At 38.3% G+C, this 72,089-nt stretch overlaps 2 protein-coding genes across 2 annotated transcripts; both read left to right on the top strand.

Annotated features, from left to right (window-relative positions):
- Nucleotides 1–30,540: 30,540 nt before the first annotated feature.
- On the top strand, nt 30,541–33,765 carry LOC144650167 (uncharacterized). The gene is made up of 3 exons (XM_078509826.1): nt 30,541–31,857; nt 31,984–32,171; nt 32,622–33,765. The coding sequence occupies exons 1-3, from the start codon at nt 31,437–31,439 to the stop codon at nt 32,730–32,732; spliced, it is 720 nt and encodes a 239-aa protein (XP_078365952.1). The 5' UTR covers nt 30,541–31,436; the 3' UTR covers nt 32,733–33,765.
- Nucleotides 32,782–33,765, top strand: LOC144650168 (uncharacterized). Its single transcript, XM_078509827.1, has 2 exons — nt 32,782–33,439; nt 33,560–33,765. The coding sequence occupies exons 1-2, from the start codon at nt 33,204–33,206 to the stop codon at nt 33,744–33,746; spliced, it is 423 nt and encodes a 140-aa protein (XP_078365953.1). The 5' UTR covers nt 32,782–33,203; the 3' UTR covers nt 33,747–33,765.
- Nucleotides 33,766–72,089: the final 38,324 nt, after the last annotated feature.

The following is a 72,089-nucleotide window of genomic DNA, read 5'->3' as shown; positions in this document are numbered from 1 at the left end:
TAAACGCTGCCTACTAAAGAAAGCTGTGCTCACAGCACAATCAGCGCCCTCTCCCCGACCACAGCTGGCGCTGGCGGTGCCGCAGTCTCTGGCCAACTGGCAAATGAACTTGACGCATTAGAATCGTCCATTCTAGCCCTCTCGCAGAACAAGGATGGCGACAAGGACTTGGAAACAACTGACCAAGGTAAGACCAAGTCTTAACCTCGCGCCCACGAGGCTATTTATCTCAAGCCCCGTACCGGCAAAAGGGCTTAAAAGTGTCTGACATTTTTCCAAGTTACGCCAATGCTTCTTTTCAAGAGCAGCGTATATACATAAACGAGAATCTGACGGATTACAGGTGAGGGTTGTTTTGGAAAGCAAATTAGAAGAAAAAGGACAACACGATTATCAGTGCTTGGACAATTGATGGCAAACTTTTCGTGAAGACATCGCCAGACGAAGCACCGATTAGAATATACGGTGAGGGGGACTTAGAAGATCTTTGAAAATCAATAGACTTCTGAACAAATGAAGGGATAACGGACTGGATTGCTGAGAGAAGGAACTCTTAAAATAGGTTTGTTTTTTTAAAAAATTTTGTGTTCGTTAATTTTGTTTTTGATTGGCTTTTTTTGTCGCTTATTGTTATTATTACTGTAGGAGCACGTAAACATAATATTTCACCAGAGAACTACACTTACATGTAAATGCATAAATCACACGAATGTTCGGTAATTTCTTTAAATGTTAGGGGTCTAAGAGATACTTCTAAAAGAAGGAGCATTTTTATGTACTTAAAGGATCAGAAAGCCGATTTTTATTTCCTTCAGGAAACGTTTTCGAAATCAAGCGACGAAGCAACTTGGAAAAATGAATGGGGAGGTCAAATTTACTTTTCTCATGGCACCTGTCACAGTAAAAGGGTTTGTACTTTGATCAATCGAGCAGTAAAGGAAAAGGTGACATGCACATCCAGTGACACCTCTGGAATGTTCTATTGTACCTTTGAAACAAAGTTTGTTTTGGCTTGTGACGTTACCCACCTGAGGTTTACCCGCACACATTCCTGTGTGCAATGTACAATGACCCAACTTGTGTTTCTACGTTCACGCTATTCAATATGGCAGCTAGAGGACCATCGTACTCTGAACATAGTGGAAAACCAGAAGTAAAAGACATAGAAGGATATATCCACGACGTGAAAGAACGTTCTGGAACGGGCAACAGATTCTTCGATTTCACTATACAGGAAAAAGAACAGAACAGGCAAGTGTTTTGCTTTAGTCCAAACCAGAGAGATGGCATCAAGGATAAAGAATCCAAAAATCTGTTTAATGAACGTGACTCCACAAAAACGAAAACGGGTTCCAGATAGCACGGAATACCGTTTCAACAACTATTCCAAAGTAATGATTGTCCAGAACCTTGCGTTCCCATGGAAAGAACAAATCTCGATGGCGCCGAAAGTTAAAACAAGAAAAAAGAAAACTGTGAAAAGAAGAGTTAAGAGAAGACAACAAAGTTATCAGTATTATATTTCCAAGCTGTTGAAATTGATTCATCCAGAGGCTAGTATCTCAATTTGCATGTAAATGAGCAAATTTGCCCACAACTTTGCATGTATAATGCAATGTACAATGTACAATGACAAATTTGCATGTACAATGACGCAAAACTAAATGTAAATGGGCAGTTTTCATTTGAAATTGATTCATCCAGAGGCTAGTATCTCAATTTGCATGTAAATGAACATCATGGCAGTCACTGGTCAGTTTCTTTTGCTGTTAAATTTGGTCATTCTTCGCGTAAATTACAGTAATCACAGCTCAATGCCTGCAGATGTGCCTCTGAGGATCTGTATTTCAAATGTGACAGGGAATTCCAACAGCTGCTTTCGTAGTTTTGCCAGTTTGTCTGTCGAAGACCACTCGACTGCTAATTTCAAGTTCAAGTCTCGAGCGAAACGCTTTCTCTCATGTAGAGTACAACATACGGCCAAGGGAACAAGCAGTTTTCATTTGAAATTGATTCATCCAGAGGCTAGTATCTCAATTTGCATGTAAACGAGCATCATGGCAGTCACTTGTCAGTTTCTTCTGCTGTTAAATTTGGTCATTCTTCGCGTAAATTACAGTAATCACAGCTCAATGCCTGCAGATGTACCTCCGAGGATTTCTATTTCAAATGTGACAGGGAATTCCAACAGCTGCTTTCCTAGTTTTAAAATAAAAATAAATAAATAGCTATATTTAGAGAGGAAGCCACATGCAGGTCCTCTGTCCAGGTCGAATTGGAATTTGGAAATGTTGGTTTTTCAGGAGGGAGGAAAACCGGAGAACCCGGAGAAAAACCCTCGGAGCAAGGCGAGAACCAACAACAAACTCAACCCACATATGGTACCGGGCCGGAATCGAACCCGGGCCACATTGGTGGGAGGCGAGCGCTCTCACCACTGCGCCATCCGTGCTCCCCGGATTTGCCGGTTTGTCTGTCAACGAGCACTCGACTGCTAATTTTAAGTTCAAGTCTTGAGCGAAACGCTTTCTCTCATGTAGAGTACAACATACGGCCAAGGTAACGAGCAGTTTTCATTTGGAGAGAGATTTACTAGCTTGTGGCGATGTTTTGGTAAATCCAGGTCCTACAAAGTTGAAGACAGCTCCAAAATATCCATGCAACGAAAGTCAAAGGGCTTTCAGGAATAATCAAGATTTTGTGCTCAGGTTGCACCAAATGGTCACATACCAAATGTGTATACATATGTCGCGCACAATTTTTCAGTACTATCTGGACAAGCCTGATCTTGAGTGGACCTGCGCTACTTGTACCTTGCCGCCACTGAGTGACTCCTTTTTCGCTGAAGACTCCACTGAGGAGCCACTGATTATAAATGTGGACTCGGAAGTCATTCATTCATTTAAAGGTTTCAAGAGAGATCAAACAATATTTTTACTGATAATACACAGCTAGAATCTCAAAGAAAATACGCCAGTAAAGATATATTGATGTGCCATCTAAACATCAATAGTATCCAAAACCAATTCGAGGAACTTGCTGCAACTATTAAGAAGATTGGTGCTCATATAGCTTTTATCAGTGAAACCAAGATTGAGGCGAGCTACCCGGACGCACAATTTTCAATTCCTGGCTACGCGCTGTACCAAAACGACAGGAAAAAGGGAGGCGGAGGTATCATGGCACTGGTATCACCTTCCCTGACCAAAAAAAGGCTTAAACCTGGCAAGCATTACAAAACACTTAAACTTCTAGCGCTGGAAGTTAAGACAGATGCAGGCAATATTATTATTCTTGGAATTTATCGCCCGCCGAGAGCTTTGTGCGGCAATTACCGATTATTGCTTGAGAACGAGCTCAGTGACGTTTGTAACTGGGCCAGTCTCCAAAGCAACTCTGTAGTAGTAACTGGTGACCTGAATCTAGACACATTACGCTCAGACAAGACTGAGGGAAAAGTGTTACTAGATCTTGAAAACGAACAAGGTTTTGAATGCTTAATCACGAAACCTACACAAGTGGAAATGCGAGGAACAAAAGTCACAAAAACTTTACTTGATGTACTACTCAGCAACAAACCCGAACTTTTAAATACTCTGGAAACTATCGTCCATCTCTAAGTGATCATGCTCTAATTTACGGAGTTCTAAAAGAGAAGGTAAATGCAAACAAGCCCAAAGTAATTACTTTCAGAAGCTTCAAAAATTTTGAACCTGATGTATTCAAACAACACCTGTCGACGGCCCCCTGGCATATTGGGCAATTGTTTGATGAAGTTGATGATCAGGCACACGCATGGAATTTACTAATGAATGATATATTGGATGAACTAGCACCTGTCAAAAGCATGAGAGTGCGGGACAAAGACGTTCCTTACATGACTTCCAAATGGAAGAGCGCAATTAGAGCGAAGCGAAAGGCTATGTCAAAATACTTGAAACACAAGAAAATTGGGAGCGTAGGCGAAAGGAAAGGCAAGAAATGAAGCGACAAAGCAGAGAAGGATTGCGATAAAGGACTATTGGAGAAAAAAGGCGGAAGACCTCAAGAGTTACCACCAACCTCGGTATAATGTTGTCATCAAACATGTTGACCGAAGACTCGTTAGGAGGGACAAGCGAACAGGTCTTTTCCTTTACAGTCCTGACTATAGCAACACATACTATCATTTGGACGCTGCGCATATTTTACGTAAAAACCCTTTTTTAATGGAAATGTTTACATTTCATTCGAAGAGCGCCAAAACTTTGATCCAGGCTAACTTTATGTCATAGCCATGTCTAAATTAAATGTTGTTTCTGTTTAATGACAACTGTTGTAGACTGCGGTATTTGTTTTTGTTTTTTTCAGTTTACGTGTTAGGAGGCTCACGGAACGAATTTTCTATCCTAGTGTTTAATTTGGTACGGTTATAATAATTTGTGTCATGCTTTGATTCAACTCTTATCGAAACTCTTAGCTTGTTACATTATATTAAACTGTAAAAATATAAGCATTGGTAATGTCCTGCGTCTACCATATATTTGATTAGTAAAATTCTTACTTAGGATTTTCAGGTTTGCCTGGAAAATTGGTTCCCTAGGTCTATAGTAAAGTCAGGCTTTTCTTTCCAAAGCGATGTTAAATCTAATTTTAATGGTGTTGTAGTTTACTTCAACTTTTTGGGAAAAAAATTGATACATTTCGAACATCCGGCCAAGCAACATTTTCTGGTGTTTAACTTATTAAAGGAATAAAACAAACCATTTAAAAACGCGATCAAAAATTGCGCGTTATAAAATAAACGCAAACTTTTAAAAAGCTGTGTTAAACGTGGTGAAAGTAGCAAGGTCACAGAATACGGATCTTGCAAAAAAAAAAAGTTTATCACGTAAGCCATTTGTAATCCTTGTTTCTTTCTCGTTAGAATAAAAAAATTCTATACAAACGATTTTGAGAAAGAAGGAGTCCTGGTGCGAGTCCTACCGGTATATTAATAAACCTCTTTTCCATTCTCCCACCCTCCCCGGTGTTATTACCGTACCAATTCCTGTCCACGGAGTACACAAAGCAATTTGGAGTCTAACAGTCTAACTCTGGAAAACTTAGGTGTAAATGATTTAATTTATTTCCAAAGTACAGAAAGCAATTTTTCAATTTCACTTTTGTTTTGTTTTGTTACTCACGACTTTTACCCACATCCACGACTTTACCCACATCCACAACTTCCACCCATGACCCACAACAGTTAGCTATACTCGGGATACTCTCATTGTCAGGTACCGTATTTACTCGAAGCTTTTTAAAGCTTATTAAATTGTTTAAGCTTATTAAATTTTTCGCGCCTCAAGTGTGGCGCTTATTTGAGGGCGGCGCTTATTTAGCAGGACTGTCCAACGTTTCTTAGAAAAGCAGGGCTACAGGTATGTAAACACTTGTCAAAAAGGACTACTATCAGACGACTACTTCAAGAAGCAATTAAAATTTGCAAAACACATAAAGAAAACCTAAAATGCCGATTTATGGATAGATAAAATCGCCTTCTACCTTGATGGAGTCAGTTTTATTCATAGAGATAAGCCTGAAGACCAATCGCACGCCCCAAAACGAAAGATTTAGCGAATATGCGTTGAAGGACTAGCCCCTGGATGCACTGGGAAAGGGTCGCAATGCGGTAGTGGAGGACAGGTGGCTAAATTTATGGTTGCTATCAGTTATGGGAAAGGAGTAGTTCTTTGCAAACAATATGAGATATTAAACAGTGATTATATTAAGGACTTGGTTGGAAGGGAATTCCCAAGAATGTTTCGTGATTCAAGGAAGGGTCGATGCAAGGTTTTCATTCAGGATGGTGACCCCAGCCAAAATTCTGGAAAAGCACGTGCCGCCAGGAAGGAAGTTAAATAAAGTAAGAGATGAAATAACTATCGACCTTGTAATACTGTGACTTTTAGAGAACACAAACCAAAGATGTGAGTAAACATTCTTGAATTCAATTACTTTTGTTTGCTTGTCCTCTGTATCTTGCCATTAAACTGAATTAAGACACAATAAAGGGCTAGTAAAAAAGTGTCCACCTTGTGATGTCATTGTAACATGCAACAACAATAACTTTATTCACACTCTTAATTAAATTAAATTTACAATAGAGACGCAACTAAGAATCTTATCTTTTACAGTAATTGAAAATAGCATCCTTTGATTGTCAGCATTCATTTCTTGCTAAAGAAAGAAATAGAGCTAGCTATCCTGGCAAAGTTCGCGGCTTTCACGACATTTTGAGAACTACGTATTGTAAGAATGTTGGATAGAAAACTAATGGGCGAGCAGTAAAACAATCACACAGAACTGCAAAACATCACTTTTGATGGAAAGAAATGTCTAAGTTTGTTTTAGAGTTGTGTTGTAGTGCTGTTTGAAGTTAAATGGAATTCCTCGAACGACCGCTGCATCTGTACAGCGGCGCTTGTTCGGGGGCGGCATTAATTCTAATAAATACGGTTATGCGCCTCAAACCTTACATGCTCTATCCTAAAAAACCACTTGAAGTTCAAATCACTGTCAATCATATTGGCATCAGTGACACGCCTTTGTACATGATGCAGTTGTATCGTGGGTTGAAAATGTTGCTCACAATCAATTCAGCTCGTAATGCAAAGACTTATGGACCCTAAGAAACCTTGTGCTAAGATTGCTGCTTGATTGTTGCTTGAAAAGTTTTTTGTCGTTCTGTTATTAAATGCAAAGAGTTGTGTTTATGAGTGTCAATGTGAACGTCTCGTGTTTTGGATAGTTTTAAGATAGCCTATCTGCATAATACCAAATAACTAGAAATTAGTTAGGAGTAAGATAGGATTAAGATGGTGATAGGATTGAGGTAGTAATAAGTTAATAGTAGCTACACAGGGCTTGAAGATAGGAATAAACTCGATGAGAGATAGCTTGTAGATAGTTTCATTAACTAGCCATAAGAAAGAAAAAAACATGTGCCTCACGTTGTAAGGGCTGTTTCCAAAATGTGTCCTTCCATGGGAAAGCATACATAAACGATTAACGGGTAAACGACTTAAAATTAACAATGGACAAAAACCTAGTAAACAACTTTCTGAAGAATTTTAAACATTTAACTTGGCCCTGAATTGTCACGCCAACATTTTGAACGCTTTTTTGAAACATTTTAACTAATGGCCTCGATTCTTTGAACGCTTTTTTGAACAATTTTAACAAGTAGCTAAACACTTCGTGGAAAACGGATAAACAATTAACTGAACTGTATAAACGAAATGGCCAACTCTATTTTGATTACAACTGGAAGTTGATATAAGTAAAAAAAAAACAGCCATGCAAATTTTATTAAGGGATGACATATTAAGCATTAGCCCTTTGTTAGGGTAAAGTGGTCATCAGAGGAAACATTCATGTGACACAGGGCTGACGATTGAAACACTGAATGTAATAATGAACTATAATAAATTTCTTGCATTTCTTTTCCAAATTAATTGAAACCATTGCAATGTTTTTTTGTAACAAAATGGGTTGTTACTGTACACAAAAGTATTTTCTTGTTCTGCTTATAACACTTGATTTTTTTTATTGGACTCTTCCACTTTGGAAGAAGCACATGCATCCAAAACTGCAAGGAGGAGCACAAGACATAGTGATGAAAGTGATTCTGAAGAAGGTAAACCAGTTGAGAAAGGCGGGAAACCAAAAGATAAAGGAAAAAGCCAAAAGGTGGAATCCAAGAGACTATTGCCTGTGTGCCTTCAATAATTATTCTTGATTAACTAGTGGACAAAAACATCAATTTTCGGTAATCAAAGCGACTTCTTCGAATTCTTGAAACTGCAGCAAAATGAGCTCATTTTGACATCAAAAGATTGGGAAAAATTTCTTTGAAAACATTTAACATCTGTTGAGAAACGCATTTGAAGTCTCAACAAGAAACTTCAAGCAGTTCATAAGCGGGTGGTTAATGTTTGACCACTTCTTTCAGTTCTTTGGCTAGAAAGGCATGGCACCCGCACAGTAAAAAATCTTTAGAAAAGTAGTCACTTGAGAAACACACGAGTTGTGTTTGCACGAGCCACGAAGTGTGCGTGAGTTGAATTTCCTTCATCAAGTCATCTCTTGCTTTAAACCACATGCCTGGCCGGATAAATTCCTGCTTACGCATGCAAATATTTATTTTGTTCCGAATGTTGAATAAAATAAACCAAAACCAGTTGAATGGGATTAAACAGAAGTCCATTTCACACCAAAATAAAGAGTAGACTAAGGCCATTCTGTTGTATTTCTCCATTTAGCATTGTCCGACGACTTAAGTCTTAGGTTTGCATGAGTCACATAGTTTGCCAGAACTGTAGCAGTGAGCGAAAATTTCCCTTACGTTATTCTTTTTTTAATCCACTTGTATAATCAAATTACTGCCTTGGCTTGAAAATATTTATTTTGTTCCGAATCTTAAACTAAATACACTCAAACCTGAAGTATATATTTGTTCAGAAAGCACTTTGGTCTCCTTGTGGAACAAAATACGCAGAGTATTACCCTCACGAACATGGCATGCTTCTTCCTGCAGGAGGATTCCTGTAGACTTCTTGGGGCCAAGTTATAACCACATGTGGCTGCAGTTCAGCCAGATTATGATCAGCGGTTATCTAGGCAGCTTAGCGACCGCTCGCTCGTTTACTTACCGCCATTTTGTTTTCGCATCGTGTGGTGCTCTTATAAATATGTATTGGTGAAAGCAAATCGTTTTCCATCAGACCGTGTCATGTGTTGTTAAAGGCCTAAACGGTAAGAAACTGTTCGTTGAACTTTCCCCTCAATGTTGTAAATCATTTTAGTGATGTGCTTAGAACTTTAGCTTATTTCAGTTCGGTTCTTCCCACAGATTGTTATCTCGGGTAATCCAGCTCGGGTAATCCAGTTAATGTTCAAGAATCTACATGTGTAGTTCAACCTATCTTACCTGTGAATAAACGTCGTTTTGGGTTTTTTTGAAACTCTTCTGGTCGAGTGACTTAGAAGCAGCCACACCACAAATTAATTAAAGTAGACATTTGGATGTCACTGCGGTTATGTGAAATAATTCTTGATATGGCAGGGCTGTTTTCTTAGAAAAGGTGACCTTACATCTCATAATCTGAAAAACCATTTCATAGATGTTTATACGTTTTCAAAAAACAAAAGTATCATGTTACATACGTTTTCAAAAAACAAAAGTATCATGATACATACATTTAAGACAAAAACTGAAGTATCTTATTCTTACCAATTTTTATGCACACTTAATGTTGTGAAAATTCAGGAGCTGAATTTGGCGAGTACAAATTTTTGTGATTGCAAAAAAAATAAGAGCAAAAGTGCATTAAATCTTGCATCCCTAATTTTGGAATCAGGAAATCTGCCTGCTTCTTCAGAACAAAAATCAAGTGACTGCTCAGAATTTATGCTGAATGCATTTAATACATATGTCTACAGAACTTAAAAAAGTACCAAAATTCCCAATCATTAAATATTTTTCCACAGATCAAAAGATAGATAGAATGACTTTCATAGATCAAATCTGTCTAAGATACTGCAAAAGGAAGGAGGCTACAAGAGGAATGTGTGGCAATAAAGGTAATTGTTTGTCTGATATGTACATTTAGTCAAACCACCCCTAAAGGTACTGCCATTGGTATTATGCATGGATTCTAAAAAGAAAATATCAAATTGTGAATTTTAATGGGGTTTTTTTCTGCAGGGTGCAATTGCTGAAGCCATCAGCGTTTGGTTCTCTAATCGGAGGGGAAACTTATAAAAACAGGGATCATTACTGAGCGCAACAGGCTCACTAAGAAAAAAGCCACAATTCCTTTGGGAGGGCGAATATCTTCCTCCAGATGATGATGACTTGGCTACATAAAACAACATTAAAGACCTGGAAAAAGAGCAAAAGAGTAAAAGCAGTAGCCTGCGTTGCAGACGAACATTCGTCTGCACATCAAAGCAACAAAAGCTTGTTCCAGCCCCCGGCGTATTACCAGGGATTTCTATAATAACCTCTGATTGGCTCTTGAAAAAAGCTGTTCTTTCGTGTGCCGTTTTGGACAAGGAACAAGAACTCCAACCACTTCAGAAGCAGGAAGATGCAGCCAGTGATGACGATGTCAAGCGCACCCAAGAGTAAATGAAAGCAATCATAGAAATTTGGTAAAATTGAACACACTCAAAGCCAGTATAACACACAGTAAAAAATTTTGGGAAACGTAGAGGATAAAGACACGGCATGACACAGCGTGCTTGTATCTATTAAACAAAAGTGGGCGTGTGAAGAGTTTCGACTATTGCGCATAAAGACAGGCGTGCTTATATGTATTAAACAAAAGTGAGTGTGTTAAGAGTTTGACTCTTGCGCATTAAGACAGGCGCGCTTATGTCTATTAAACAAAAGTGAGCGTGTTAAGAGTTTCGACTCTTAAACCCCCACCAAAGTATTTAAATGGCAGTCACTGTAGACAAGCATTTTCTGCTTCTGTTATGACTACACCAAAGAGGTAAGAGAAGGGCAAAATACGAAAAAGTTGCTGGATAATAAAGCTATTCCAAAAGAGAAACCAATAGGTGAATACCACATGCTTGTACAAGAAATGCGGGCAAACGACTGAGTCATTTTACAAGTACTTCCGGATGATACCTAAAAGATTTGACCACCTCCTTTTTCTTGTGGGGTCTATGTTTTCAAAGAAGTCATTGTATACAAGTGGAATGTGTGGCAATAAAGGTAATTGTTTGTCTGATATGTCAGTTAACCAAATCCAACCCTAAAGCTACTGCCATTGGTATTATGGTATTATGCATTGATTCTAAAAAGAATGGCATAGGGTGATCCTCTACCATCTTTAGAAGACTTGCTCTCGCTTGACGGTGAGTTTCGATTTAATCAACACCAGATACACATTTTTTACGTTTCTTAAAAGTGCTCAACTTCCTTTTATTTTTTTATATTTGTATCTTTAGGCTGTGATACTTTATCTAAAAGATCAATAAGCAGTGCTCCTTCACTGACATTTAATAGTAATGAAGAAAGGAAATCAGGAAAGCATGACCTGACACTAACTTCGAAGAGAGATATACTGCCAAAATCCAAGCGTTTGGAAGTGGGTAGGTTTTTGCATGGTTATTTGTTAAAGAATAATTTTTTTTTATCTTGACTAACCTTATCAAAATCAAGATTTTGTGTGAATTTTCACGAACAGCATAACTTAGTGTAAACAACACAATAAGGTATATGACACCCAAAGTTTCTTGATTAATTGTTTTTGACACCTTTTAGTGTTTGTGTGTTTATCAAGGAATATGTTAAAAATAAATCAAGAAGAAAAAACTGTTAAGAGCACAGGAAAATATTAAATTTAATTGCTTGATATTCACTCTCAGATTTAAAAGAACTGCAGTAAAACGAATTAAATACCTGTCTGTCGGCCTGTCGGCCAATCGCGCCTGGGGACGAGGCAGCTCCAGATGATGATGATTTGGCTACTCAAAACCATATTAAAGCCCTGGAAAAGGAGCAAAACAGTAAAAGCAGGCGCCAAGAAGTAATGACCAAACTGATGGGAGAGACAGAAATTTACAGGGAGGTGGGGATTAGGTCAATCCTTGACTAAGTTATGTTTTTCATTGTGTCTTTTAAGGGACGCCCATGCTTGCAATTATAGGAACTGCGGATGAAAAAACACAAAGCATCATCATAAAACAACTGGTGTTAATACATCCTTGGAGACCCAGGGGCAGTAAGTGGGGCGAAACGAAGGAAAACCGGGCAGAAATCGTAGCGACGAAAGTTTTCAAGCACGGCACGAAGTGCCCCTGGGCAACGTGTCTCTCCAGACCATTTCCAAACGGCTCTCCGAATGCTGGCTCCCGATTGGGCAGAAAAAAACCTTTGTATTATTCTGCCCAATCGGCGAGCAGTAACTTGGGAATCACTTTCGTGTGTTCTTACACGCCGTCTACTGTGTCCGCCATACTTGTGTCGTTCGTTCGCCAAAGCTCTGCATGCAGGGAAATTTCCATTTAGCTTCCGATAGCCCAAAAAAAATCAGGGAATCTTTTCCGATGTCAGAGAGAAAAATATATTTCAAGATCGACGGGAAATGTTTCGTTTGGACTGATCAGAGGTATCGTAAATACTGGCTTGTTTATCGATCGCCCACTCGATTGAGCTTGTAGGTTTCAAATATTTATTTCCTTATCCGAGCTTCTTATTTTGATAGTATCGCTATTTAAGGCTTGTACATTTGGATTCTAGCCTTTCCTTACAATTTTCTCGGCTAACTGAAACTTTCCCGTATTGCGTGGACCGGACAAGTATGCCAAACAGCCGCCAATGCATCACACCGTCAGAGGTATTTTAATGTTTTTGTACAGGCGAAGCCATAACATTTTTCTGAATTGTCAAAAGTTTAAATAATTTTCCATGTATTTTATTTTTTTCCACGATCTTAAACCTGAGCAGAAATTGATTAGTGAAAATGTTGTTGGGAAGGATATATTTGCTGCATTAGCTATCGAATAATAATAAAATAATTGTTTTTGCTGAACTATTGACTTTTCAGAATTGCTTATAACCGGGGTTTTGTTCGTCTGCAACGCAGGCTAATATTTGCCTCCTTTGAGTTAGATTGTTAAAGATCAGGTTAATTACTTTTAAATTCAGGCAGAATGTAGTTGCTGTTGTCTGTGACAAAGTTCACCCTGTAGTACAATTTAGTTCAATTTAGATGACTTGTGTACCAAGCAAAGATACAGATAAAACTTTGCTGTTATGTAGCTCGTACACTTCATCGTGCAAGGTGACAAGAAGATAAACCCAGCCTACTGTCAAGCCAAAAATACAAGCAACATAGGTACATATGTCTGCTGTGTAGTCTTGAAATAATAATAATAATAATAATAATAATAATAATAATAATAATATATTTTAACAGGGTGACCCCTTCAGTCGCAGGACTGGTATCAACGGGGGCCCTGTGTAAAATAAAATAAATTAAAAATAAAAGAGAGTATGTATAAAGAAATACAAAGAAATATACAAGCCACTGGTAATTTGCATCAGTATGTAATAGAAAATATTATTACACTGACTGTTGTCTTTATTTCAATACCAGTAACATCTAATTTCATTTATTTATCCAGCAGAGAAAAGGAAAGGTGCTAGTTGTTACATTTTCTTGGGGTGAGTCCAGGGTGGGTAATTGGGACTTCAAGTTATGGGGATGATTGTATGGAGTCAAAACTTAAAACTCCTAAAAATCCTTAGGACTTCAAACAAAGCCCAAAGAATCCTTGAACCAAAAATGAACCCCAGAAATTTCACATGCCAAATTGTATTTCCAGTAACAGGGAATGCACTTTGCAGACTATCTATATACTCAGTTTAATACCACATGCAATGTAAAGCAACAGCTTTGTTATTTATTAACTCAGCGAAAAAAAGAATCAGATGTCTACAAATCTAAATATATGTAACAGATCATGGGAACTTTATCGCACAAAGCACACTACACAGTTGGTGCTGAGAAGAAGCCTGTGAAAGGAATGGTGTCAATGTACCACAACAGCACTTCACCCTCTATTCAAAAGCATGTGTTGCTATCACTCAAGGGTCCTGATTGATAAAGCCAGAATTGTAATTGCAACAAATCCTCCTAGGTTTGATCATAAGGGATTGCCTCATAGCATCAACTATGAGTCTCCCTGTGATTAAATCATGTGCAAGAATTGGGAGAGGGAGGTAGAGATGTTCATTCATCTGAGGCACTTTTTTTATTTCATGATATTAAAGGGATACAACTTCAGCAAAGTGAACCTGAAATGTTTCAGTATGTTAAGTCCACCTCTTGTAGACAAAAACCAAATACTTGCTTTTTGAAGATACTAAGAAGTCTTTCAGAACAAAAAGAATATGTTGTGATTTCTGTGCAAAAGAATGTGACTGTGGACAAAAGTGCCCACAGAACTTGGGGAGTACGATTTCAATGTTGTCCCTCAGAAATGTAAAATAGGGTGAAAGAAAAGCACTAAGTTTTACTAAAGGAGTTTCAAGAAAGTATGTACAAGGAAGTGCTGAAATCAAGTCAAGATTGTTTTGTTTCAAATTTCGACCGAGTTACATGACTGTTTCAATAAATTGTTGAACAAACTCCTAATAATAATTGTTGAACAAACTCCTGTCTTAAGTGTTCAACATGCTATCAAAGTATAAGACTGGGTACGATTTCCGCACAGTATGTATGGAGTTGTGCAGAAATCTTGCCTATGTAAAGTACATACAGATCGATCTACACGAAGAGAAAAATCTGGATCAACCCATTAAACACCTTAGCTGTTCCATAATGAAAATCTGTTTGGCATACTTGTCCGGTCCACGCAATACGGGAAAGTTTCAGTTAGCCGAGAAAATTGTAAGGAAAGGCTAGAATCCAAATGTACAAGCCTTAAATAGCGATACTATCAAAATAAGAAGCTCGGATAAGGAAATAAATATTTGAAACCTACAAGCTCAATCGAGTGGGCGATCGATAAACAAGCCAGTATTTACGATACCTCTGATCAGTCCAAACGAAACATTTCCCGTCGATCTTGAAATATATTTTTCTCTCTGACATTGGAAAAGATTCCCTGATTTTTTTTGGGCTATCGGAAGCTAAATGGAAATTTCCCTATGCAGAGCTTTGGTGAACGAACGACGCAAGTATGGCGGACACAGTAGACAGCGTGTAAGAACACACCAAAGTGATTCCCAAGTTACTGCTCGCCGATTGGGCAGAATAATACACAGGTTTTTTTCTGCCCAATCGGGAGCCAGCATTCGGAGAGCCGTTTGGAAATGGTCTGGAGAGACACGTTGCCCAGGGGCACTTCGTGCCGTGCTTGAAAACTTTCGTCGCTACGATTTCTGCCCTGTTTTCCTTCGTTTCGCCCCACTAACTGCCCCTGGGTCTCCGAGGATGGTGTTAATAAGGCCTGAGAAAATTTATGTTAGTCCAAACCGGGAAAATCTGAGGATTTCAGTAATCAATTGTCAAAGAGAACTTATGTTCCAGCATTTGGACTGGCTTGTTGACAAGGAAAAGGAATTGCTTGCCCCAAGAGCATTGTATTTTGCAATGGAACTCTTACGGACATAGCAGGGGTGTTGAACTATCTGCTGATGAAGTTGGGGGAAAAAAAAAGCCTACTTTCCTCAAGACAGCCAGACATCAGAAAATTGCATCATTGGGATCTACAATTCTCTAACATTAAAAAAATACGAAGAAAGGACTGTTGAGTCATTTAAAGACAGTGGAAAGAAGAGAATTATAATCGCGAGTTCAGCACTCAGCATGGGCGTTAATTTTCCTGATGTGAGGTACATAATACACTGGGGACCAGTGAGAAATATGCTAGACTATCCCCAGGAATCTGGACGTGGTGGAAGGGACAACAGACTCACCCATTAAAAACGCTTCTGCAAAGATGCTGTCAAAGAATTTCTGGACACTAATGGTTGCTATCGTGTTGAGGCATACAAGCCTTTTGACAAAAGGATTTCCCCAGCCAAGCCTTCACATAATTGTTGTTCACTTTGCGCAATACCTGCACAGCATCATTGTCTCCTTTTGAGCTCAATAAAGTCAGCAGCGTGCCACAACCAACACTGAGTCGGCCAGTCTCACCAAGTGACATAACTGATTTGCAGCAGGAACTTTCAGAAGTGATCCAGATAATTATTCCAACAATAAATGTGCTAAGTGAAAACATTTCTTGTGGCTATGGCAATAACATTGTGGAGGATGCTCTTGTTGCAAAAGTAAACACTACATTTACTGTGATTGATGTTATGGAGCACATTCTACTGTTATCCATTAATCATGCTCTGAAACTATTGGAAGTTTTTCATAAAATATTTGAGGACATACCTAACCTAGACATAATGGCAGAACGTTTTGGTGGCGGAAGGCTACTGGACTCTCATTTAAGCACACCAGTTGGAATATTCATTTGGTGACTGTGACTATGAAAGTCCTGTGAAGAATGAAGAAGAGTTTTTCTGAGCGAAATAGGTGGATATGTTAACTTTCTTTTCTTATGGAACAATACATGACAAAAACGTATGATGCCCATAGGGGGACTTCGATATGAATGGGGGGATATGCTTCTCGCCTCACTAAAGGGTTTTTAATTTCAGGTGTTTGGTCTCGTAGCATGCTTCAGGAAAATATTTTTACCTGTCAAGGTCTTGTTTAGGGTTGTACACTAAGAAATATACAAAAAACCTTGAGCCGCACCCAGACTTACTGAACTAAATAAGGACCAATAAAAATTCCAAATTTCCATCAAACTTTCTCTTACTTTTCCTTTGAAGCAAAAAACGTGAAGCAGTTGTTATTCTTGTGTCCGCTTCTTTTTGCTTAACAAGTTTTCAATAAGGCCCCATGATAGGAGTTTTTGAGTAATTACCCTTGAGGCGGAACAGGCTAAAACGAGTTGATGAAATCATGAACCCATTCAGTACGTGGTCACTTCTATTTAGGATTCAGATGGAATTTCCACTTTAAAGTAAAGCAGTTAAAAAGGAATAGATAAATCTCATGACGGCTATCCATGCCTAGCAATCCCAGAAAGGGAAGTGCTCTAGAGTCCCTTTGTTCAATTTTTTTTTAATTTTTTTCGTTGGGGGGTTTACCAGCCTTTCCAGAAGTATGCTACTAGGAAACAAGAAGCAACCATTAACCATTGGACACTGACGATCTTAATAGAGAGTTTAAAAAGTAAAATTTAAAATAACATTCTACACTTGGTAAAAGGTTTCTTTAAAAAAAACTATGTTGTAGCCAAGCTCTAAGAGTGTCTTTGTGTTGATTTTTTTATATACCCGGTATTTACTGGTCTTTGAGTCTGTAGTTCTTTTGCAGAGACCAAACTTAGAAGAAAAGAAATGAGCCGTCTTACAAGTCTCAAATTTCCCATTCTGTTTCTTTCTCCAAGCTATCTGTATATTTGGGCTTCTCTCAATGTGCGAACTTGAGTATTTTTATTTTCTTCTGGATACATTGTTTTCTTATTTACGTTGTTTTGAGGTTCTTGGTAATTTTGGTTTTACTGCACTAAGTTTTAAGGGGATAAGCGTTTGGCCTCGATCTAGCCTACATTACAAAAATGAAATAAAGCACTAATAAACAACCTTATATGGAATTTGAAAAATTAAAATGGTCATATAAAGTAAATGGTCGATGACGAGCACGAAAAATTAAAATGACTGTATAAAGTAAATGGTCGATGACGAGCACGCTCGACCGAAAAACACGATGTCGTAATGAATTTCAAGGGTCTTGTAATTTGAATATGATGCCACTTTTTCTGCAAAGCTACGCGTCATTATCCCAGCATCCTGAGAGGCCAGGGGAGTCAAGATTGAGTGCACGATGCATGGCTAAAAATTGAAGCCAAAACAATTGCAACTCTCCCCAAATTGTAGACTAAAAAATTTGTGATCCTCCCTGGCAGCTTATTGTATTTTGCTGCTTGTCGTTGTTGGGGTGGGGTGTGTGGGGATAGCTATAAGTTGATAAAGGAATGAGCCACTCCCATTCTTATAACTTCCCACAGTTTATATTATACCATCTGTACATACCAATTGTTGTTTATTTGTGGCATTGGTCACACTGTTGATCCATGGTTAATGTACGTCCCATGTTATTTTTATTCTTACGTTCATTCCAGTTTTACAGAAACAGCCTAGGAGCAGAATTAACACAAGAAAAAGCAAAAGGATTAGATGAAGCTATTAATTTGGTGAGGCACACCAGTGGATTAATCGATCTGTTCATATCCAAATAAGCGATTTCCAGTGTTGCTGATACAAGGATCATAAAAGCCAAAGAATTCATTAAAGATCTACAACACTGGAAAGATGGATGCCAACGTCTGGCTAATTTCTTTTCCGAAAAACTGTGGTTCAATCTACAGGCGATGGTACTTGGACTAGAGCAAGCAATTGCTATTAAAACAACCGCTTTACCTTGCAGTAAGCTTAAACCGGTCATAGTCAATCAAGACATACTCGAGAACATTTTTTGCCAAGTTTGAGGGAGTTTGGGGCAGAATAACAGTCCCAACTATTATTTATAAAGAGTGTGTTCAAGGCGGCCATATTAAATGAGACAAGAAAATGATTTTCCTTTGGGAAAAAAAAACATTTTTATAGTGTAAGCATGAACTCCATTAACATGGGACAAACTGTCTAAAGGAGGATGAGGACGTCAACAAGTAGTTTGAATCCGTAAGAAATTCACAAAACAATTAACTTAATACATCAGTTGTAATATTTATTTAGAATTATACCAGAGATAAAATGACATTGATAGTGCCCCAACAGAGCACACATCACACATACGCATTCTGCATCAAAAACACACTTTTACATCTAGACACCGTAGTTTTGGGCAAATTAAATTTTCAAGTTAAACAATGTAAATGTTCTTTTTTTAAAAAGGATCACAACTATGTGCTTACAACTGCGGTGCGCGAATTGTCGCGCAAATCCACACAACATACACTGTGATCCTGACTTCAGGTCGCGCACAATTTTTGACTGACCAGAAGAGGTGAATGTTTGCACGAAAAATCTCTGCAAGGGAGGGAGTGCATGTCATTTTCACTTGATGGCATGCAAATCGCTCCTTATGTGCCAAGGTAACTGGCAGCAGCTGTAATGAAAAACAAAACAACAACAAAAAAGCCCTGAGGAAAACAGCTAAAAGGGAGTTCAAATTCTCTCTGGAAATCGCTTCTTTTCAGGAAACTGACAGGTGAGCGTATTCAAATATTATCCAGCTTTCTTTTGTGTTGAGTTTGGTCGCAAAAGGGGTCAAAGTGATTTTGTGAAGCGTGTTCAAATGGTTACATGAACAAGTTGCCACCCTTGTCAATTATTATTAAGAAAAAAGAAAATTAGCATATCTGAGATCCACTTGCGCACAAGACAGCTCAGCATATGACAACAGTGCTGTCGTGTCTATCGACTAGGCATAAAGAAAAACAACACAGAAAATGAACGTTACCTTGTGAATAATATTCTTTTATTTATTTATTCAATTTTCAACTGTTGTGGTCTCCCTGTGGCTTAACAACACTCGAGAAGTGCGAAAAAGAACTTGGCTGTGGCCAAAATGTCTGATTTGTCAATTATTTCTACAGGATAATCCACCCTCTAACTGTTGGCAGCAATTGACATATTTGACAAATTAGACATACCGGTATTTGAACAGTTCTACTACCTTAAGCAAGGACTTAATGCCCTGAAGAAATCAAATGCGACAGAAGGTATTGGTGCCACAGAGCAGTAAAATGCTTTAAAGCCACAATGCCACACAAAACCATTTCGCACCCATCAAGTCCAGCAAGCTATTGACAAAGCAGAATCTATCTTTTCTTCCTCAAGTGTTATGAAAAATGTTGATGTGTGGCAAAGGAAATTTGCAGTTTCTATTTTGACAATTTTCCAGTCAATTTTCAATGATGTTGAGGTGCAATTGAGCATTTCCGGCTCAGAGGATTTTACATTTGACCAAAGCACTGATGAACAAATGGAGCTTTGCAATGAACAGTCTTTCACGGAATTGCTGGACCAGTCTAAATGGGATGTTGAATGAACTATGTTTGATCATCAAGGCAGATGGAGCCCTCACAATTTCAGAAGAAGAAATTGCAGAGGTTGCATGCATCACTTCAACCCCGAACCATGAACCCTCCAATCAACATGTACAGAGAATGCAAAGATGCTTGGACAACCAATATGACAGTGATTCTTGAATTACAAGAATGGTAGTAAGTTGCACACAGATGGTCCATGGAGGTCACAAAGAATGTGCACAGTAGTTAACTATCGTACAGCATATTTCTGAGTTCAGTAGCTTAAGAAAGTAGTAAAAAAAGTATGGGAGCGACTTTGAGATTATGGAAATGGAAGTATATCCTGACGAGTCACATACAGATGTTCCCCTGAGGCCGCAAAAAATGTGCACAGATGTGCAGTTTGGAGTTGATTTAAGGAAGCAAACAAAAGTTGTGAATACGTTCGATTTAGATTATGTTTCAGTTGCAGTTTAATAACACAAACAAGTTCAATGTTATGCAAACAATGCTTTCTCAGTTGCCGTAATGATGGTGTTACAATAGGTATTGTGTATAATCCAAAGTGTCAATCTTATTGTGCAATCAGTTCAAGTTTCAATATCGGATTACGTTATTGTACACTCAGGCTTTTCATAGATTTAAAAGTACAACATTCTGTTGTTAATTGCATCCCTCGTTTTTTCTTTGTATCTATAGTTACTTGAATAAAATCACTTTAAAATGGAGCGTGAAAGACCACAGTGTACTTGAGTAAAATCGCCTTTGAAATCGCGCAGGATTCATTTGTGTGAACGTGCGCGTGATGGAAAACAAATTACACTTTTGAGGAAAAGCTTGAAACGAGTGACTTGTGTCACTTGCAGGAAATAATTCTGGCTGACATGTTTTCCCGCAAAAAATTGCATTGTGCTTATGTGCACTGAATTGGTTTATTTTATTGTATTGAAGTCAGTTACATGTGTTGTGTGCAGTTTGACGCGCCCCATGGCGTGTTAAAATTTTATTTTTGCACCTCTCTTTATGTGGGAAATCGAACCTATGGCTCTGAATGGCTGTCTCGTTTTTATCAAATTTAAATGGGATTGGCAGGAAAGAAGACACATGTGTTATTTGTTGTGAAAGCGGTTCATCAGTTGATGGGAGAAGAAAATTGTTTTGCACCCAAAGACCATCAAAGGCCTGCAACAATTTGAAGCTGTTACTAGGTGACATTGACATTAATGTCTGTCAGAGTGAAATTATTTGTCAGAGCTGCGCCGATAGAAATTAAAGTGTGGTGAAAAAAGTTCAAGAAATTGCCAGTCAGTTCAACAAGACCAGAAATATATTCAATAAACGGTGGGTCCACCAAGGCAACTTTGAAATAAACGCCGGACGCGTTCCCAGCATTTCATTAAGAAAATAAGGTATACAAAAATAATATGAAATAATAGTTTACTATTAATAATGTTGCAGTTGCCAAGTAAGCACATAAAAATCACAAGTGATTTCAACAACGCTTTTGACAGATATATTCTATCTATTTTATAGTATATGGCTAAGCTGTACAAAAAAGTAAAGCAACATCACGAACACTGGAAACAGCTGGTAAATGTATACATTTTTGTTCCTTCTTTCAGTCACTAAATACTATTATTATACATTGGTGTTACCAGCTTGATTTTGATTGGCTATAAGCACGCAGCTAATTCTTGCTTGCTGTTTCTCTTACGTCATACCTACAGACATTAGATTTTACATATGTAGAAGTGACGTCATACCTACAGACAATAGTTTTATGCATGCAGAAGTGACGAAAGGTTGTAAGCTTATAAAAGTATATAAACAATAAAGTTTGTGCGCGCTCTTGTCTTTACAAGTGCAGCTCAGGAATGTGCATAATAAAACAATTATTGGATTCGGTTTTCGCATGATAGCGATAATTATCAAGGCCTCAGTTTCTGTTATCCGCCTCAGCCTTCGGCTTCGGCAGATAACAGACACTTTGGCCTTGATAATTATCACTATCATGCTCAACCTCATCCAATAATTGTTAATTATAAACTGTCATAGAGCCACTAAATGTTGGAACTCTTTTCAGCCACTAAATGTTGGAACTCTTTGCCTATATATATTAGGACTAGCACTAGCATTAAGGCCTTTAAACATAATTATAGTAACTTTATTAAGGAAAAGTTATGCCGACTTAGATAGCTTTCCCATGTCATAATTTTTAAATTTTTATACTGTCACACCCAAATTACTGTTTGTATTTTTATCTAGTTTTTATCTATTTTATCTGTTTTCATTTTTTATTGATAATATATTTGTAGTAGTATTAACTTTTATTCTAGGAGAGGGCCACAGGTTTTTCAGTTTTTAACTGTAATGTGTAACCCTCATTAAATAAAGTTGTTATTATTATTATTATAGAGAAAACAGCAGATGAATCAATGAATTAAACACATGTCAAACTTAACATTACACTGAAATTATCTAAAAATCACGCCTGACCACGCCATGCGATTTCAAATGACATTGAAAACATCACTTTCATGGCCCAGACATCACTATGCATATTGATTTTTTCCTTGTTGCACACTTAAGCCAAAAAAAACTGCTGTAGATTGTAGCATGAAATCCACTTTAGCAATTAAACAAGATGACAACAACAGTCGGCAGCAAGGATCTTCCGACTGTGAGATGATGCCCAGTGTGGCAAAGGGTGGTACAACGGAGTCAGACATGACTACAAGCTACAAACCCATGTACAGTGTTGGTGCTGAGACCACGTCTGACAGAAACACAGACGATGGGTCCAAGCTGTCACTGTCACTGCCTTTGGTAGCCACCATCCATGAGACAGTGACATCCATCAGTGCCGACGACATGGTCATGCAAAGCACTATCAAAGTAAAGAGCAACCCCTTGTATTCGGATTGCCACTCTTTTGGAAACAGTTTACTCAATGGTGGCACAAAAAAATTCTCGAAAAAGTAACTTTATCAGAAAAAGCGATTTTATTTGGGTGGCATTAAAACACTAGCAACGAGCGAGTGCTCAACTACATTCTTCTTATCACAAAATACCATATTTTTGCAACTACAATCGCTTCATAAATATAATGCTACATGGGCACCTATACTGTACCTTTTTTTCTTTTCCTTCTTGTCTTATTTACCTTTTTATCATTTCTTGTAAATGTCAATCCTCAATTTATTTAACTGTGTCGTAGTTCTTTAGTATATTATAGTTTTTCATGTATAATAGGGCTATAAAACTGTCCTATAGTGCATTTCAGTTTTATGCTGCATAGAAAACACCTTTAGGTTTGTTAGTAAAGACTGTTAGTAAAGTCAATATGGTACGACTAGTAGTATTGTAATCGTTTTTATATATTGTATGTATTGTAAGCATTGTTAGTGTTATATTTTAAGTTTTGTACAGTTTGTAACGTGAGTATTGCAAATAAATAAAATTAAAAAACTTAAAACAAGAGCTTTTCCTTGCAGTCAGCTAAAACCGGTCATAGTCAATCAAGACATACTCGAGAACATTTTTTGCCAAGTTCAAGGGAGTTTGGGACAGAATAAAAATCCCAACTATTATTTATATGTTGTGACCATGAACTCCATTAACATGGGACAGACCGTGTTAAGTAAGAAGGGGAATACAGGGGGTGATAGAAGTGCCCTGCCCCATGCTTCTCTTCCAAATCTTCATCCTTTTGCTAAGAACCAGCCACAAAAAACAAAGGAGGATGAGGACGTGAACAAGTCGTTTGAATCCGTAAGAAATTCACCAAACAATTAACTTCATACATCAGTTGTAATATTCATTTAGAAATATACCACAGAGATGAAATGACATTGTTAATGCCCGACAGAGCACACGTCACTATGCATTCTGTATCCAAGATACACTTTTTCATCTAGACACAGAAGTCTTTTGGCAAATTAAATATTCAGTTAAACAATGTAAACGTTCGCATTTCTTTTTTTAAATTTCTTTTTAAAAAGGATAACAACTATGTGCAAACAGCTGCGGTGAGGCACATATGAATATAATTAGAACGCTTTATTTCCAGAAGTCGGAAGCCCTTGGGCAGATGAGACCACTAGTCCACCCAAAGAACGTCATGAAGAACAGCGCGGGATGGCGTACATGGGGTGAGGCAAGAGCTACTGCAGCCAACAAAGAAAATTGGAGGCATTCTGTGGAAGCCTTATGTGCCACGAGGCACAAAGAAGCTAGGTGACATTTCCAGAAGTAAATACCACCATACTCCAGGTATTTCGAAGTGATTTAACGTTTTTTTGTCATAAATTGGCTTCAGTTGAAATTATCTCTGTATCTTTCAAATGAAAGCTGTAAATCGGCAATTTTTAAATTCATGAGCCTGCAATTTAACCGCAAATTCAAACGTAAGGTCTGAAAATTGGCACCAGGTATATCAATTTCCTGAAAGTCCAGGCCTTGCTTAAGCCTACGTAACTTTTATTTAACTTGTTTAACTTTAGACATTAAATTTCAAATTGGACATGTTAGAAAAGTTCCACTACCTTAAGCAAGGACGTAACGCCCTGAAGAAATCAAATGTGACAGAAGGTATTGGTGCCACAGAGCAGCATAATGCTTTAAAGCTACAGTGCCACACAAAACCATTAGAATTTGGCACCCATCGAGTCCAGCAAGCTATTGGCAAAGCAATCTATCGTTTCTATCTTAAGTGTTATGAAATACGTCGATGTGTGGCAAAGCAAATATGCAGTTTCTATTTTGACAATTTTCCACTCAATTTTTAATGATGTGGAGCCAATGAGCATTTCTCACTCAGAGAAGTTTTCATTTGACCAAAGTAATGACGAATGAATGGAACTTTGCAATGACCAGTCTTTCATGGAATTGCTGGACCAGTTTGGATGGGATGTCGAATGAACTACGTTTGATCATCAAGGCATGAACCCTCCAATCAACATGTACAGAGAATGCAAAGATGCTTGGACAACCAGTATGCCAGTGATTCCAGAATTACAAGAATGGTAGTAAGTTGCACACAGATGGTCCATGGAGGTCACAAAGAATGTGCACAGTAGTTAACTATCATACAGCATAGTATTGAGTTCAGTAGCTTAAGAAAGTAGTAAATAAAGTATGGGAGCGACTTTGAGATTATGGAAATGGTAGTATATCCTGACGAGTCACGTTAAGGAAGCAAACAAAAGTTGTGAATACGTTCGATTTAGATTATGTTTCAGTTCCTGTTTAATAACACAAACAAGTTCAATGTTATGCTTTCTCGGTAGCCGTTATGATGGTGTTACAGTAGGTATTGTGTATAATCCAAAGTGTCAATCTCATTGTGCAATCAGTTTAAGTTTCAATATTATCGGATTACATTATTGTACACTCAGGCTTTTCATAGATTTAAAAGTACAACATTCTGTTGTTAATTGCATCGCTCATTTTTTCTTTGTATCTATAGTTACTTGAATCAAATCACTTTAAAATGGGACGTGAAAGACCACAGTGTACTTGAGTAAAATCGCCTTTGAAATCGCGCAGGATTCATTTGTGTGAACGTGCGCGCAATGGAAAACAAATTCCACTTTTTGAGGAAAAGCTTGGAACAAGTGACTTGTGTCACTTGCAGGAAATCAATTCTGGCTGACGTTTTTTTGCCGCGAAAAATTGCATTGTGCTTATGTGCACTGAATTGGTTTATTTTATCGTATTGAAGTCAGTTTTGTGTGTTGTGTGCAGTTTGACGCGCCCCATGGCGTGTAAAAATTTTATTTTCACACCTCTCTTTTTGTGGGAAATCGAACCTATGGCTCTGAATGGCTGTCTCGTTTTTATCAAATTTAAATGGGATTGGCAGGAAAGAAGACACATGTGTTATTTGTCGTGAAAGAGGTTCATCAGTTGATGGGAGAAGAAAATTGTTTTGCACCCAAGGACCACCAAAGGCCTGCAACAATTTGAAGCTGTTACTAGGTGACATTGACATTAATGTCTGTTAGAGTGAAATTATTTGTCGGAGCTGCGCCGATAGAAATGAAAGTGTGGTGAAAAAAGTTCAAGAAATTGGCAGTCAGTTCAACAAGACCAGAAAGCTATTCAATAAACGCCAGGTCCACCAAGGCAACTTTGAAATAAACGCCGGACGCGTTCCCAGCATTTCATTAAGAAAATACGGTATACAAAAATAATATGAAATAATAGTTTACTATTAATAATGTTGCAGTTGTCAAGTAAGCATATAAAAATCACAAGTGATTTTAACAACGTTTTGACACATATATTCTATCTATTTTATAGTATGTGGCTAAGCTGTATAAAAAGGTAAAGCAACATCATAAACACTGGGAACAGCTGGTAAATGTATACATTTTTGTTCCTTCTTTCAGTCCCTAAATACTATTATAAACTGTCACAGAGAAAACAGCAGATGAATTAAACACATGTTAAACTTTACATTACACTGAAATGATCTAAAAATCACGCTTGACCAAGCCATGCGATTTCAAATGACATTGACAACATCACTTTCATGGCCAGACATCACTATGCATATTGATTTTTTCCTTGTTGCACACTTAAGCCCCGACGTTACTAATCGAACAGTTCGGTAATCGAACTTGATCGAACTGAATCGAACTTAATCGAACGATTCGGTTCGATTAGTTCGATAATCGAACAGAATCGAACCCAAAACTTTGTGTGAGAGAGTTCGATTCCGTTCGATTTCCGAACTAATCGAACCAAATCGAACTTAATCGAACACAAAAGACAAATCTTAAATTCACCCTCATACAACCAGATAATTGAACAGTCTGTCTAAGTAACAGTAATAAATGAATAAATTTTTTATTTATGGACTTTCGGCAAAAAAACCCGAAACGCAAAGTTCAACAGACAATAGAAAATAAATCCTCCTTCACTCTAGTTCTATTTCATGTTATCAACCTATGGAGTCCCAAGTAGTCTGCGTAGCTGGCGATTTCGTCGGAAAGCACGCGTGGGAGATTACTGCGAAGACTCGCCTTCTTTCACTTTGCCGATTGTTTCTAGTGACCTTGCCGCTCACTCGCTCCCCAACAAAACCGTCAGCTGCGCACACTATAACCCAAGCAAAATATTATAAACTGAAACAATGCTAAAAAACTGTTTTCAAGTTATTTGACATAAGTTAACCTAACTGCAAAAAACCCGTCCTTGAAAGCGGAATTCGTTACTTAAGATTATGAGATCTAGATAACGTGCGATAAATGAAACCGCCATATTTGCAAGGAAAGCAATTAAAATTAGCAACAGAGTCGTTAACAGTATGGCAATCTCTAAAAAAAATTCAGCGATTTCAGCACATAAAAGGTCGCTCAACAGCTTAACACATGCAAAAAATCCTTCAATGAACTTAAACATGTTCACATCTACAGAGGTGGCTAGAAAAAACAATATAATGATCAATATCTTTAGCAAGCGATGCCGTCTAGAATCAAAATAAATAACTTGAAAACGGCATTCTGTTCTAAGGACACTGTTGAGCAACTTCTCTGAGCCATCAGCTAGGTCGTTTCCTAGTCTGTCTTCTTCGCTCAATGTTTGCTGTTCTGTGAATTCCTGTGTTATGGTCGCTTGCAAGCAAACGTCGATTTCTGTAGATTCAGTACGATTTTGTCGTTTATTTCTTTGCTCGCGGACTTTGTTTATAAGAACTTGTTTTTTATCAGATGTTTTGAAGGGTACTCCTGATTCGGTTAAGATTTCGCGAAGAATAGCAACAGTCATATCTTCAGGATCACCCGCCTTTTTTTGCTGGAGCCTGCTTTCTTTTTCTTTTTTCTCTTCAATCTGCCTTTTTTTCTCAATTTCTCTCATTTGGGGAAGTAGCTTTGAGAGATTCTCGTGATCTTTTTCCGATAATGTGATTGTTCTTTCGTCGTTTATTGTCACCGTGATGGGGCTTATACATTCCTTGTAATTACACCAAATATACTTCTTACTTTCTCTGTAATTTCTCGATAGTTTGGTGTCATCGCCTTCCACTGTCCTGATTTCATCGAGTGTCAAAACACACAGCTCTGTAAAGCCCTGCTGCTTTTTAGACTCTTTACGATCGATTATAAGCAAGGGGAATAACGAAGAAGTCCTAAAACCTCGCAACATTCGTACAACCTTTCCAATTACAAGTCCTGTACTTGGACGGAAAATAGCAACATATGATTCCAGACTTAATGTATCAGAATGAAGAGTCTCTGTTTGTTTCTCTATAGAATCATAAAAGTTTGCCCTAGAAGTTGTCATCCAGCGCGCAATTCTTCCAGAATTTGGTTTATAAACTTTTCCTTCTTGCAGTGAAAGGAAATGTGCTATATGGAATACCTGGCCGTCATACTCTACATAGTTTTCGTTTGACAACAATCTGTTATGAGTTTCTTCGAAAGGAGGGTTAGCGATATTGTCTCTTTCTAAAACCCCGCCGTCTTCAGCAGTTACAGTCACTTTATCGGTGAACAGGTCATCAGAATCATGATTCGGACATACGAATTTGTATCTTTCACGTTCCTGTGTAGACTTGAAAGTCACACCCATACATGATTCATGCCACCATTTTAAACAACCTGGATATTCACAACCAATCCAGTGAAATACTCTCGGTGGTCGATACAGAGGATCTTGGAACTTGCACTTTCCTATTTTGAAATGCTCGCAGTTTTCTGGTGCATCCTCATCTTCTAACTCATTAGCCGTGTCATCTCTGCTGCACAGATTCTCCGCAATAATTTCAGTTAGAGTCTGTGTTGTACTCGATCTACTAGCATCAATATGTTCTAAGAGTATTCCGTTTTCAAGATCCACAAGCTCTTCCATTGACAAAACATCCAACTCGTCTGGAGCGTTTTCGTTGGTGATGTATGCAGCCGTGCCGCCATTAAGTATTGTAATGTCACCAGAATGCTGATGTTTAAATAGTACGTTGGCCTTAACAAGTGAATCTATCATTGCAAGTTCTTTCAATGTCTTGACCACTTCTTTTTCTGCTTCTTTCATTCCGAGCATTATTTCTGCTTGTAAATCGGTAGGCCAGGAAGTACTTTTGGAGGTTCGTGCCTTCTTTTTCTTCAGTTCTTGAAGTTTCTGTACCCTTCCAGCAATATCTAGCATGTCAAGAAAACTGAAATTATTTTTTCCACGGCAAAAACATCGTAGGTAAGAGAATAGCTTTTCACAAATATCAGAACCGAAAAACCAAGGACAGTAGGGTACATCCGGATAGTACTTGTGGAAAACCATCATGCTGAGAATAACGGAATGGCTTGCAAGAATTGTGTCAGTAAATGTCTGATCAGTGATGAAATGTTTACTGTTGTCGTGCCCTTCTACATTAAGCCATTGTTTCCACAACCGTAAGAATATAACGGCAGTCCACGCTAGTTTAGCTCGTTCTCGAGGTTGAACAGTCTCATCAGTATAGGCTCGATATAATGAGTTGGCAATCGCCAAATAAACCTGCGTTGCTTTTGTTCGATCATCGCTCCAATCAGCTAAACACTTGCGAACACTTGGAGATAAAATCCGGACAGCAGCATCTACATTTTGCTTGTCTTTTACATACACATCTGATTTCCACAGGCCAGACTTAAGTTTATACTTTGTGTATATTTGCATTAGATGCTCACACAGGACATATCTCTTTCCCAATATTAAAACTTTTCGTGTGTTTAATATTTGATTTCGCCACTTCTTTATCAGATGTCGCCAGTCAGGAAACATGATCGAAGGAACTCGTAAATCCCCAAAGTCTTCTAAAGTGGCAGAAAAGTCAAAGCCATCATATTCTAAACCTGGCCTGTTTGTATTGACGCCGTTCGTTAAATAACTTTGTAGGTAAAATTTACGTACTTTGGAATCACCATCTGCACCCAGTCCCACAACACGCATTCCATTCTCAGCTCCAAATCGTTTGGCCGTGGAGTACCATTCATTCACAGTCTCATAGTTCTCCCCTTTCAATACTGGACGCAGAGCAATGATGTAAAAGGGCTCTGATTGTTGTAAAGGTGACAAAATAAGTGCGTTAACCTGATTTGCTTTGGTTAAGGATTCATCTGACACTATATTGATTATGTCCTCGGCAGTCCTCACGTTGACTTCTCCTTCTTTTGCGAGTCCATAAACACTATTACCGCGCACCCTTAAAGTTGGTACAACAGGCGTGGCATCAACAGCGAATATATATGGCCCCTTCACACCAGCACTGTCAAAAAAATCTTTAGCTTTCGCGAAAGATGATGACTGCAACTGACTCGGAATCATATAACCTAAGCGTGCCGTTTGATAAACAGCGTTTGCTCCTGGCCCACCTATTGACATTCGCACTTGAGCTGCCAAACTCGGACCTCCATAGTCTAGAATTAGAGCAAAAAGGGACTTTGTGGCTTCCGACCAGCGGCTACCAGTACCCTTGCCGGCATTGTGCACTAAATCTTTAATAAACTCAACGCATTTGTCAGCATCACCCGCTTCATTTGGCCTCTGGACAAGCTCCGCAAACTTTTCTACACAGGGTGGAAAGTCTGCATGTTGAGGGATTTCAACTTTTTCAGTTTGTAACAAGATGTGCACCGTTTGCTTTGTTGCTAAATAATTACATAAAGATCTTGCATTTCGAGATAATGTTGTTTGCGATTTGGAATTTATACCTAAAGACGTGTAAATCTTGTGTTTTAGTTCTGAAAGTATTTCGCGTTTTCGATCATTCCATTTCATGTCCACGATTACCCCAGCCAAATGACCAGTATTTGATTTTCGTGAGCTTACTGCAGCAGCGTGGAATGATTCAAGTGCTTTTACTTTGTTCGACTTTCTGGATTCTCTTGATTCCTCGTATGCTTGAAACACTGCAGCGTCGTCTTTGTTCTTTCTTTGATAATTTTGTTTGAATTCATAGTTCATTGCAGCGAGTGAATGGGCAATGGCTGTACCAACATGTTCTTGAAGTTCCTTTTGCTGTTTTTTCACTTCCTTGAAATAAGAAGTAAAAACTATTAAAACTCGAAATCATTTTCATATTCACAAGTGTGCATACCAATTACTCGTACGTTTACTTAAGAGATAAACGCGGATCGAGGTTTCTTGGGTGGGGTCATGATAAGAGAATATTTTAATGAGCAATAATTAAATTCAGTTGTTAAGAACGTTAGTTATTAGACCTGCCAAATGTGTTTTTATTATTTTTCATTTCATCTCACTTTGCTTTTGCCCTGTTATGTCTGTGGCACTGCAAGAATATCATTCCGGGGCATTTTACGTACTCATTTCACCCCCTCCCCCTTCATTCAGTATTCACCCCTGTTGCGAGATCATTACGAACTACAACAAAATACACCCAGTACAAACCTTGAGAATTGTATCTCTTTCGTAAATTTTTGCAACTATGCTTGAATCATCTTGAATTGAGTCAGAAGGCGGCCTAACACAGGTATCCTTTGGTCTCAAACACGTGAGAGATGTCCCTTGCTGTTCCTGAGACTCTTGAGAGGAGCACCCTTTGCTCACAAAAAAACTTGACAATGCTCCTTTTCCTATCAAAAAAAATATATATACATGTTACGAATAAGCGTAATCGCGTCCCTAAAAGTAACCTTCGTCTTTGGCGCCGGCAAAATGTTCTTTCCTCTTGAAAAAAGTCTCAGAGGGAGGAAGGCACTTTCTGATAAATGTCACATACAGTTTTCGTTTTGACAGCCGTTTCCGGTTAAAATTTCAATTTACTCAGTGCAACACAGCGAACGTTTTCAGTTATGGCTTCCACGAGCTCTGAATCCGAAGAGGTAATTGTTGTCAAAATCACTGTCAGAAACAAGGAAAGACTTTTACGCAATTTAAGAAATGACGATTCTGTCGTAACCTTTGAAGTCAAGCCAAATGTTGTCACTGTGGAGGATTCCGATCAGGCCCAACAGACCCGGGAAAGCGACAGTCCAAAAGAGCTTGCTACACAAATGAAATTGTGGCTGTCTTCAAAAAACCTTACTCAGTCAGACCTCGCCAAGTACTTAGGAAGAGCTAAGTCCACCATCTCAGACCTTCTTAAGACTTCCCAAGAAGTCATGCCGACAGGGCATGGAAAAGCACTCTGGCTAACAATGAAACAACTCCTCGAAGACGAGGAGAAACAGCAGGAGCTGATTGGTTCCAATTCCAAAGGAAAGAGAAAGAGAGGTAAGCTAGAGGCTAAGGTCAACAAAAACCCTGGACAAAAAGCAATAAGAATATTCTCTATTGAGTTTAATCAATTTCCGCATTTCAGCTGATTGGAAATCGTAAAAACTTATTGTTTCCCGACAGGCGCGGACCACGTCTCACAGGCGACAAAACCGACAAAGGAGGCCCGAGAGGAGGGAAGCAAGCCTATAGAAGAATTCGAAGATTGGAAACTACAAGGGCTAGACAGCTTATTCCAAAAAACAGGAGGAAATTTGGAGCGAGAGTCAACGAAAAATGCAGCTACCTTGTTCAAACTTTCCGAGAAACAGGTATGTTATAATTAATTTTGACCTACCTGATTTTTTTAAAGATACCACTTGGTAATCCTCATTTATTATCCAAGCACATCTTATCCGGTGAGTAGGAGTTTCAGAGTGTCTTCTGATGAGGTATTTTCCTTGGCTTGGCTCACTTATTTTAATTCTTTTTTCGCATTTCTTGCACTCAAAGATAGAGTTATCACACGCGCTTCGTTTAAGATCGCCGTGAAATCCTTTCGCCTCCAATTGATCGGTAATTTCCTGCAGTGGGGATGTTGGTGCACAAAAATATCCTCTGATTGCCACGAAAAAAGCCAAGAAATATATTATCATCATTTCGTAAGAGTTCTCAGGAGCATTTGCCTATTACTTTCCCCTCCATCACGCATAGAATTAAGTCAATGGTATTTCCGGTATGTTATCTCTTGTCGTTTTAACCCGGTTTTTTTTTTTTGGCAGGTAACCACATGGTTCCGAAACCACCGTGCCAGACAAAAGATGGGCAGGTACACCCCGGGACAGCTTTCGAAAGAACAACCAAATCAGCAGATTCCAGGAAGCGACCAGTAATTCGGCCGAGAAATAAAAATAAAGTGAAAGTTGCTGATTTTTGTTGTCCATCTTTTGTTTATTTGGTTGTACAAAATCGGGCTCCTGAAGACCACCTGCGTCAATTCAATTTATTTCCTGTCGGCTCCGTCATTGCCAATATAATATCCAGATATATCTGTCACGTAGATATCCTCCGCTCGGCCTCGGTGCTAAAAACTGTTTGTGTTTAAGGCAAAATTTCTTATGATTAATGAAACAATGATTGATTTTTGCACAAGAACTTGTTTTCTATTTTTTATTCTTATTTTACGCTGAAGTTCATTTCCACCAAGTACTCGCAAAACTACTTAAATAATTCCTATTCACGATACCCTACTGTGTAGAATTTCCTGGAGAATTTAAACCACAATTACGTACGTGACGTCTCGTCAGTAACTCCCGCAGTAACTAAACATCAAGGTCAGATCACGCGTGGGAGAAGTTTTGAAGATGTCGGAAAGCCAAGAGCACGAGAAAAATCAAATAGTTCGAGTTGAAATTCGGTGTGTTGCCAAAGGTTATCAAGAATGCCCTTTTGTTGTAAATGAAGGTGAAGAGTTTGTGGCACAAAGGAAACATGGGGCAAGAGGAAGAGCGTTCAAAGTAACAAATGCACGTGGTCAACTGGGGCATCTCGAACGTGTGCTTGTTGCACCTTTCTGGCCAATTCGGGAGGAACTAAAATGGTAAGCAGTTTATTGTAAGTTTGACATTTGACACAAAGCTTCTCGGCCGAACAATTATTTTCTAGGAGGTAAATCCTAGAGTTAATCACTGTTTTAATCCCGTACATTTTAAATTTTTAGTGTGGTTACTGGACAACCATTTGACGATCCCAGAGGACGCTGGCGGGTTGGCGGGGGAATAAATGTTCCACTCAAGGTCCAAGTGCAGATGACGAGAACTAAAGCCAGAAACCTATCGAGAGCCTTGAATCAAATTGGAGTACAAAACACGTTGAAAGAATGTGAAGAAATAAGCGACAAACAGTAATAAAATTGACATCAATTTCCTTTCTGTTTATTTATTCGTTGTTCTGGGCTAAACAACCGCGCCTGTGACACTCGTATTCACACCCGTTTATTGGGAACATACCGCCATTTGCAGCCAAATGTAATTAGACCGTGAATTTTACGACCGTTGTTTTTTAATCAACATCCATTTTCCATGATTTTCAAATCGAACCCAGTCGAACTTAATCGAGCCTAATCGAACTTAATCGAACGTTCGATTTAGTTCGATTACTCAAAATTTTTTGTGAGAGTTCGATTCTGTTCGATTACCGAACTTAATCGAACCTAATCGCGTGATTACAGTTCGATTCAGTTCGAGTAAGTTCGATTAATCGAACGTTCGATTTGGTTCGATTAGTAACGTCGGGTTAAGCCAAAAAACTGCTGTAGATGGTAGCATGAAATCCATTTTAGCAATGAAACAAGATGACAACAATGATATTTTAGTTTTCTCCATCTAACAGGTTTTCCAAAGAGTATTGTTATGCTAAGAAAAACCTATCAAGTCAATTTTGATAAACAACGTAGGATATATACAGGCAAATTCAATTCTATTTTTTATGAACATTGTACCAACAGAGTAACAAGACGATCCTTCACATGTATTTCTAGGGTTTGCTGCTCTCTTAAAATTTATATAAATTTCCCCAAGTACTATTTTACAACCATTTCAAAATCAGTTACAGCCAATCATAATCCAACTTCTTTTCACTTCTTAGGCAGCTAGCACTCAAACGGAGCCTGACAGTGACAACTATGGTGACACTGACTAGCCAGGGTAAGTTTACTACGCATCATTTAATGCCACTTAAAACACTGTTCTTAATGCAGACACATGTCTAAAATCATGCCATAAACATCTCATTTATTGGTTGAATCTTAGATGTCAGCTTCAGATACAATGTACCTAATGCCCAGTAGAAATGAAAGTGCGGTGAAAAAGGTTCAAGAAATTGGCAGTCAGTTCAACAAGACCAGAAAGATATTCAAGGATGGACACGGAGAAAAGAGGATGCAATCTTGTCCAAGCTGACCAAGATGACAAAACATATGCATGTTGCCACACAAATCTCGCAGGCTATTGAATGTAAGCATTCAATTCTGTAATAATTTGTGCTTCAGGAAATTGGACTTTCTATCGTAAGCTAACAAATGTGAAAGATTGCGAGTAACGTTTAAGAAATGACAAATATAAATTGAAACAATCAAGTGATCAATTATGCACAACGAAGCATAGCTACATTTCAACCTGGCTTTCAACATGTCGCTGTTTTTTTTTAAAGCAAAAGTCAAGCCTCAGTGATGCCCAGTGAAGGTGCTGAATTGGCTTTTACTCACCTAAATGTACGCGTAACTAAAAATAAAACACTTATCTTTCATATTCATATACATATAATCCTCTTCGCGCCTAGGAGGCACATAAGGCTGAGACCAGAGATTTCCATTGCTCCCTTTCCATGGCTACCTTCTCAAGTTCTTTCCACGTCTTCCCTGCTGTTTTCATTTCTGCCTCGATCGTCCTCCTCCAAGTTCTTTCATATTCAGTCGAGTAAATCACCGATGAAAATATCCTTCAAGTTTTTTTCAGTAAGAAGTTCTCAAAGATGTGACGGATCGGAGTGCTAAAGATTAGCATAACGTCCAGCTGTCTTGCAAGTACTGCAGTGAAAAGCAACATCACTCACCAGTCCCTAACTTGGAAACCCCTAGGGGAAGAGAAGGAGAGGTCGACCCAAAAACAGCTGGCGACGTGACACGAATACCTAACTTAAGATAATGGGTTACACCTGGCAGGAAGCTGTGCGAAAAGGTCAAGCTCACTGGCAAAGTGTTGTCAATGGCCTATGCTCCACCTGGAGTGATGGGCTTAGGTAAGTAAGTAAGAAAGAACAACACTTGAAGCAGATGGTATTTACCCAAATAGGCTACAAGGTAAAAACTTGATGTAGGCAAATAATAAATCATTGCGTGACAAATACTGTCTTGAACGGTGTACTGTCTTGTCTGTTACAGAGAACCTATTTTTTCAATGTTTGACTGGAACAGGGTCGCAAATTCATCATTTTCCAGACTCAGGGACAAAGCGGCACACCCCTTTAGTAAAATTCAAGGAGTAGGATTCCCGAACGTGACAGTAAACGTCAATCACGAGAACCTGTAACATACATACAGCAGGTTCTTGAATGGGGATTTAGCTGTATTTTTTAAAACCAACCACGTTTTATTAAAAAAAAAACAGACCTAACATGGAGTGGATAGAAGATCATGACCACTCTCTCGCTCTCTCTGGCCAGAGGATCCCTGAAAGGTAAAAAGGGAAGTATTGCAAAAGGGCAATTTGGAATCAGATTACCATCTCATTTACACAAACATTCACTAGTAAATTTAGTTAGCTTTGGGCAGGCTAAAGGCTATTCTATTGATATAATACTCGATGTACCATGACAGGTATTTAGGCGTTTTTGAAATAATAAAAGAGAACCATTTCATTGTAGTGCCGTTTTTTAATCTTTTTTTAAGCCTTTTAAGCCTTGTGGCCGCCAGGATTTAATTTTTCATGCTTGGTTGACGCTGAGTATAAGTTTTTCTTTGTAACAGTGTTTATCCATCTTGTTGTGAGCGGTAGTGGCAGTCAGAAATTTTTATTCATGTCTTGTTGTGGCCCAGAGTTTAAATTTGCGTTGTAGCAGTGTTTCTTTGTCTGTGTTTTTCGTTCTTTTTTGGGTTGTGGCCAAGAAATTCACTTTTCGTGCCCGGTTGTGGCTGGGTTTCCCTGCAACTGGTCCGGCAGATTGCTTCCGCCCCTTATCACTTAAGAGACCCATTTTCAATCCTGGTGGCCCTGGAAAAGATGGCTGACGAAGCTTGAGTTTTCGATACTACATCTACACTGAACGGGTGGCATCCATTGTGATTTAACGTGAAACGGATGTTGTTCTTTGCTTAAAGTCGCGCAAGAGTTGTTTCCTAATACTGGTTTCGTTTGTCACGGGCGTTAGTATGAATTTGAGACCCTTTGATATTACGCTGTCTTGGCTGTCAGTGAGTTGATAGTTTGAGAATTTTTTTTAGAAATTTCTCATTTGTCTCCCTTTCTTTGGCTAAATGCCTACATGTCATAGTGTCTTTACGCTTTTTGCGTCTTATGTTTTTTAATATGTATTTGCTATTGTGGAGTCAGAGAACACACTGTTATAACGTCCATCAAGTTTATTTACCAATTTCCTTGAAAGCTACTTGGAAAATGTCAAAATACAATTAGCAGAAATCACGCTCACTAAGCCTAAAACCAATCTGTCACACAATGAAGTCATAGCCCTTAAAGAGTTGAAAAACAACCCTGCTATCAACCTCAGAAAAGCAGACAAAGGCAGTACAACAGTCATCGTGAATAAGCAAGAGAAAATATATGAGGCTCAAGTGCAACTCGATAACAGAGAACACTATAAACCTCTCACACCTCTTATGGTTTAAAATACGCAAGATAAGGTTCATGACATCATTGACCAAATGCATCGGGGCAAACACATTGATGACACGACCAAAACCTGGTTTCTACAAACTCCCAATCTGCGGAGAATACCAATATTCTATACGCTTACAAAAATCCACAAACCAATACCGGTTATAAGACCAATAATCTCAGGTTGCAACAGCCAGACTGAGAGAATATCATCATTTGTGGATACACTGCTCCAGCCTATCGCACAAACACAAAACTCCTATATCAAGGACACAACTGCTTTTATAAATTTCGTAGAAAAAACATAGATAGGCAAAGATACTATTTTAGTATCAATGGACGTGCCCTATGACAAAAGGATGAGAGGTCTATGAAAAATTGCCAGCATTTTATTAACCTTTTGAAGCCGAATGGTCAACAAGGATCAGCTCTCACTCCCCTGTATCACTTGGCTCAAAAAAGCAAAATAAGGTAAAGCTGCTGCCACTCACTGAAGACCTTATAAAGTTGAAGATCCATCTGGAGAAAACAAATAAAGGATTTGTTAAGGCTTCTGGAGGGAATGGAAGAATCCAATCCAAAATTTGTTGAAACATGGAACAACAGGGACAAACAAACATTGGGTAGTGTCTGTATTTGAAAAATCCAGTCAACCCCATAGGACTATGAGAGATTTTAATTTGGTCTTACGTACATTTAGAATTTTAATTTGTTCTTACATGTACATCCAAACACACAGCATAGTCTGCAAAAAGCAGCATCTTGTAGTTGTCCAGGGGAGACTAAACTGTCCATTACACCACAATGTCAAGTTTCCATGGGAATAAACAAACAATAATTGAAATTGATTGATGTATTTTGTTTGCCTACAGGTTATGTGCAGCAACAGTTCTCTGATGCCGAAAAATTGCACGCATCAGAGGATTTGGAAAGGATTGCATTAGACGAAGGATTTATAATTTCTGATAATCGAGGATCAGGAAATTGCATGTTTTTTGCACTGGCGAAGCAACTGGAAATTGTGAAAGGAGTCAAAATTTCAGCAGAAGAACTAAGAGTCAACTTAGTTGAATTCCTTAAAGAAAACTCCAACTTGGTAAGTCAGTGATCTGTAAGTCACATTGTTATTTTTTTTTCTAGTTATAATGCCAGACAAATCCTTGGGACACCTTATTGGTTTGAGAACCATAATGTGGCAATTATCACTACTTTGAGATAAAGAGTGCCATGCCCTTTTAGTAATGTTGAAAAATAGGTACCTATTTGATGATGTCATTGTTTCATGCTACACAACATTGCAAAGTGGGTGAGTGTGGTTGATGAGCCGGGGTAGTGTTTTCTTAGCTACACCGGTACCCTGATAAACGTTTTGAGGAAAATATGCAAGCTTTCATGGAATTAATCACAGTGCTTTCAACAGCACCTGTTTGAGAGCAATATAAGAGTCTTAAGACACCTCACTCATGAACTCATGAATTTTAGCTGGTGATTCACCCCAAAACACTCACCAAAGCTCTGGCATGTGCCAGGTCTTATTGATAGCACTAGCTATTAAAGTCTTCAGTAGGTTGCACGGCGGGCCCCTGGCCCGCCACAATCGGCCACTACACAAAATAGGCGCCTGTGTGGATATCAGCGGTATTTCGTCAAATTCAAAATGGCGCTTATCGTCAATGTTCACGAACTCGTGCAAAATTACATCGATATGGCTGATGATCGGTCTTTGGCCATAGAAATTAGTGATGAATTGTTGCAGATGACCAGGGCGATAATCAAAAAGCATACTTTGCCCGGAGAAAAAGAGTTCAAATATCACCTTTCCCAGCCAGCGAGAATGTTGTCCCGGACGATGGTTCACTGGCACAAAATCATCTTACGAAGAATGAAGAAAACAAGTGCTTTTTGTCCATGGACAGTGACTTTGACCTGGAAATTTGCCTCAAGAAATGTTCGAGGGCTTCAAATGTTTTATGTTATGCGAAGAAAATGGCGGAGCTGTCGTCAAGAATACTTGATGTGTTGCAGAATTACAGATCATCCATCATGACAAATTTCGCCATTTATTTACTTCACTTGCGAACAAGTACAAACCATCGCTACCTACAGCTGATGTGCTTGTTAGGAAGGTAAAGGATGGCTCGTACAGCACAATCATTGTTGAGGCAGACCATTTCCATTACTCTAAGACCTTGAAAAAATTACTTTTAAGGCAAGATATGGTCACTTCAACAGGAATGGCATTCCTCAGCACACACTTTTTTAACTGAAAGCAAAGTAACACAACATATTAACTATCTTGTGACTGCATTTAACCTTTTCAGTTCTAGAGTTTGTAATTGTTAAATAAGGCCATTAACCCTTTAAGCCCCAAGAGTGATCGTGGTCAACTTTCTCCTCAAATATATCAATATATGGTCTTGAGAAAAAGTTGTGAGAATTAAGGAAGTCATCACCAAAGAAAAACTGCCTTGAACTGTTGACAATTTCTCACAATTAGTACTAAATGGAATGTATAGAGACCAGTAGGGAGAATTTGTATTTTTACTATGGGGAGCTCAAGAGGGTGTAGTTGATACATCCCAAGAGCCCCCCAACCACGCCACGACCAGAGGAACCATCTCAACAGGAGGCCCTGCTGTCACCCCAGTTCATCGAAACGCCGATCACTAGAGTAGCCGACCAGGTGTCACATCCCTTATCCTCAGCTGAGAATCCTGCAAGTCTCACTCCCACATTACCATCCACTTTTCAGGAGGTTCCAGTGAATGTTACTGGCGGTCAGTTTTCTCCTACTGTGCCTACTGACCTCATTGCCTCTACGGTGGTACAAAAAAGGTTTGGCTTTTCACTGGTGTCTTCTTGTCTGAACAATTGCAATCTTGTGTTCCGATTCAATATCAAGCGCAGATCTTTGAAGAGGCAGACGGCATGCTACAAGACTTTGTTCTTTTAATGGGAATACTGTATGCGCCAACACAATGCACCATGAATGTCCATTTATTGCACAATTTAGCTTATTATTTTTCACACTGAGGACCACTATGGGCATACAGTTGCTTTGCTTTTGAAAGCATGAATGCCTTTATCAAACCACTTGTTCATGGAACCCATCACGCCTATGGAACAAATTGGATGTGCAATTGGTCTTTGTTTCGGCCTTGCCAATTAGTATGATGTATGATGTAAATCCTGTGACGGGTCTGGTTCCCTCCACATGTGAAGGTAGTACACCACTGGTACCATGTCTGTGTTTCCAATCTGTGGGCTAACCCGTTGATGCCTGTGTCACGGAAAAATTATGGGAAAAAATCTGGAACAACAAGTTCATTGACTTTGGCTCTCTTCTTGCAAACCCAGTTTTAGCAAACCAATTCCAGTTAACTGTCCAGAATGCAGAGAGTGGTCCACTTCCCTCTCTCTGCATTGAGCCAATATCTAAGTCTAAAAAGATTACATCAATTGAATCTTGGCTAAGTAGTTTTCATATATTTGTGGGAATTTACACCAGACGATTCCCTCATGAGGGCCCCGCCCTCACGAAGTGTTGAGACTATTCAAAAAATCGTGCTGCACAATGCAAATTTGGTGTAAGCAAAAGCAATGTCAGGCGAAAAGGCTGCGTGGCCGGAGTTAGAGACTGGCCTGTTCGCATGGATCACCAAGAAAAGAAACAACGGTCTTGCTATTCTGCCATCCATAGTGCGACTGAAAGCACTTGAACTTGCCAAAGATGAGAAATACAACATTCCTGAAGGGCATTTCAAGCCGAGAATCATTGCTGCCAACGCTTCATAAAGAGAAACAATCTGTCACTTCGACGGAAAACAACTCTGGCACTATGTCTTCCAGATGATTACGAGGAGAGGATTGTCAGATTTCATCGCTTCATCATCCATCGCTGTAAAGAAAAGGGCTACCCACAGTACTTCATCCCTAACATGGATGAAACTCCACTCATGTTGGACATGCCACCAAACCGAACAATCAACAACACGGGCGAGAAAACTGTCAAAATCCGTACCACAGGAAATGAGAAGAATCGAGTCACCGTCGTGTTGGCCTGCTGCGGAGACGGCCCAAAATTTAAGCCAATGGTCATCTTTAAGCGAAAAACAATCCCTACAATCGACAACAAACACAGAGTTGTCGTCTCTGCCCAGAAGAAAGGATGGATGGATTCTGACCAGATGAAAGTTTGGATCATTTCTCTGTACTAATTAGTTTTGTAAACCAGTACACGAAATTACTTTTTTAAATTGCTTTGAAAACCAATTCAACAGCTAGTCCAGCCAGTTTATATAGGATGCATTATAAGTTACATACCGTATATGAACTGATTGTAATTAATTAGGAAGATATCAAGATCACATAATGATTTACAATTGTATACTTTGTGTCAGGAGGTACGTAATAGATTGCAAGCTGTAACAGACAGCAGTAGCAGCATTTCCATGAAATTTGTGGCACAAGACGAATGTACAGTTGAGGATATCCAAAAGAGAAAGGAAGCAAAAGCAAAATCTGCCAAAGGGTGGAAATCCCTACATCTCTTTTGGCAGATCATACTCTAAGACAAATAGCAGGTTATATGAACTAATAAGGCAAGAAACATGGATATCTTGCTATTAAGACTTAAAGGATGAATGTTTGTCTCTTGTTATTGTCTCAGTTGATGAAATAGTAAAACCATAATCAGCGGAATAGCTTGCACAATAGCTTGCTTTACAGGGATTTAGGAGATGAAAATCCATTTTGTGCATAACAAAAAGGAAAAAGAGTATAAAGGAAGAATAAATATCTATATTGGAATGACATAGATTATTTGCATTTATAATTACAATGTCAAATGGCTTTCGGTGTACACTACATGATGAAGTATAACGTTGAAGACTTTTGGTGGTATTTTATATGATGTGTAACAAGATAACGCTGACTGAATTAATGAAGGTACACAGGTTAATTGTAAATTTTGTCGAACAAACAATCGACTTGGACTTTATTAAACATTCTGAATTCTGCCATTTTGCCTTGTAAACTAATCAGTCAATACAAGAAAGAAAATTTGTGTTAGGCGGCTTGTGATATTTTAGGGTCGCCCACTACCTCTCGGAATGAGTTAATTCATTGGTTCTTAAAACTATAGGTAACAGGTGACAACAATTACCCTCAATAACAATAGAGGTAGTGTTTACAGCGGGTGAATGAAAATAGAGGTTACAGATCAATAGACAGGTAGCTAGTGACTCTTACTCAATAGTTTAGTCAGAATTAGACAAGCCCGTCTTTGGTATTCTATCACAGCTATACAAATAACGTTAACGAATGTATTTTAGTACAAACGTGAATAAGATTTACCATGTAGTGAACAATTTGAGGTCATAGCAACATCAAAGTCTGTTTCCATGGCAACGTCATATAAAGTTAAAGATGCACTATTTATTAGCAAAACCTTTGCAAAGATGTTCTGAACGTTAAACATCAACATTACAGCTAAGTGTAACAGCAATAGAATGCCAAAGACGGGGACATCTTAACTTTTACAAGCCACCTTAAAGAGTTAAGGATCTGTTGGGATATCATTTCCATTGTGTTACTCAGCATGTTTTTCTTTTCACTTTTATTATTCTAAGAATATTGCAGCATTGAACATTCAGTCTGGGAAAACGGAACTTCCCGATTGGATACCACTTTGACGGACAAGAATGAAAGAATGGCCACTTTGCCAGAGCCCTCAACTGATATGGAAGATCCAGACCTTGATCAAAATGAAAGAATTGGCAATAAGTTCAATGCAATTGATATGCAGATATTGGAATATTTCAAAGGTCAGTCACTAAATAGTGTATTGTGATGCTACAGGAAGATAGGCCTTGCAATTGCGGGTTTTGACTAGGTGGATTTTGAAGATGGAGAAAAAAAAATAGTTGACCGATTACCTGCAAATCTGAATATTGGAACAGATTTAAACTTTTGTGGGACTTTCCATGTTAAAGCTAAGGTCACATTCCTCATTTGGGAAAACAATTACATTCAAATTCATAATATTTACATTGCTATTTGTAGACAACATTGCCTCCAGGATGGAGGATGGACAGGAAGAAGTTACCATGGTGAGTGGCAAATTAAATTTTAAAGGATGATGTATCATCTCTTATTATTCTCAGCGGTCTCACCTCGCACGTATAAAAGGGAGAGTAAACAAAGGAATGATGCCATTCTCTCGAAGTTGTGTGCACATAGTTTCACTATGGCTGACCCTCAGGTTCCGGCTAATGCTGTTCAAGAAGCACTAGCTCAGGCACCAGCTCAGGCTGATGAAGTTTCTTTGGAGGTTTGTAAAACTTTCTTTTCTCTGTTCTTTGCCACGTGTTTCGTTCCAGTTTTCGAGTGTTTGGTTTGTTTTGGTTCTACGCTCCTGTTTTTTGGTTTCCCCTTATTTTGATTTATTTTTATTTTATTCTATTTTTATTTTATTCCTCTTATTTTTATTTGATCATCTAAACAGCGATGACTCCGCCTATGAACACATAGAAATGAAAATAAGTCGCCTCACAGCAGTGCCGGAGCATCGAACAACATTATTCACGATCACCACCTACCTAACAACAGGAGTTATCGTGTGCCAAGGCATCTCCTTCGAGCTATGCTGCACAAAGTAATTCCCTCACATTAAACATAAGACAGAACACCTATACTCCTTCTACCAAAATTTAGGATGGCGGGCATTTACGTACGTTCAACACACATAAAAAAGAAACACCTTTAATTACTTATTTTGCGACAGTCCAAATTTTCCAACATATTTTTTTATGCACATTTTACCTACTAAATAATTAGGCGTGAGTTGAAATCGATCTTATATGAGAAGAAGAGAATAGGTAATGTTCAGGTAAGTAATGTTAGGGCATGGAATACATGGTTTCCTCCACCAAAGTATTTAAATGGCAGTCACTGCAGACAAGGGTTTTCTGCTTCTGTTATAACTACATTAAAATACTTAAAAGTTGTTGGATAATAGAGCTATTTCAAAAGAGAAACCAATAGGTGAATACAACACGCTGGTACAAGAAATGCAGGCAAATGACTGAGTCGTTCTACAAGTACTTCCGGATGGTACCTAAAAGATTTGATCACCTCCTTTTCCTTGTGGGGTCGATGTTTTCAAAGAAGTCATTGTATCATGAACCCATCAGTCTTGGTGAACATCTTGTGATTATGCTATGTTTTTTAGCTACTGGTGATTTCATGCAGACATCATTTAGTTACCGACTTGGAAAACAAAACCATGAGCAGAACAGTACCAGAGGCACATGTATGCAATGCCTTCAGGATTTCACTGTAGGAATATATAAAGCCGCCTTCCCTGCCTGATGAATGGAAAAAAATTGCAGACGAATTCTGGAATTTGTGGAACTTTCCAATCTGCTGTGGCGCTATTGATGGGAAACACCTATTGATGCAGTGCCCTCCTGGAGTGGGGTCAGCTTTTTTCAATTATAGTATAGTAATCGAAAGGAAAAGTGGGCCTTGAGGGGATGGTATGAATTCCATTTTCCCAGCTCAAATTTTGCCCAATCTCATTTCCCAAGTTTTCATTTTCCAGTCCCAGTGACCATAATCCCATTTCTTTTTGTTTGAGCAATGGAATAGTTCTAATGCTGTTGGATGCCATTTATGATATTAAAACCAAAAAGTTTTGGAACACAGTAGGTTTTAATATTTCGGCTTTTACTGTTTATGTAAGTTACAGATGAAGACTGAAACAACAGTGATTCGAATGCACTGCCGAGTGAACAGCCTAACATGTGCAATGAGGTCTGAGCAAACAGACCAAGCAGACAAAGGTCTACTGTGTGACTAGAGGTTTTACTGGGTAAAGAAAAGTCCTTATAGTTATATTTGTGTAAGTAACAGAAAATTACCCACGACCTGTTGTCCTTATTATATTTTATCACTCAGGTAGATTATCATTGTTATTTAAACTAAGGAATTTGGTGAGCTCACTAATAAGTTTTCTTAGATCGGAGTAGATTGTCATGTCAAAGCTCTGAAAGTCTGCCATTCTCTTCAGGGGCACAGAGACAGACCCGTTAGAGAGAGAAGTATTTGTGAAGACCACGCGAGAAAGCAGGACAAGCGCGCAGGACAGAGACATGACATTGATACTTGCACCCATATTGTAATGTACAGGATTACTAAAAGCCAAATCAGGGTGAATCTCTCTAAACCATGTTTCAAACTGCACAGCTGGCCCTATGTGCCTGAGCTGACTGTTACAAATCTATACCGATGAAACAATTTCAAAAAGTTAAAATATCGATTAAACTCTTAAATTTAAAAAATCAGTTTCACCTTGCAAAGACCTCAATCATTGTAACCAATAAAATTAATTGTTGTAAGATCACAAAAACAACATTTAATAACACTTACATTAAAAGTAAATTCTACTTCTGGTTCAAAATGGCGGCCATTTTTAAAAAACGAACCGATCGTGCGATGGCATAAAAGCGATGTCACGCCATCGCTTAAAAACTGTAGTTACTCGAAAAAGAAAACGTTTTTTTGGTGGCTCCATATCTATATCCGTTAACCACATGAAAATGCTTCTTGATGCAAAATATCATGCTTTTAATCAAAAGTACACAATTTTTTCACATAACCACCTGACTATAACTAGCCATAAAATAGAAAAAAGAGATAGTGCCTTTTTGTAAGGGCTGTTTCTAAAATGTGACCTTCCACGGGAAAACATACATTAACGATTAACCGGTAAACAACTGTTCAGGCCTCAAATGTAATAAATGTCCCTAAATGTAATAAAGACAATAAAGGTCCTAAGTGTTATACCGTTTGGCCCTAAATGTAATAGGGTCATTGACGGAGTCACATAACAGTAACAGTTAGTCAATTGTAATGGATCCTAGATGTCTAATTAACAGCAAAAATTGGAAGTGATCTCTGGGAATTTAATCATGAGTATACATCGTTAGAAAAGGCATTGGGGACGGGGGGTGGGGATTTTTAAGCGCAGCTTACATGTTTTATTTTTCCTCCATTTCTGTGTAGGGTAAGGGGGGGGGGGGAGAGATTCCAGCCTTCTTCACAAACTTTTTTCTTTGGGATGATTGTGTGAGGTGGATCCATAAATTTTTCCTCCATTAGTTGTGCATGATTTTTTTAAATAAAGCTTTTCCTTGCCCTCAACCATAACTTTTCTAGTGGTGTGTCCCTGTTTCTGTTGGAATTTTGAAGAGACTGCTTTTTTCAGCTCATTCGGTTTGCATGAATGACCATAGAAATTATACAAGTTAGGAGTGCAGAAAACAGACCGCATACTTTGTAAACAAAACCACAAGTTTCAAACACAGGATTTGAAAACATTCTTTCAAGATTGTAGTACACCCAAAACCCATTAGTTCTAGAAGGTGAAGACTTAGTTAGATAAGAATTGATGGCAAATAATGCAAAATACAACCCAACCAACAAAGATAGAGAACGATGTTTCCGATGTGCAAAGGAGCCGTTTATGCTACGACTGAACGTTGTCATCGAAGAATGGTGAAGAAAGCACCCCGCATGATATCATGTTAAGACGAAGCTTTATTACATTTAGGGCTGAAAGTTATTACACTTAGGACATTTATTACATTTAGGACCAAAAGTTATTACACTTAGGACCATTATTACATTTAGGGACATTTATTACATTTGAGGCTTCAACAACGACTTAAAATTAACGAGAAACGAACAACTAGTAAGCAACTTTTTGAAGCATTTTAACGATTTGGCTTGGCTTTGAATGGTCACGCCAAAATTTCAAATGCTTTTCAAAAGCAATTTAATGAATGGCCTCGATTCTTTGAACGCTTTTTTCAAACAATTTTAACAAGTAGCTTAACACTGGGATACTCTCATTGTGAGGTAATTCGCCTCAAACCTTACATGCTTTATCCTGAAAAACCACTTGAAGTTCAAATCACTGTCAATCATATTGGCACCAGTGATACGTCCTTTGTACATGATGCAGTTGTATCGTGGGTTGAAAATGTTGCTCACAATCAATTCAGTTCGACATGTAGAGACTTATAGACCCTAAGAAACCTTGTGTTAAGATTTTATCGTTCAACAAAGTGAAAAGTGTTTTCGTCGTTCTGTTATTAAATGCAAAGAGTTGTGTTTATGAGCCTCATGGTCCTGAATTTATTTCCCATCAAGTTAATTGCTATCTAAGCAATACTTTTTAGTATTGAAAGACGTTAAGAAATGCGACTCATCTTCAATTACAAGACCCTGGCACCGAGCGGGTTAAACCAAATAACTCGTATGCAAGCTTTGCCAGCGCGAGTTTCAAAATTGTATTAATTTGAATTTCCATTGTTTATTTTCGCATACGTGAGCGTGAGCAACGACATTTTTTTGCTACTACTACTGATGAAGGCAGCACTGCCAAAACGTTTAGTTTTTTTTACAAAGAACTTTCCAGTATTAAACGTTACATAATTCAATGTCTTCAATACTTTTTAGTTATCAGAATCTAGTTTATGCCTGGTTTATTGCTTTCAATGTGCTGTCTTTGATTTCGATACGTCTAGTTTATGTCTATCTAATAACTGGTTTTTAACTAAGTCAATGATCTCATCTATAGTTAACATATATCTGAAAAATTAGCTTTTTAGCCTATCAAAAGCTTGTAATCTTTTTCGGGTACTGATCTCTTCGAACTTTGGACTGCATGATATCACCAGATCAATTTTCAGTGGTGTTACTACTGACAACCAAGATGATAGACATATCTCACGTCTTGTCTAGTGCATGGTGTTGGTGTATTGTCGGATTATTTTTTGGCTAAGTATCAGTTTTAAAATGAATCCAGATCCCGACAGCAGTGATGTAGAGGCTGTCCAGGTTGTGAAAGACACTGACAACGACAAACAACCTAAACGGAAAACAAGGCGAAAAGCAGGAGAGCTTTCAGGGTGGCATCTCGCCATAAAAAAGCTTGAGAAAGAAGAAGATGAATTGTGGCCCTGTCCTTTGCCACCACCGTGTGGTTGGGTAGTAAAAGAAATGCGACGTGTTCCGTGAGAGTTTGCCGATGGCAAGCCAGGAAACATAACAAAAGTCACTGCCTTTAAGGCAGGGGGTACTGTACTCAGCCAAGAAACTTGGAATTGAAACTAAGGTAATCTATCAAACTTAGTTTTCCTTTGTGGCAAAAAAAAAAACGTGAAGCAGCTGTTATTCTTACGTCCGCTTCTTTTTGCTTAACAAGTTTTCAATAAAGCCCCATGATAGGGGTTTTTGAGTAATTACCGTAGAGGCGGACCAGGCTAAAACACGTTGGTGAAATCATGAACCCATTCAGTACGTGGTCACTTCTATTTAGGATTCAGATGGAATTTCCACTTTTAAGTTAAGCAGTTAAAAAGAAATAACATAAATCTCATGACGGCTATCCGTGTGTAGCAATACCAGAAAGGGAAGTGCTCTAGAGTCTCTCTGTACCTTTTTTTTATCTCTGGCGTCTCTGAGGGTAGTGCGATCATATCGCTTCTTTAGGAAGCACACTTCCAGTATTAGGCTGCGGTTTAAGGCAAGTAGTTCATAAACCTTTTAGCCCCTCCTAACCGCATCCAACTGAAAAGAGCATGATTTAACGAAAAACGAAAATACTTCATTCTTGCCCGACTAAAAGTCCTATTTTTCAGGCGCTAAATTTATTTGTTGGGGGTTTACCAGCCTTTCTCAAAGTATGCTACTTGGAAACAAGAAGCAACCATTAACCATTGGACACTGATGATCTTAATAAAGAGTTTAAAAAGTAAACTTTCAAATAACATTCTACACTTTGTAAAAGGTTTCTTTAAAAAAAACTGTTGTAGCCAAGCTCTAAGAGTGTCTTTGTGTTGATTTTTTTATATTAACTGGTCTTAGTTAACTGAGTATTAACTGAGTCTGTAGTTCTTTTGCAGAGACCAAACTTCGCAGAAAAGAAACGAGCCGTCTTACAAGTCTCAAATTTTCCTTTCTTGTTCTTTCTCCAAGCTATCTGTATGTTTGGGCTTCTCTCAATGTGCGAACTTGAGTACCGTATTTTCTCTTTTAAACGCCGGGCCCCGAATAAACGCCGGGTCTCCAAGGTAGAGTGGTAAGTAAACCTTTTAGGCATTTATTCAAGGTGTAATATGCTTTAGGTATGATGGCAAGATACATTCATGTCACAAATAATGATTAAAAACTCTTGTTTAATAAACATTTTGCTCGAATAAATTGCACCATTTAAATAAACGCCGGATCCAGGGAGCCAAGTTTTAAATAAACACCAGGGGCGTTTAATTGAGAAAATACGGATTTTTATTTTCTTTTAAATACATTGTTTTCTTATTTACGTTGTTTTGAGGTTCTTGGTAATTATGTTTTACTTTACTAAGTTATAAGGGGATAAACGTTTGGCCTCGATCTAGCCTACATTACAAAAATGAAATAAAGCACTAATAAACAACCTTATATGGAATTTAAAAAAAATAAAATGATCATATAAAGTAAATGGTCGATGACGAGCACGAAAAATTAAAATGACTGAATAAAGTAAATGGTCGATGACGAGCACGCTCGACTGAAAAACACGATGTCGTAATGAATTTCAAGGGTCTCGTAATTTGAATATGATGCCACTTTTTCTGCAAAGCTACGCGTCATTATCCCAGCATCCTGAGAGGCCAGGTGAGTCAAGATTGAGTGCACGATGCATGGCTAAAAATTGAAGCCAAAACAATTGCAACTCTCCCCAAATTGTAGACTAAAAAATTTGTGATCCTCCCTGGCAGCTTATTGTATCTTGCTGCTTGTCGTTGTTGGGGTGGGGTGTGTGGGGATAGCTATAAGTTGATAAAGGAATGAGCCACTCCCATTCTTATAACTTCCCACAGTTTATATTATATCATCTGTACATACCAATTGTTGTTTATTTGTGGCATTAGTCACACTGTTGATTCATGGTTAATGTACGTCTCATGTTATTTTTATTCTTACGTTCATTCCAGTTTTACAGAAACAGCATAGGGCAGAATTAACACAAGAAAAGGCAAAAGGATTAGATGAAGCTATTAATTTGGTGAGGCACACAAGTGGATTAATCGATCTGTTCATATCCAAATAAGCGATTTCCAGTGTTGCAGATACAAGGATCATAAAAGCCAAAGAATTCATTGAAGACTTACAAAACTGGAAAGATGGATGCCAACGTCTGGTTAATTTCTTTTCCGAAAAAATAGGGTTCAATCTACAGGCGATGGTACATGGACTAGAGCAAGCAATTGCTATTTAAACAACAGCTTTTCCTTGCAGTCAGCTTAAACCAATCAAGACATACTCGAGATCAAGACATACTCGAGAACATTTTTTGCCAAGTTTGAGGGAGTTTAGGGTAGAATAACAGTCCCAACTATTATTTATAAAGAGTGTGTTCAAGGTGGCCATATTGAATGAGACAATAAAATGATTTTCCTTTGGGAAACAAAATCATTTTTGTGCAAATATCTTTTATTGCTTGACTCCTTCAACATGGCTGTCATGAAAACACTATAGAGTAAACATGAACTCCATTAACATGGGACAAACTGTCTACAATTTTCAACTGTTGTGGTCTCCCTGTGGCTTAACAACACTCGAGAAGTGCGAAAAAGAACTTGGCTGTGGCCAAAAAGTCTGATTTGTCAACTATTTCTACAGGATAATCCACCCTCTAACTGTCGGCAGCGAGTGTCTTCCGACTATGAGATGAGGCCTAGTGTGGCAAACAGTGGCACAACAGAGTCAGACACGCCTAAGTACGGTCAGGAACCCATGTACGGTGTTGGTGCCGAGACCACATCTGACAAAGAAACAGACGATGTGTCCAAGCTGTCACTGCCTTTGGTAGCCATGAGACAGTGGGTCCACCAGTGCCGACAACATGGTCAAGCACTATCAAAGTGGTAAAGAGCAACCCATCGTATTCGGCAGTCAGGGTACTGCCTAAAAAAAATGCTGGATAGCCAGCAATGCCTGTATATAAATACCCACCATCAAAAACACTGCGCACATGCAGTTCTCACCAAAACTGTGACACATAACTTTCTCAAAGCTTTTGAAACCCTCCACTTTGGAACCATGAGTAAACGCTGAAAATGCTGTAATTATGCAAAAAACATGTTTTTTAACAGTTACATTAGGCGTTTGGGTGCTACAAAGCAAATACGAAATGTGGAGTTGTTACGTGTATTGTGTTTGTTTACCCCGCCATGTTTTCTCCTACAGTATTTAGAAAAATACATTTCTTCATGCTTTTCTTGCAGCAATTGTAACAATATGGTGTCACAAAAAACAAAGCGTCAAGCGCAAATTTCGCTATTTACATTCGCTAATTCTGCCGCTGTAACAGACTGCCCCAGAAGGTACTTGTAATTTCAAGGTGTAAAATTGTCCGATCTCGGTGAAACTTGTTCTGTTTCTTTGTGTAATGTTGAGGAAACTGTGTGTAAATACCTGGAGCGAATGAGGCATTTTTGACAACATTATGGCTGTTCAAAGTTGAGGCACATTAAAATAACTAGAACGCCCTACATGTATCTCCAGAAGTAAGTGATTTTACATTTCTATCGTAAATTGGCAATTTTTAAATTCATGAGCCTGTGTTAGGACGTCAAACCTAAGATGTGAAATTTGACAGCCCCTAAATCAATTTTCTGAAAGTCCAGGCCTTAGCTTATAAGCTTATGAACTTTTTTTCCAAAAAGTTGTTTCTTTAAAAGGCATTAATTTTCAATTAGACATATTTGAACAGTTCTACTACCTTAAGCAAGGACTTAACGCCCTGAAGAAATCAAATGCAACAGAAGGTATTGGTGCCACTGAGCAGCAAAATGCTTTAAAGCCACAATGCCACACAAAACCATTAGAATTTTGCACCCATCAAGTCCAGCAAGCTATTGACAAAGCAGAATCTATCTTTTCTACCTCAAGTGTTATGAAAAATGTTGATGTGTGGCAAAGGAAATATGCAGTTTCTATTTTGACAATTTTCCAGTCAATTTTCAATGATGTTGAGGTGCAATTGAGCATTTCCAGCTCAGAGGATTTTACAGTTGACCAAAGCACTGATGAACAAATGGAGCTTTGTAATGAACAGTCTTTCACGGAATTGCTGGATCAGTCTAAATGGGATGTTGAATGAACTATTTTTGATCATCAAGGCAGATGGAGCCCTCACAATTTCAGAAAAAGAACTTGCAGAGGTTGCACTCATCATTCCTCCCCAAACCATGAACCCTCCAATCAACATGTACAGAGAATGCAAAAATGCTTAGACAACCAATATGACAGTGATTCCAGAATTACAAGAATGGTAGTAAGTTGCACACAGATGGTCCATGGAGGTCACAAAGAATGTGCACAGTAGTTAACTATCATACAGCATAGTTTTGAGTTCAGTAGCTTAAGAAAGTAGTAAATAAAGTTTGGGAGTGACTGAGATTATGGAAATGGTAGTATATCCTGACGAGTCACGTACAGATGTTCCCCTGAGGCCGCAAAAAATGTGCACAGATGTGCAGTTTGGAGTTGATTTAAGGAAGCAAACAAAAGTTGTGAATACGTTCGATTCAGATTATGTTTCAGTTGCAGTTTAATAACACAAACAAGTTCAATGTTATGCAAACAATGCTTTCTCAGTTGCCGTAATGATGGTGTTACAATAGGTATTGTGTATGATCCAAAGCGTCAATCTTATTGTGCAATCAGTTCAAGTTTCAATATCGGATTACGTTATTGTACACTCAGGCTTTTCATAGATTTAAAAGTACAACATTCTGTTGTTAATTGCATCGCTCATTTTTTCTTTGTATCTATAGTTACTTGAATAAAATCACTTTAAAATGGAACGTGAAAGACCACAGTGTACTTGAGTAAAATCGCCTTTGAAATCGCGCAGGATTCATTTGTGTGAACGTGCGCGTGATGGAAAACAAATTACACTTTTGAGGAAAAGCTTGGAACGAGTGACTTGTGTTACTTGCAGGAAATTCTGGCTGACATGTTTTCCCGTGAAAAATTGCATTGTGCTTATGTGCACTGAATTGGCTTATTTTATTGTATTGAAGTCAGTTACATGTGTTGTGCGCAGTTTGACGCGCCCCATGCCGTGTTAAAATTTTTTTTTGCACCTCTCTTTATGTGGGAAATCGAACCTATGGCTCTGAATGGCTGTCTCGTTTTTATCAAATTTAAATGGGATTGGCAGGAAAGAAGACACATGTGTTATTTGTTGTGAAAGCGGTTCATCAGTTGATGGGAGAAGAAAATTGTTTTGCACCCAAAGACCATCAAAGGCCTGCAACAATTTGAAGCTGTTACTAGGTGACATTGACATTAATGTCTGTCAGAGTGAAATTATTTGTCGGAGCTGCGCCGATAGAAATGAAAGTGTGGTGAAAAAAGTTCAAGAAATTGGCAGTCAGTTCAACAAGACCAGAAAGATATTCAATAAACCCCGGGTCCACGAAAGCAACTTTGAAATAAACGCCGGACGCGTTCCCAGCATTTCATTAAGAAAATAAGGTATACAAAAATAATATGAAATAATAGTTTACTATTAATAATGTTGCAGTTGCCAAGTAAGCACATAAAAATCACAAGTGATTTTAACAACGCTTTTGACAGATATATTCTATCTATTTTATAGTATATGGCTAAGCTGTACAAAAAAGTAAAGCAACATCACGAACACTGGGAACAGCTGGTAAATGTATACATTTTTGTTCCTTCTTTCAGTCACTCAATACTATTATAAACTGTCATAGAGAAAACAGCAGATGAATCAATGAATTAAACACATGTTAAACTTAACATTACACTGAAATTATCTAAAAATCACGCCTGACCACGCCATGCGATTTCAAATGACATTGAAAACATCACTTTCATGGCCAGACATCACTATGCATACTGATTTTTTCCTTGTTGCACACTTAAGCTAAAAAAAACTGCTGTAGATTGTAGCATGAAATCCACTTTAGCAATTAAACAAGATGACAACAACAGTCGGCAGCAAGGGTCTTCCGACTGTGAGATAATGCCCAGTGTGGCAAACGGTGGTACAACGGAGTCAGACATGACTACAAGCTACAAACCCATGTACAGTGTTGGTGCTGAGACCACATCTGACAGAAACACAGACGATGGGTCCAAGCTGTCAGTCACTGCCTTTGGTAGCCACCATCCATGAGACAGTGACATCCATCAGTGCCGACGACATGGTCATGCAAAGCACTATCAAAGTAAAGAGCAACCCCTTGTATTCAGATTGCCACTCTTTTGGAAACAGTTTACTCAATGGTGGCACAAAAAAATTCTTGAAAAAGTAACTTTATCAGAAAAAGCGATTTTATTTGGGTGGCATTAAAACACTAGCAACGAGCGAGTGCTCAACTACATTCTTCTTATCTCAAAATACCATATTTTTGCAACTACACTAGTTTCTGCGATGACAAGCTGAGCTTTGTCCGCTTTCTTATAAGACGGAAATCGACACTAGAAGTTCTACGTAAAGTAGCCATAGCAAACAAATCGCTTCATAAATATAATGCTACATGGGCACCTATACTGTACCTTTTTTTCTTTTCCTTCTTGTCTTATTTACCTTTTTATCATTTCTTGTAAATGTCAATCCTCAATTTATTTAACTGTGTCGTAGTTCTTTAGTATATTATAGTTTTTCATGTATAATAGGGCTATAAAACTGTCCTATAGTGCATTGCAGTTTTATGCTGCATAGAAAACACCTTTAGGTTTGTTAGTAAAGACTGTTAGTAAAGTCAATATGGTACGACTAGTAGTTTTGTAATCGTTTTTATATATTGTATGTATTGTAAGCATTGTTAGTGTTATATTTTAAGTTTTGTACAGTTTGTAACGTGAGTATTGTAAATAAATAAAATTAAAAAAATTAAAACAAGAGCATTTCCTTGCAGTCAGCTAAAACCGGTCATAGTCAATCAAGACATACTCGAAAACATTTTTTGCCAAGTTCAAGGGAGTTTGGGACAGAATAAAAATCCCAACTATTATTTATATGTTGTGACCATGAACTCCATTAACATGGGACAGACTGTGTTAAGTAAGAAGGGGAATACAGGGGGCGATAGAAGTGCCCTGCCCCATGCTTCTCTTCCAAATCTTCATCCTTTTGCTAAGAACCAGCCACAAAAAACAAAGGAGGATGAGGACGTGAACAAGTCGTTTGAATCCGTAAGAAATTCACCAAACAATTAACTTCATACATCAGTTGTAATATTCATTTAGAAATATACCACAGAGATGAAATGACATTGTTAATGCCCGACAGAGCACACGTCACTATGCATTCTGTATCCAAAACACACTTTTTCATCTAGACACAGAAGTCTTTTGGCAAATTAAATATTCAGTTAAACAATGTAAACGTTCGCATTTCTTTTTTTCAATTTCTTTTTAAAAAGGATAACAACTATGTGCAAACAGCTGCGGTGAGGCACATATGAATATATTTAAAACGCTTTATTTCCAGAAGTCGGAAGCCCTTGGGCAGATGAGACCACTAGTCCACCCAAAGAACGTCATGAAGAACAGCGCGGGATGGCGTACATGGGGTGAGGCAAGAGCTACTGCAGCCAACAAAGAAAATTGGAGGCATTCTGTGGAGGCCTTATGTGCCACGAGGCACAAAGAAACTAGGTGACATTTCCAGAAGTAAATACCACCATACTCCAGGTATTTCGAAGTGATTTAACGTTTTTTTGTCATAAATTGGCTTCAGTTGAAATTATCTCTCTATCTTTCAAATGAAAGCTGTAAATCGGCAATTTTTAAATTCATGAGCCTGCAATTTAACCGCAAATTCAAACGTAAGGTCTGAAAATTGGCACCAGGTATATCAATTTCCTGAAAGTCCAGGCCTTGCTTAAGCCTATGTAACTTTTATTTAACTTGTTTAACTTTAAAGACATTAAATTTCAAATTGGACATGTTAAAACAGTTCCACTACCTTAAGCAAGGACGTAACGCCCTGAAGAAATCAAATGTGACAGAAGGTATTGCTGCCACAGAGCAGCATAATGCTTTAAAGCTACAGTGCCACACAAAACCATTAGAATTTGGCACCCATCGAGTCCAGCAAGCTATTGGCAAAGCAATCTATCGTTTCTATCTTAAGTGTTATGAAATACGTTGATGTGTGGCAAAGCAAATATGCAGTTTCTATTTTGACAATTTTCCACTCAATTTTTAATGATGTGGAGCCAATGAGCATTTCTCACTCAGAGGATTTTTCATTTGACCAAAGTAATGACGAATGAATGGAACTTTGCAATGACCAGTCTTTCATGGAATTGCTGGACCAGTTTGAATGGGATGTCGAATGAACTATGTTTGATCATCAAGGCATGAACCCTCCAATCAACATGTACAGAGAATGCAAAGATGCTTGGACAACCGATATGACAGTGATTCCTGAATTACAAGAATGGTAGTAAGTTGCACACAGATGGTCCATGGAGGTCACAGAGAATGTGCACAGTAGTTAACTATCATACAGCATAGTATTGAGTTCAGTAGCTTAAGAAAGTAGTAAATAAAGTATGGGAGCGACTTTGAGATTATGGAAATGGTAGTATATCCTGATGAGTCACGTACAGATGTTCCCCTGAGGCTGCAAAAATGTGCACAGTTGTGCAGTTTGGAGTTGAGTTAAGGAAGCAAACAAAAGTTGTGAATACATTCGATTCAGATTATGTTTCAGTTCCAGTATAATATAACACAAACAAGTTCAATGTTATGCAAACAATGCTTTCTCAGTTGCCGTAATGATGGTGTTACAATAGGTATCGTGTATGATCCAAAGCGTCAATCTTATTGTGCAATCAGTTCAAGTTTCAATATCGGATTACGTTATTGTACACTCAGGCTTTTCATAGATTTAAAAGTACAACATTCTGTTGTTAATTGCATCGCTCGTTTTTTCTTTGTATCTATAGTTACTTGAATAAAATCACTTTAAAATGGAACGTGAAAAACCACAGTGTACTTGAGTAAAATCGCCGTTGAAATCGCGCAGGATTCATTTGTGTGAACGTGCGCACGATGGAAAACAAATTACACTTTTTGAGGAAAAGCTTGGAAGGAGTGACTTGTGTCACTTGCAAAAAATCAATTCTGGCTGACGTTTTTTGCCGCGAAAAAATTGCATTGTGATTATGTGGACTGAATTCGTTTATTTTATCGTATTGAAGTCAGTTTTGTGCGTTGTGTGCAGTTTGACGCGCCCCATGGCGTGTTAAAATTTTATTTTCACACCTCTCTTTTTGTGGGAAATCGAACCTATGGCTCTGAATGGCTGTCTCGTTTTTATCAAATTTAAATGGGATTGGCAGGAAAGAAGACACGTGTTATTTGTTGTGAAAGCGGTTCATCAGTTGATGGGAGAAGAAAATTGTTTTGCACCCAAGGACCATCAAAGGCCTGCAACAATTTGAAGCTGTTACTAGGTGACATTGAAATGAAAGTGTGGTGAAAAAAGTTCAGTCAGTTCAACAAGACCCAAACCTCTACTTGGCCAAATCGTAAGCGTGACTTCGAATCACGCGACCTGTGACGTTTATTTTCCAAAAGCTGTTAAAACATTAACCAACAGTAATGTACTGAACATTTTACGAATATTCTACTCTTTACTTTAGTATATAAAATAAATTGCCCCTCCGTGTTATTGAAGCGTTTGATCGGCCGAGTCAGATTTGGCTGTCAGAGGTATTTTTTGAATCAAATTATTTCCAAATTGGACAAGCATATGCATGTAGTCCGGTTTGCTGTGCTGCACTTACGTTCACCCAAGTTTTGTACTATTGGAGGTGTTTTGATTTGATTTTTCGTCAGGAGCAACCATGATTGATCTAATTGTAGTTTTCCGAATATTTGGCATATTTTTAGACGAGTGAAATGAATTCCCTTGCTGTTTAATTGACGCGAGTTCAGAGATCTGATTGAAAACTAAAATAGTCCGCTCTGCAAAGCCAACAAGAACGTGCCTCAACTTGCAAGGATTACGTCATTAGTAGGGAAATAAAGACAGCCGTTGATGTATTGTAACACGAGGTCGATCATATCAGGTGGAATGTTCCACCTCAGGTGGAACGTTTTGTCGAGTATCGAGTCGAGATTAACACATGTAAACGTTGTGTTATTAAATTCAATTTTATTGCGAAATACGAGTTAAACGATTATTACATAGCGCGTGATGCTCGTTTTCTTCTCGTACAATTCATGCCCGTACATGACCCAAGCGAAGTTCGAGACTAACGCCATTACTCCAGGAGACATTTCACGACGACTATAAGCGATGGTGTAATAATACATTAATTATTATTTTCCTCGATTTGGAGCAATGTCACGATATTTTGAGTCATTTTTCTGATTACTCTCAGAAAGTCATTTTTCCCGGCCATGGTGCACACGTGTAAATACTCAGTTTCATATAAATAATGTACGATGTAAATAGCTTTATTAATTTTGTAATTCCCTGTCCCTCAATATTTTGCAATATTGTAAATTTCAGACATTTTTGTAAATTTCATTGTATTTCGCCATTATGGCGCTATTATGATTTGTAATAAACCATTATTATTATTGAAGGAAACCTTAAAATAATAGTTGTCTAACAGAAAAACAACAAAAAAGTAATAACAACGCAATAATAAAAAAGGATGGCTTCGACTGACGAAGATTAAAACGAATTACGATTGACAAGCTTGAAAAAACTTGGCAATTTTTTTAAGATGTGTTGTCCGTGACGCAGCTCCTTTAACAATGAGCATATTATCCAGGAGGGTGGGTTTTCTTTGTGCTACAGAAACCGGGTTAAGTTCCGCTGGTCCGCTTGGCGACTAGGCACTGAAATACATATTCTTCCACCAATCGGCCAACAGCGTAACGCTCCACCACATCTCCGGAGTTGTCGATCTGCAGATAAATGCAAATGGGAACAGTTGTTGATGTTGTACAACCTGGCGGGGCATTCCATAACACACCTTGTAACGGATGCGAATAGAATTACGCAGGAACGAGCATTTTCCGACGAATGCAAAGTTTTGACAAATTGCAATGGAAGTCTTTGCGTGAAGTGCAACAACCTGATGCGGAACTTCTGTAAGCGGAAGAAGGGAAGGTCAGACGGCATTGGCATGGAGCCTAAAATTAAAACAAACCATCGTTTTATGACCAGAAAGCAAATTCTCTCCAAGCTCCATGCCGAGCAGAAGAGGCGTCATGATCATAAAGTAAAATTAGAGAAAATGGAGGAAGAATTGTTTGAGATGGAGGATCAAGATCATCTTGACTTGTCCGAAATGATTAGAGAGGTTGAAAAGAAAGATGTCCCAGAGGATATGCTCCTCCTATGGGAGGAACAGCGAAAAATAATGGAGACCGCCTGTAGCAAACGCTATCGATGGCATCCAAGGTAAATGTATGTACGGTGCGATAGATGTTACAGTGCTACCTATTGCAATCACTGTACAATTTGACAAAAAAGATTATTCTGGGCCAAGCTTTTGTGACAATATTCCAAATTGCGTGCCTTTGTATCTCGTCACAAATACCTCTGGTATACTTCGAACAAAGTTGGAAAGACAACAATTTCCACTAAGGCTTGCACCGTCAATTACTATTCACAAAGCACAAGGCCTAACACCGAATGATGTATGGGTAGATTTAGGTCCAACTGAAAAGGTTCCAGGCCTTACCTATGTGGCTTCTTTAACAAGAGTGCGCAAGATATCAAACCTTGTGATAGAACCAATGTCTTATGATAGATTAAAGTTTGTTAAGAAAACATTACAGTTGTTGTTGTATTTCTACACAGATGGCTTTTTTTTTCCCACCAGCATAGAGGGTTAAATATGGAATACCCTCTTCTCCACTGTCCCCTTCTTCGACAAAAACAACAAGTTAGTCGACAATTCTAATGTTTTTTAATTATTTATACAGGTTAACTGTAGTCTTATTTCCACACAAAAAAAACAGAAACGGACATACATAAATTTTCACACAACCACACACTCAACATCTGTCACCATCTTTAAGACATTAACCACTTACTAAACAAACAAGTCCAAAACAAAACAATCAATACCATTCCCCATCTCAAAAATGAAAGTGGAATAACTCCTTTATAATACCTAACAACTAAACCAGTTTCCTTGGTGTTTATATTGTTATTCAATTCACATCTCTGCAATTTCTTTATCTCCCTCTAACAAAAAATATACTTTCTTTTTAACACAACTCTTTTTGTTCCCAGGTTGCATTGGTTACATCCAAGTATCATCAGTACAACACAGCAAGTCCAGCTCTAATGTGTACATTGATGTGAGACTACAAGTCTCAAACGAACAAGACAAAGAAATAAGAGTTATGCACCTCAAGGGGCGAACATCGAAAAGGCAACTGTTTGTAGACAGGAAGACTGCCCAGCAGCCAGTTAAACTTTCAAACATGACAATGACACCATCACCTTTTTAATAAAGGTGCCTCGATTGAAGATGTGCCGACACATGTCATCGATTTCAAGTTTGTACCAAGAGAACTATTACAGGTGACAAAGGTATCTTCTCTACAAAAGCTCACTGGATCAATGCCCCTGTCCGTGTGCGGGAAACACATCTCAGAAATTGAAGAGGGCAAATTCTACAGCATCTCAAATTGCCGACTCCGTCACTTCTATGGCAAGTGCCTGGCCACCACAAGGTCAACAGTCATTACCTCAGCAGAAGCTCGAGACGTGACAAAAGCAGTGGAGCAACGTCAAAACAATTTACTTTGCTGCCCAGGAATATTAAATGTGCATGTAGATTCATTTCTTGCATGCAATAGCAAAGCCTGCAAAAAAAGAATTAATGGCACTCCAGGATGCAAGATAGTCAAGTGTCATTACAACAGGTCAATGCTGATCAAGAATTGTTACGCGGACATGACAGTGCATTTTAAACTAGAAAAAGAAGACAAAATCTACTCGGTCGCTGCCTTTCCAAAGGCTCTATCTGCATTCCTGCAAAAGGATGTTATTTCCTTTAAAGATGACACTGACACGCTCACTGCAGAACTGCTGGTTTTAGAGAATGTTGACTTTCAGTTGTCACAGATTGGCAAGCTGATAACTAAAATGAACAGCCACACCTCTACCGGAAATGTTTGAAATAGTTCTTTTAAGTGACTGTTAAGTGTGACTGATGTACAAGTACAGTTTACGTAAATTCATTCAACTTCCATCATGAAGTCAGATAGTTTAAACAGTCAAATCAAAATTACCCATTTATAAGTCAAGTTTTAGATGACAATAACAAAAATTGCATTGTTCGTGACTGTTACATAAAGAGGTAACGTCAAAGTTCCCCTCTACCTAAGTCAACCAATTAAGTTCTTGAAATCATAATATTCATACCCGTGCCTTCCAACAACTTAGTTAATACCTACATTTATAGTTGAATCCACAAAATGTTATTGTTACGTAAACAGTTTCAAATGAAAGTTACACAGTTCCAATTTGGAACTACCTTTTTTCTTTGTTGAAACAACCACATTTGTTTCAAATATTTCCATTATAACTTGCATTAAGACACAAAAATACATTCAAAAAAACATTGTAATACATATTGTAATAGCAGTTACAGTTACAAAAATTGATGAAATTTCTTTTCAAATGAGAAACATTTTTTTTCAAATACACCAAGTCCTAAAGTTGTAAAGCAATTTAGTGTAGAACACATTGCAGCAAACAGTTGCAACTTACTTTTGTTGTTATTACATTAAAGGGGAACTCAAGGCCGATTTTAAGAAAACTTTATATCAATAATTATACCACCTGGAGTACCCTGGCGGGTATCAATCGTACACACACAAACTATTTTTACCAAAAAAATCGAGCAGAAGTTGCCTGAATGACCCACCATCTTGATTTCGGAATGTGGTAGCAGAAACGGTCAGCAGAACTTATTTTGGCGTCATATCGTGAAATCGACTTTTGGCGGGATTTTTGCTTGGTGAAAATTTTAATCGCTCGCTTTATAAATATTTATGAAGTTTACGTTTCCATATTACCTTGTTGTGGAATAGTAATGGTCCACTGTTGTGTGCCTGAGTGCATTAACCATTCAAAAAAAAAGTCTGACATAAGTTACCATCGCATTCCCAAGGATAAAGGATTGCAAAAAGCCTGGATAGCGAAGATTCGAAGAGACAATCTTCCGCCATTGGAACACTGTTATGTGTGAAGTGATTATTTTACCGATGATTGCTTTGAAACGGACTTGAGAGCGCAGTTTTTACCCGAGCAAAAGGTGAAAAGACGTCTAAAACGCGATGCTATACCTTCGGTGTTTCCTTTCCGTTCTGAACCAAAGAAACCTAGACTAAGTAGCGTGACTCGCGAGAATCAGCGGCATGCTGAAGAATTACGACAAGAGGTGGGTATCGAGTATTTAATTCATGTGAACTTTTAAGGCAAAGATGTAGGCATAATTATTTGCTTAAATAAAATTTACTGAACTTTAATTCTTGTCTAGTAGTTTTCCCCCTTGATTTCTTGAATATGACTATCCTGATTGATAAGCGGCGTTGTAAAGTATAGACTCGGTAGAGTTGTTGCTTTCAGTACCTTTGTAGCCACAAGTAGTTGTCAGCATTAATAGGATGCCAAATATTTTATTCCAGCATTTTTAATGAAGATGGCGCTAACATGACGATCTCTCCGAGGCACCGTACTGAGATGGGTGTGTTTTGGAGACCAAGCAGGAAATGTGCGCATCCTCTTCGTGGAAATCGTAAGAGCAAGCCGGAGAAAGGAGCTAATCTAGAAATGAGCAGACCAATTATGGAAAATTGGAGAGTGCTCATTCTAGTTGGAGCAGGTGAAGTAGAGAGATACATGTATCGTCTACTCCCGTTCTGTGCTGCTGTGTAAAAACTTAGATTACCTTTTTTTATCTTGGTCAATGCTTAAGCTTTTGTAATACAGAATAATGCAAAAAGGTGCAAACTATGACCAGTGACTATTCTTATTCTTAGTTCAATAGTTATTAAACATTAACATTTCCTGCCAGTCTGAAGTTTAGAACTCGAGAAAAACTTATTTTTCCTAATCTCTTGTTGTGTCAATGTTGACAAACCAGAGAAGAGTAAATTCAACTTCGGGGAGACAGAGTTTAAGCAATATGCAATGTGAAAGAGAGCTGGAGAGAGCAAGAGAGAGCAGGCAAAACAGCAAGCAAAGGAGCAAGAAAGACACAGGGAACAAAGGCAAAGAAGTAGCAAAGGGCAACGACAAAAAAAGCAGGAGAGAGCCTGTCAAAAAGGCAAAATAGTAGCGAAGAACAGCGACAAAGAGAGCGTGAAAGAGCCCAGCAAAAGAGGCAAATCAGTAGCGAATAACAACAACAAAGAGAGTGTGAAAAAGCCTGGCAAGAGGCAACGACGTAGTGAGGAGCAACGTGAGAGAGAAATAAAATGAGACCCAAAGAACATGTATTTAGACTCTAATTTCAGTTTCACCGATTCTGTCTGAGAACTACTTCCGTCTTTATTTTTTCAAGAGCCATTACAATGTAAACATAGGATATCAAATGATACACAACAGACAAGTTATTTACTCTACATTATAAAACCATGTAAAACGCATCTTGAAAATGCAATGCTTATTTTCACGACATTGTGCATTTGTACTGCCGCTTAAGAAGTAATTCAAGCTGATGTCAAGGGTTAGGTTTCTATGGTTAAATACTAAAAGTGGCAGGAGTTGCCCATTGTACAGACATCAAAACAATTGAAATTCATTAGGTGATAATTTGAGCTTATTTGTAAAAAGTATGGGTCATACTTGGTGTAAAAACATGTAAAGTTTTCTGTTTGTTTTGGAGCCATTGTTTTCCTCTAAGAGAATAACAACAAGAAAGAACAGCACGACCTTTGTATTTTTAAAATGAAACTGTATTCACCCCCTTGGGGAATGAGGGATTTTAATTTAGTCTTACATAATCTACAGCTCTAAAATGACCTGTGCATCTCATTTTATCTCTAATGTACCTGTTCATTCATGCATGCAACTGGCAAAAGGGACAAACAAACACTGGGTAGTGTCTGTATTTGAAAAATCCAGTCAACCCCATGGGACTATGAGAGATTTTAATTTTGTCTTACTTACATTTAGAATTTAAATTTGTTCTTACATGTACATCAAAACACACAGCATAGTCTGCAAAAAGCAGCATCTTGTAGTTGTCCAGGGGTGACTAAACTGTCCATTAGACCACAATGTCAAGTTTCCATGGGAATAAACAAACAATACCGGTAATTGAAATTGATTGATGTTTTTTGTTTGCCTACCAACTGCTCTGTGATGCCGAAAAATTACATGCATCAGAGGATTTGGAAACGATTGCATTAGACAAAGGATTTATCATTTCTGACAATCAAGGATCGGGAGATTGCATGTTTTTTGCACTGACGGAGCAACTGGAAATTGGGAAGAGAGTCAAAATTTCAGCAGAAGAACTAAGAGTCAACTTAGTTGAACTCCAACTTGATAAGTCAGTGATCTGTAAGTCACAGCTTTAAGTCACATTGTCATTTTTTCTATTCATAATGCCAGACAAATCCTTGGGACACCCTATCGGTTTGAGAACCATAATGTGGCAATTATCACTACTTTGAGATAAAGAGTGCCATGCCCTTTTAGTAATGATGAAAAATAGGTACCCATTTGGCGATGTCATTGTTTCATGCTACACAACATTGCAAAGTGGGTGAGGGTGGTTGACGAGCCGGGGTAGTGTTTTCTTAGCTACACCAGTACCCTGATAAAAGTTTTGAGGAAAATATGCAAGCTTTTATGGAATTAATCACAGTGCTTTCAACAGCACCTGTTTGAGAGCAATATAAGAGTCTTAAGGTGGCTCGACCCAGTTTTTTCTAGCGATACCTATCAACTTTGAAACCCTCATACTTAAAGGGATTAATGTCAATGACATCTACTATATCACATGGATTACACATAGACTGAACTACAATATGATAAAAAATTTTGGGAAATCGGAATGAATATCACGTGACAATGACGTCACACAGGTTTTTGCTCTGAATCGAATTTCAGCCCTTAACCGCAATCTCGTAGTTGAAGCAATCTCGTAGTTTTGAATAATTTTGTGTTCTGGGATTTCCTATTGTTTCGACTGGAGCACAACATCGAATTCCTGTGCACCACACGTTAAATGACTACGCTTGGCTACCATTGTGTTACTCAGCATGTTTTTCTTTTCACTTTTATTATTCTAAGAATATTGCAGCATTGAACATTAAGTCTGGGAAAACGGAGCTTCCAGATCGGATACCACTTTGACGGACAAGAATGGAAGAATGGCCACTTTGCCAGAGCCCTCAACTGATATGGAAGATCCAGACCTCGATCAAAATGAAAGAATTGGCAATAAGTTCAATGCAATTGATATGTAGATACTGGAATATTTCAAAGGTCAGTCACTAAATAGTGTATTGTGATGCTACAGGAAGATAGGCCTTGCAATTGCGGGTTTTGACTAGGTGGATTTTGAAGATGGAGACAAAAAAATAGTTGACCGATTAACTGCAAATCTCAATATTGGAACAATAACAAAAAGATTTCCAGAAAGGGAACACCCCTGTCTAACTTCACGCTCCAAAGAATCAAAGTCTCTTCGAGATACCGACTTTTTTTGCATGAAGTATGAGTCGAAGGTTTATCCTGTGCAGTCAAAAAGCCGTATGCATGATTTCAGCGTGGATTTTCTCGGAAACTATTGGAGGGATGAAGTTAAAATTTGGCGAAGAGATAGAGCAACAACTCACCGATCGATAGCCGTCGTCAGATAGGTGAGATTTTCAGTAGTTTGGCGTTAATTCCGGTTTGAAGTGGAGGTCGCTGCTGGCGGCTGCCGACTTGCAAGCCTTGTCTCCTCTTTCTCTCTTACTGGCCTTCGGCCGGCTAAATCAGTTAAAAAAGTGCTTAAAACGGCCCGCGCAGGCGAAGAAATACAACACATGAGTCGATAAACGTTTCATTAAACTTTATTGAGATATTTAGAGCGAAATGTAGTTAGATATGTTATTTCCAGAGCTTTATTTCAGTAACCCTTATAGATTTTAAAATTTCTTTTGTTCGTCTCATGTCAACAACAATAATTAACCACGAACACATAGGGTGGTCTGCCTGTGATGCAACATTGCTGTCAACGCGAGGTCACGTCCCTAACGACCTAGGCTAATGACGAAATAGAATGGGCGCTTGTAGCGACCAAATTTGGCTTAAAAAAGAAGCCTTAAAAGAAGCCCCCATCTCTTGCATTTGTTTTAACTTCAATAATATCTTTGAAAAGAGCAAGTTTTTTGGTATGGTTTATTTTTGACGTTTGTAATTTTTAAACGATGTAAGTGCTAGTGGCTATTTATTCGTGTTTTAGTTACGCAATCCATTGTTTGTGCGACGCTTTTTATAGATCGCCTTTCAGACACACTTGCGTTGAGATAAGAAAGCTGACATGTCACTTTTAACATTGTTATATAACGTTTGTAAATGACAAGTCACGTTTTTTCCACGAGATCGCGTGATCACCCACAGCGGAAAGTAATCCCTTGAGAAATTAAAATATTCCCTTGAGAAATTAAAAAAGTCCCTTGAGAGTAGACAAGAATGACAAGAATGTTCCAAATTTTGCCCCACATAACTGCTATTCTCCTATTTTCGCTTGTAAACAAGCAAAAAAAGTCGCAAAAAAAGGTGTTGCAAAGCCATTGTTAATAACACAGCTTTGTGGGTTAGTGTGCAATGTTTTGATCCAATTAACTAGCATATCTCCAAGGCCAAACGTTTTTCATGCTCTGAATAAAAAAGAACATTCAATGCTGTCAAAAGCTTTCTTGAAATCTAAAAAAACCGCAATGCCAGGAATCTTGGTGTATTGACAACGTTCAATAACATTTGAAATTAGGCGAATATTTTGTCCAATAAATCGCTTTTTTCACATAACCTGTTTGATCACTGTGAATAATGCTTGGCAATATTTTAGATATTCTCCTATTGCTCTAGTAGCGATTTTATAATCAGTGTTCAACAGCGAGATCGGTCTCCAGTTGTCATGGAGTGTTTTATCAAGAGTGATTATCTAAGGGTTTATTCGCCACCCCGCCCCAGACAGTTTTTGGAATAAGTCACGCGATGTAGTTGACCACGAGATTGAGTTGAGCTGGAGAATAAAAACATGGACAAGTTGAGGGTTCTATTGCATTTTATTCCGGCGACCACGTCTAACATTTGGCGACCTTGCCAGGACAGTCACTTAGGCAAATTTGCCTGAAAGTAGTGACAGTGAGATGCTGAATTAAGGTCATTGCCCTGTATTGCATTGCGCATCCTGACTGCGCAGAATTTTACGCGTAATAAGCGCGCGCGAGCGCGCGCACATAAACAAAATGGCGGCTTTTTTCTATGTGGCTTAGTCCGCGGGAGAAGTAAATTGTCGCTTTCTCGTAAACGAGCCTGGTGACCTATCATTTTTTTCTCATATTTTGGGTGTAGCGATCAAATTCTTTCTGTAAAATGAAAACAGATCAATTCTTGTGTTTGAAAAATAAATTATCGCTAAAAACGTGTACTTTGCTAGTACTCGCAGAGAAATTTTAAAGGAATTGTATGGAATATACAAGGTCTTCCTGCTCCTAAACGAATCTGGTGACCCCCCTTTTTTATTTCAAAATTTAAGTTCCCTTAAAGTAATAAACCAGTAGGCGAAGTTTGGTTAAAAAATTGTGTTCAGTTCTATTTCAGGGCAATGACCTTAAGGAGAACGACTGCCTTTGTTACGTTTGGAACCGTTTGTTTGTGTTTGGAAATCAAGATGGTGGCTGAAAATGAAATCGAGGAACTTCAACTGCAAATTGAGTTTTAGGTATGTGGCCTTACAGTGGATGGGCTTAAAGAATTAGCAGAACACTTGCAAGTGGAGGCGAAAGAGTTGGGAAGATTGGCGTTGTTGAGAAGAATCCTTGTGTTTGTGAACTTGCGAGCTCAGAAAACAGACAGCGGAAAGAAACGAGACCTTGTGAGCACCTAAGACAATTCCTATCACGATTAAAGCTTAGAACATGTAACGAAAAACAAATCAACGCAACGATAAATACACTGTTACAAGTAAACATTACATTAAAGATAGCCCTATTGCTAAAGAATAAATAATTTCTTTCAAGATGCATTCTAATTTGGGACGCCTAACTAGACCAGAGAAAGATAAATACTTGTTATAAGACCCGTATAAACAGGCACCACGTTCAAGCTTTAAGAGCAAGTTCAAGAGAGAAAAAACCTAGCACTACAAACCAGATTCCTATGTATAAAATTGTTTCAATGCAAAAACTGTTTATCGGTTTTCCTGAAAGAACTGGCCATTAAAATACAACTTGTCATAAACCAACTTCGCTGTGCATCCACGTTTCCTTTCAGCGTTTAGATGCGGTAAGAGGGATTTCCTGATATCCACGATTTCTTCGGGAAGTCCGGGGACACTCCGAAATTTGTTTCAGCGAGGATTGGAGCTTTGGACAGAACAAAGTCCTCGTCCTTGAAGAAACTAAATTTGATGATGATAGATAGACAACAATCCAAGCGCTTCAGAAAGGTGTCAGTGGTTTACAGAAAGATGTCACGTTGGAGAAAGAGCGTGAGATTCAGCTCGAAAGCCATAGCCGAAGAAGTAATTTGAATTTCTTTAACATCCCTGAAGTAGCAGAGGAATCTTTCGCAAAACCGGATTATATTCTTTGTTACTTTATGGACAAAGTGCTTAGAGTTGAGAAACTTCCATCGAAAGAGCTCACAGAGTAGGAAGGCTGCGTTCAGATGGCAAATCCCTCTTGAGCTGCGATAGCTTTTTTTAACTTGGCAATTTCTGTGTGCGCGTGGGAGAGGCTATCTTTTACATCATTGTTTTCTTTCTGAAGGTCTCATAGCTTCTCTTTTAGATCGTCAATTTCTTGGAACCTAGATAACGCCAGGTCCAGCTTCTGATTTATCGCTTCTATAGTGGCGGCCATGTTGTGACAACCGCAACTATGCCTGTCTTCATCCGTTTGTGAAGGTTGTGAACCAGTGGCTTCTCTTGCTCCCTTCCACCCTTGGTTGTCTTTCATTTCCTCTCTTGCTTCCTCTGTTTCTCCGTCGTTTTTCCTGATTATATTTGGCCTGGAATACGAGTCTTGAGGTCTAAATAAGATTTTTATCTACGGAGCCTAGCTGAACATGTCCGTTCATCTAAATTGATGAAATAGTAAAATCATCATCAGCGCAATATCTTCTTTTCTATTGAAAATAATGCAACCATTAATGGAACAACTGCAATACTGGAACACTGGTCAAAATATCAACGTTCCATGTGCCCATGAAAAAGTGGTTTTGCCCTATGATGAAATTGAAATTGATTGATGTATTTTGTTTGCCTACAGGTTATGTGCAGCAACAGTTCTCCGATGCTGAAAAATTGCATGCATCAGAGGATTTGAAAAGGATTGCATTAGACAAAGGATTTATAATTTCTGACAATCGGGGTTCAGGAGATTGCATGTTTTGTGCTGGCAGAGCAACTGGAAATTGTGAAAGGAGTCAACATTTCAGCAGAAGAACTAAGAGTCAAATTAGCTGAATTCCTTAAAGAAAACTCCAACTTGGAACCTAGATAACGCCAGGTCCAGCTTCTGGTTTATCGCTTCTATAGTGGCGGCCATGTTGTGACAACCGCAACTATGCCTGTCTTCATCCGTTTGTGAAGGTTGTGAACCAGTGGCTTCTCTTGCTCCCTTCCACCCTTGGTTGTCTTTCATTTCCTCTCTTGCTTCCTCTGTTTCTCCGTCGTTTTTCCTGATTATATTTGGCCTGGAATACGAGTCTTGAGGTCTAAATAAGATTTTTTTCTACGGAGCCTAGCTGAACATGTCCGTTCATGGTCAGCACCAGTCCCAACCCTGTTGCTTAACATTGACAGGTGCATTAAATCAAGGTTCCACTATAATCAATCATATATATATATATATATATAATATTCATCACAATTCCAGTTTCATGGAGTGGCTGGAATAAATCCATCCTTGGCATCAACTATCATCGAAAATCTTGACTTTCCACTGAAGAAGGGCTGCGCCCGAAACGTTTGGAACTTTACACTATTTTTAGGTACTTTATACTCATTCAGTGAGAACTTATTCTATAATTTGTACTATTATCGACATAATCAACAAGAACACCCCACAGGTATAGGAGGATTATTTCACAAGACTACAGAGAAGCATCCTGTCCAAAACGGAGATGGACAGTAGCAACGTATGTGCTACCTACTACTTAAGTGCAAATATAATAACATATGTTAAGAATAAAGTAGTAAAAAAATGTATAGCCCCACTTGACTGGGTAAAAATATTGATCACAACCAATAAACTATCCTGACCTCAAAAGGGGAACCAGACATTGGAAAATACCAAAAAATGTAATGTGAATTAATAGATGAATTAGACACAGGTTTAGAGAAGGATGATTCCAAAAAAGTAAAATTATTTTTGTAAACCAGTACATGAAATTACTTTTATAAATTGCTTTGAAAACCAATTCAACAGCTAGTCCAGTAAGTAGACCTGATCCTCCCACTTGATTGCCAGTTTATACAGTATTCATCATAAGTTACATATATGAACTGATTGTAGCTAATTAGGAAAATATCAAGATCACATAATGATTTACAATTGTATACTTTGTGTCAGGAGGTACGCAATAGATTACAAGCTGTAACCGACAGCAGCAGCAGCATTTCCATGAAATTTGCGGCACAAGACGAATGTACAGTTGAGGATATCCAAAAGAGAAAGGAAGTAAAAGCAAAATCTGCGAAAGGGTGGAAAATCTCTACATCTCTTTTGGCAGATGATACTCTAAGACAAATATCAGGTAATACAAACTATGAATATCTTGCTATTAAGACTTAAAGGATGAATGTTCTTCTCTTGTTATTATCTAAATTGATGAAATAGTAAAATCATCATCAGCGCAATATCTTCTTTTCTATTGAAAATAATGCAACCATTACTGGAACAACTGCAATACTGGAACACTGGTCAAAAATCCAACGTTCCATGTGCCCATGAAAAAGTGGTTTTGCCCTATGATGAAAGTAAAAAGTCCTTTGACATTGCAGCTGCCAGAAAGCACCACAGATTCTTGTATTCACTTCAAGAACACAAGGAGGAAATGATGCTTTTTCAAGAACACTTAACCAGCCTTGAGAAACAACTCCTGACATTGACCAAGAAAGAGAAGAGCAAGTTATTGATGAAGAAGAAGCACCATCAATTATTAATAATGTAATTGACAAAATGCGGCATGCAAATCAGTCAGTTGATGCAGCAGCAGTTGTTGAATTTAAACAGTATTTTACATGCCAACCGCAATCTTTGGGAGGAGGTCAGTGACCGTCACAGTTGCATGGTTTTTCATCATGCTGTACAAAATGTTCAGACACTAATAAATGCTGCGGTGAACCCAAATGTGAAAGAAAAGATTTGGTGCCACACCACTGACCTTAGCTGTCATCAAAGGAGATGAAAAGCATATGAGACTGCTGCTGGAGAATTTCTGAATCTACCATGATTGGCTCTACACCTCAGTATCAGGGCCAAAGAACATTGCTGAGATTCTTGTATTCACTTCAAAAACACAAGGAGGAAATGATGCTTCTT

This window comes from Oculina patagonica, chromosome 4 (genome assembly GCF_052425735.1).
Source record: "Oculina patagonica isolate OP01 chromosome 4, crgOcupat, whole genome shotgun sequence".
In the NCBI taxonomy this organism is placed as follows: Eukaryota; Metazoa; Cnidaria; class Anthozoa; order Scleractinia; family Oculinidae; genus Oculina; species Oculina patagonica.
Note: the sequence above shows the minus strand (reverse complement) of the source record. Positions and strands in the feature narration are given on the sequence as shown.

What these genes read in the sequence shown, in the direction of transcription:
- LOC144650167 (XM_078509826.1), top strand. Translation starts at nt 31,437, where the DNA reads ATGGCTTCCACGAGCTCTGAATCCGAAGAGGTAATTGTTGTCAAAATC. An exon ending in CAAAGGAAAGAGAAAGAGAG is followed by an intron (nt 31,858 to 31,983) that starts GTAAGCTAGAGG and finishes GTTTCCCGACAG; the next exon opens with GCGCGGACCACGTCTCACAG. An exon ending in TCAAACTTTCCGAGAAACAG is followed by an intron (nt 32,172 to 32,621) that starts GTATGTTATAAT and finishes TTTTTTTGGCAG; the next exon opens with GTAACCACATGGTTCCGAAA.
- LOC144650168 (XM_078509827.1), top strand. Translation starts at nt 33,204, where the DNA reads ATGTCGGAAAGCCAAGAGCACGAGAAAAATCAAATAGTTCGAGTTGAA. An exon ending in ATTCGGGAGGAACTAAAATG is followed by an intron (nt 33,440 to 33,559) that starts GTAAGCAGTTTA and finishes TTAAATTTTTAG; the next exon opens with TGTGGTTACTGGACAACCAT.